This window comes from Folsomia candida, unplaced genomic scaffold (genome assembly GCF_002217175.1).
Source record: "Folsomia candida strain VU population unplaced genomic scaffold, ASM221717v1 Fcan01_Sc012, whole genome shotgun sequence".
NCBI classification, from domain to species: Eukaryota; Metazoa; Arthropoda; class Collembola; order Entomobryomorpha; family Isotomidae; genus Folsomia; species Folsomia candida.
The window spans coordinates 4,522,979-4,595,067 of record NW_019091204.1 but is presented as its reverse complement, the minus strand read 5'-3'; the positions used below and the strand labels follow the sequence as shown (position 1 = coordinate 4,595,067).

General features: G+C 37.0%; 5 protein-coding genes and 2 long non-coding RNA genes across 10 annotated transcripts; 3 read left to right on the top strand and 4 right to left on the bottom strand.

Moving 5' to 3' along the window:
* The first annotated feature begins 7,478 nt into the window (after positions 1 to 7,478).
* LOC118437202 lies at positions 7,479 to 8,613 on the top strand. The gene is made up of 2 exons (XM_035856082.1): positions 7,479 to 7,699; positions 8,038 to 8,613. The coding sequence occupies exons 1-2, from the start codon at positions 7,564 to 7,566 to the stop codon at positions 8,265 to 8,267; spliced, it is 366 nt and encodes a 121-aa protein (XP_035711975.1). The 5' UTR covers positions 7,479 to 7,563; the 3' UTR covers positions 8,268 to 8,613.
* A 930-nt stretch (positions 8,614 to 9,543) lies between these two features.
* On the top strand, positions 9,544 to 10,773 carry LOC118437173. The gene is made up of 3 exons (XM_035856021.1): positions 9,544 to 9,691; positions 9,972 to 10,193; positions 10,502 to 10,773. The coding sequence occupies exons 1-3, from the start codon at positions 9,634 to 9,636 to the stop codon at positions 10,753 to 10,755; spliced, it is 534 nt and encodes a 177-aa protein (XP_035711914.1). The 5' UTR covers positions 9,544 to 9,633; the 3' UTR covers positions 10,756 to 10,773.
* Positions 10,774 to 11,862: 1,089 nt separating this feature from the next.
* Positions 11,863 to 13,800, top strand: LOC110855351 (DBH-like monooxygenase protein 2 homolog). Its single transcript, XM_022103781.2, has 4 exons — positions 11,863 to 12,192; positions 12,622 to 12,768; positions 12,845 to 12,920; positions 13,473 to 13,800. Exons 1-4 carry the CDS (start codon positions 11,932 to 11,934, stop codon positions 13,679 to 13,681), a joined length of 693 nt encoding a protein of 230 aa, XP_021959473.2. The 5' UTR covers positions 11,863 to 11,931; the 3' UTR covers positions 13,682 to 13,800.
* A 24,557-nt stretch (positions 13,801 to 38,357) lies between these two features.
* LOC110855407 lies at positions 38,358 to 39,321 on the bottom strand. Its single transcript, XR_002548462.2, has 3 exons — positions 39,148 to 39,321; positions 38,982 to 39,054; positions 38,358 to 38,646 (listed from the first exon to the last, which is right to left on the bottom strand). It is a non-coding gene; the product is annotated as an uncharacterized LOC110855407 (long non-coding RNA).
* Positions 39,322 to 41,617: 2,296 nt separating this feature from the next.
* On the bottom strand, positions 41,618 to 46,510 carry LOC118437100. Its single transcript, XM_035855893.1, has 8 exons — positions 46,481 to 46,510; positions 46,339 to 46,388; positions 46,139 to 46,244; positions 44,835 to 45,599; positions 44,071 to 44,514; positions 43,363 to 43,402; positions 42,389 to 42,504; positions 41,618 to 41,909 (listed from the first exon to the last, which is right to left on the bottom strand). Exons 3-8 carry the CDS (start codon positions 46,217 to 46,219, stop codon positions 41,796 to 41,798), a joined length of 1,560 nt encoding a protein of 519 aa, XP_035711786.1. The 5' UTR covers positions 46,220 to 46,244; positions 46,339 to 46,388; positions 46,481 to 46,510; the 3' UTR covers positions 41,618 to 41,795.
* A 7,091-nt stretch (positions 46,511 to 53,601) lies between these two features.
* Positions 53,602 to 58,843, bottom strand: LOC110855248 (O-antigen biosynthesis glycosyltransferase WbnK). 4 transcript variants are annotated; one of them, XM_035856106.1, is made up of 5 exons: positions 58,361 to 58,843; positions 57,305 to 57,687; positions 55,850 to 56,077; positions 55,125 to 55,411; positions 53,602 to 54,260 (listed from the first exon to the last, which is right to left on the bottom strand). In XM_035856106.1, the coding sequence occupies exons 2-5, from the start codon at positions 57,605 to 57,607 to the stop codon at positions 53,951 to 53,953; spliced, it is 1,128 nt and encodes a 375-aa protein (XP_035711999.1). In that variant the 5' UTR covers positions 57,608 to 57,687; positions 58,361 to 58,843; the 3' UTR covers positions 53,602 to 53,950. The 4 variants fall into 4 exon arrangements, with proteins under 4 accessions (XP_035711999.1, XP_035712000.1, XP_035712001.1 ...); XM_035856107.1 differs by having other exon boundaries at positions 58,390 to 58,843; XM_035856108.1 differs by having other exon boundaries at positions 58,588 to 58,843.
* An 8,351-nt stretch (positions 58,844 to 67,194) lies between these two features.
* On the bottom strand, positions 67,195 to 71,364 carry LOC110855419. The gene is made up of 3 exons (XR_002548469.2): positions 71,253 to 71,364; positions 70,607 to 70,692; positions 67,195 to 67,485 (listed from the first exon to the last, which is right to left on the bottom strand). It is a non-coding gene; the product is annotated as an uncharacterized LOC110855419 (long non-coding RNA).
* Between the last annotated feature and the right edge of the window lie 725 nt (positions 71,365 to 72,089).

The following is a 72,089-nucleotide window of genomic DNA, read 5'->3' as shown; positions in this document are numbered from 1 at the left end:
CAACGCCCCAAACTACTCCTCCACAATCTTGGACTCATGTGTCTCAACAAGAAATTCCAAGGTTTTAAATTCAAATTCATATCCCCTGGTTATTTTATATATTTATTATCAAATTTTCAGCACGAGTAATCGTTAATTCTATTTTTTAGGTGTTTTAAATATTTGCATTTTTCATTGTTACCAGATTAGTTCGGTTTTTAGTCCCTCGTAATTAAAACCTAAAGATTATAAACTACTATTTAATAAATTAATAACTTTGCTGTACATTTGCATAAAACAATTGGAAAAAATAAATGGTGATGAGAAAAGTGCTGGAGTTGACAAAAATACGTCATTTGCGTCGCAGCTCCGGTTACCCGAATCCAATTTATATATAAACAAATATGCTCGTGACACTGACTCATTGCATAAAACCAGGAATTGCATACATTTGTACTTGACCCATCAAAGAGACAATGATACATATTCCACAAGTCGTAAGTAGTGACTCACTCTACCTTACGATTGCTGCTGCTTTTCTTTGTGAAGCTGTTAAGAGTGCATACATTTGTATTCAGATATATGTATGTATCCGGCAGCAAATGAATTAATATTAGTCAGGCTTAGAGAGACGTCATGACTGTGTCGACGACACACCCTGACGCGTGGGTTCGATTTCCGTGTCAGTCCCGGGAACCGGAGTACAGCCCGTCCCGGAAAATGGGGGACCCTAAACAAAAAAGGTCCGCCAGTCTGTCCAGACTATCAATTACACCCCCCCCCCGCGAGAAGCCGCACGCCCAGCTATGGTTTGATATAGATATGGTTACGCTTACGAAACACCTCAATCACGAGTCAGCTTATCAGCAACCGCGGAGATTAATCTAGCGCTATCGGAGATTAATAAAGCGCTGGAGCTTTATTAAGCCGCTGCCGCCATGGAGCTTTATTAGCTCACCTTGCGTAGCATGAGAGCTATTCCCCTTGTCCGTCCGTCTGTCTGTGTGTTCACGAGTTTTTTGTATCAATTGATGTAAATTTATAAGTCCCAAGACCGCTTTAACCCTAATTTGTAGCAAAATTGATAGCAAAAACTCATTAACGCAAAATGGTGCCAAATAATTGGAGGAATCGATGTGTTTTGTACCAATGATTAGGATTAAATGAAAGTTCTAGTTAGCCTTGGCTGACATAACTAAACCTCGAAATCATGTCAGAATTTAGTCGCAATTTTAACCATTTCGGCTGCACCATTGGTGCAATATTACATATCTATCCAATTTCTTTTATTTTCCGTTTATGTTGCATTATTAGCTCACCCTGCGTAGCATGAGAGCTATTGAATTCCTCTTGTCTGTCTGTCTGTCTGTCCGTCTGTTAACGAGTTTTTTGCATCAATTGATGCTATTTAAAAATCCCCTTGACCATTATAGAATAAGTTCGGCGCACCATTGGTATTGAACAAACCGAATCGAATTTTTTAATAAATTAATAGCACCGTTGACATCTAACAATCGGTAACACAAAATATTCAACACAAAATGATGCGAAATAATTGGGAAGGGGGATGCAAAACGCACCAATAGTGCAAAATATCCGGGAAAAATGGTCATACAATTTTGACAAAGTTTTCAAAATTATGTAGCAAAATTATGTAATTATGTATAGTTCATAAGTCAGGTAAGTCATTCTGAAGATACATGTTTTCGAATTTTTGGATTCGCGCTAAAATTCGAAAAGTTGCGAAATTTTTAAAAACCGAGGTTTTGGCTGAAAAATATTTTAAAATTCGCGAATTTCACGCAAATTTCAGGCGAATTTCGCGCGAATTTCTCGCGCCTAGCTACAATAAATGCAAGTATACATATTAGGCCTTTGCACTTTCTTATCATACAAATTTTTAATTAATGTTAATTAATATGGATTGATGATTAGGCTAGGATATTTTCAGACGTGGGCAAATTGAAAAAAAAAGTTGTGAAAATTGGAGAAGGTCTGAGGTAGTTACGTCGAATTTGGACCTGACTAATTTTAAATTACATAATCACGTTCAGAAAGAAGCAGCACAATTTTTTGAATTTTCTTTAATGTACGAAAATATTTTCGGCGAGGAGTTTTTAAATAAATTTTTCAGCGAAATGAAAATTTTTCGAACGCTGTACATAGTACTCGCTAAAGTTCTGCTACAAGATTTCCCGAGTAAATTAAGCAGGTAAAACAATTTTTGGAAGGTGGTACTATTTTTTATTGAAATTTCCATGCAATTTTCAGTTAGAAACCATGTTTCAAAAACTTTTGTGACCCTAGGTTCTAAAGTGATAGATGAATCAGCATTTAAGTTTTACAGCAAAATTTGAGTGAACAAAAAAAATCGACATTTTCTAAATGGTCAATAAAAATCAGAACAGATCACAAGGTGGTCGACCGTACCATAAACTGGTGCAGTGACACTGGCAGTGTCGATGACCATAAGAGAAGTTGAAGTCAACGGCTAGAAAGGCCAACAAAATTCACTTAGGCGCGAAAAAACTGAATTCACTAAAACCCTGATGCGACCTTAACTCATAAAAATAATGGATAATGCGAGAAATATCTGTACTTGCCATGTTCGTACCATGAACATCGAACGTATTTCCATGGTACTGACTTAGACTTGGTGTTCGCCGAACTTTTGAGGTTAGATCAGTACTGAAACGAACCGCACCGGAAGCGCACATACCTAGCTGGGCTGCGGGTTCCATTCGGTCAGATTTCAAAATTTTCGAGGTACGGCTCAGGTACGGCTCGGTCAATTAAAAAAAAATGTTGAGGTTCGAGTAGGGTTGGGTAAGCATAGCTGTTAAAACCACAGCACAGTAGGCTATGGAGCGGCGGCATAGGACAAAGGAAAGGGGGGGGGTAACGAGTCCAGCGCTGATTCCTGTACCAAAAGATAGTTCAGAAAATCTAGATTATTTTAAATATAACAACTTAGCAATTTCGTCTGCCCCATTCCGAGATATTTGAGTTCAAAGTGTTTACAATTTTTCCAATTTTATTTTGTTCACCACAAAAACTAGGCATGCCCGTATTTTTGCATTTTTCCTAATGCGCTAATTTTAAACTGTTTTCCAGCCAAAACCTCTGTTTTTAAAAATTCTGAAAATTTTCGAATTTTGGCGGGAATCCAAAAATTCGAAAACATGTCTCTTCAGAATGACTTACTTGACTTATAAAAAATTTGCATTCACTATTTTTTGAAAAATTAAAAATTTGAAAGAGTTTGTAATTTTAATGAATTTCAAAGACTGACAAAAAATAATGAAATTCAAATTTCGAAGCAATTGGATCTTTTATAAGTCAAGTAGGTCAATCTGAAGAGACATGTTTTCGAATTTTTGGATTCCTGCGAAAATTCGAAAATTTACAGAATTTTTAAAAATCGAGGTTTTGGCTGGAAAAATGGTATAAAATTCGCGCCGCGCGCTCAAATTAGAGCATTAGGAAAAATGAAAAAATACGGGTTTGCTTATTTTTTGTGCTGAACAAAATAAAATTGATGCCTACCAGATCTGAGTTGTACACGTAAAAGACTTGCATTGTGAGTTTGACAAGAAACCCTAGGGTTGATATACTCACCAATCGGTGACAGCTTGGTCACCACATTTAAATAACCTACCACCAGCTCGGAGGGACTTAATCACCACAGGGAAACACACCAACAAAACGACCAAATGTCCCATCACCAGAGCCGATAGAGTCACGCTTATCATCGGATTTCTTAGAGTGTGAACTTAACATGTAACTCTTGAAAATGCGACTAAATAAGTGCGAAGGACGGACAAGTACGTGTGTAACAAAATATTTACAAAGGATGGTTCCCAAAGACTTCGCATGGTCAAGGTCCAAACTATCTATGTTTTTTTAGAATCTTACGTGGATGAGTTCATTCCTATAATCACATATTTCTAAAAACATAGTGGGTACCCTGGAGCGGTCGGGCACCTGCCAGTTGAAATTTTTCCCTCGATCTTACAAGTGGTACAAATATTTTGAAAAGTGCGTCTTTTACAAATTTACATACATATACTTGAATAATAGTATTGTAGAAAAAATGAAGCTAACTTTAATCGTGACTGCCTCTCTGGCTCTATTTAGTGGTGGCTGTGCAGGTAAGCAAATAAATATTGCGAATCCAATACATATATGCATACATATATGTACATATAAATATGTACATTTTGTACACTCTAAATAAAATAAAATAAAATTTACTCGAGGGTTGAGTAAAAAAGAGGATGAGAAAGTCAAAAGGTAAAATTTGTTGCACCGTTATGCAAAGTTTGTGCAAAATTTGTCCAACAGGTGTATAAATTTTGCCATTTTTCGACTCAACCCTGACTAAATTTTACATACAGTATAAAATTTCGTCTGAATCTGAAATGATTAAGATTATTCAAATTTTGAAAAAAATCAGGTCATCAACTACCAAAAATGGGGGCTCTACCAGCGGGGGCCCTGCCAACATCGGACATAGCAAACTTGAACACTTGGATCTCGAACCTTACATTCGAGCTGCAAGAGGTGAACAACGATCCATTTAGCGTATTGTTGGTGCAGGAAAATCAATTGATTTCCACCCTTGAATCTTCACTAACCAATTTGACCACCTCGATTACAGAGCTCATATCTGTTCAAGGTATATTTCCTTATTCAACGAATGAATTTCAATCATTATTCATTTATTCAAAATTTGAAAATATTCATTACACATTCATTTAATTTGTTCAATATCAAATTTGCCTTATTAGACAGATTTCTAATTAGGTATCTTACACATATGTATATACCTGGTAGTAAAAATCGCGTAATAAATAAATAGTTAATAAAATTTCATATTCACTCATTCTTCATGAATATGAAATGAAGAAATATTTATTCAATATTCAGTCATTCAAAAGTTTTGAAAAATTCAATCGTTATTAGCTCACCCTGCGTAGCATGAGAGCTATTGAATTCCTCTTGTCCGTCCGTCTGTCTGTCTGTTAACGACCTTTTTGCATCAATTGATGCTAATTAAAATGTCCCTGGTCCATTTTTTCATAAATTAATAGCACCGTCGGTATCTGACAATCGGAAACACCAAATGATGCGATAGAATTGGGGGCTTTGATGCATAACGCACCAATAATGCATACTACTCGGCGGATGTTATTAGTCAATTTTGACATAAATTTTTCAAAATTATCGTTGGCCTTTGGTAGGTAATTCTGCACCAGTGATGCACAATTTTTGGACTTTCCTCGACGAATAATAATTATTGATCTATGTTGTTTAATTTGTCTGCACCATTGGTGCAATATTGCATAAAAATTAATGATTTACTTTGTTGCCTTTTTGTGCACCATTGGTGCATAATTGCATACACATTATGTATCTATTTTGTTGCATTTTTCTGCACCTTTGGGGCAAGTTATAACCAAATCATTATTACAGGGTGAGCTACTTCGAACGTTACTACGGTTTATTAGCTCACCCTGCGTAGCATGAGAGCTATTGAATTCCTCTTGTCCGTCTGTCTGTCTGTCTGTCTGTTCACGAGTTTTTTGCATCAATTGATGCTAATTAATAAGTCCCACGGCCGTTTTAACCCTAATTTGTAGCACAATTGGTATCAACCAATTGTTAACGCAAAATGGTGCGAAATAATTGGAGGAATCAATGTATTCCGCACCAATGGTTAGGATTAACTGAAAGTTTTAGTTAGCCTTGGCTGACATAACTTAACCTTGAAATCGTGTCAAAATTTAGTCCCAATTTTAACCATTTCGGCTGCACCATTGGTGCAACATTATATCAAATTTCTGTTATCCCCCTTTTATTCTGTACCATTGGTGCAAAATTATATGAAAATTATGTATCCATTTTGTCCGCCTCTTTGCACCTTTGGTGCAAAACTATATCCTAATCATTATTCCAGGGTGAGCTACTTCTAACGTTACTACGGTTTATTGAGTAATGAATTATGTAATTTAATAACATAAGTATTCATTCTTTACTATTTATGAATTTATTGAGTAATGAATTATGTAATTTAATAACATAAGTATTCATTCTTTACTAAATAAATGAATGTGAACAGGTATCGCTCCGCCGCCAGCCACGGCTAAAGGACTTTTGGATCAGACAATTAACCTAATACGGGGACAACTTGACAAACTAATTGATTTACTTCAAGCCCGTCTCGACAAAGCGGTTGCGGATGAAAATTCCGCGCTGGCTAACTTCGTAGCTTCAGTTTTTCATGCTTTAACACAAATTCTGGCTCCCCTCGCACTGCTGCAGCGAGCGGTAATGGATTTTTAAATACTTATGTGTGTAAACCATGTTTCCACTCCTTAACTTCTAAAAATAATATTCAAATTGTCCATCCCTTAATGTATATTTTGGGTGGGTGGGTGCTAAAATCGGAAATTTTTAATGGCGTAATATATGGATGACCCCATGGATGAAAGGAATGCAGACGTGGAATGACAAATTATGTATGACATTTTATTTAAATTTTTTTTTGAACAATTACATAATACATGTTGATTAATGTATGTAGAAATTCTATAGAAAATTACAAAAAAAACTAAATAAAAAAATAACGGGGAACGATTCATATATATTTGCATACATCAAAATGAATTGATTTTTTCATATTAACTTTGAACCAGACTCTTAAAGGTAGTGTTGCACTTTTGAAAAATAAATTCACTCTGAACTTTATGTTAAGTAAAGTATTCATATGTACCAAATCCAGGGTAACGTTAACTTGGTCAAGGGCAAGGTTTAGGCAGGAGTTTGTGTAGATTGTTTACCTTGAGGTTATTTGTCAAAAGGTTGACATAATTTTTAAGAGTGTGCATAACTCAGCAGGTTCAAAATCTATGAAAACATAGGTCCCATTCTTCCAATGTCGTTGAACTTGAATAGAAAAGTACCCCGTCTCGTCTTAAATATTTATGCACATTCTCGGGTATAAATAAACATTTTTTGGGTTGACAAAAAATCATTGGGTTGTTACACTCTCTTTGAATAGTTCGTGTTCTACGTGAATTGAACAATAATATTGTAAAAAGATGAAGCTAATAGTAAGCTTTATCATAATTTCCTTCCTGGTTTTAATTGGTGGTAGCTGTGCAGGTAAGTAAATATTGCAACCCCAATAAAGGTAAATAAATAAAGGTAAATGTATACAAGTGAGTACAGGAGTACACTCTAAATGAAAAGAAGCAAGATTTATTTAGGGTTGGGTAAAAATGGTGTGATAGATACAATTAAGGTGTAAAATTTATCTTTGTGCAAAATTTGTCCAAAGTTTTGCAAAATTTCTCCGTTGTGCGAAATTTGTCCAACGGATGGATAAATTTAACCTTTTGCTGTTGTCACCCATTTTTTACTCAAGGTTGAGTAAATTTTAGGCATTTTTATTTAGCGCGTACAAAATATTGAATGGTTAAAATGAGGCAAATTTTCAAAAAAACAAATTCAGTTCCTGAACAACCAGAAGTGGGGGCTCTACCAGCCCTGCCAATATCAGACTTGGAAAGTTTGGACACTATGATCTCGAACCTTCCTTTGAAGCTGCATGAGGTGAAAAACAAATTGCTGCCGGAGGAGAATCAATTGATTTCCACCCTTGAATCTTCACTCACTAACCTGACCAACTCCATTGCCCAGCTCGTACCTGTGCAAGGTATATTTATTCATTCAAAATTGGTTCAATTTAATGATTGGAGAAAATAATTCATTCGTTATTCATTTATTCAAAATTTGAAAGTAAATGTTTATTAATTTCGTCTCTTATTAGACGGATGTCTAATTACACCACACGTATCAAGAATTCATAGCGTGAAAAATGAGTAATGAATAAAATTATTCACTCATTATTCATGAATTTGAAGTGAATAAATAATTATTTACGCTTCATTGATTTTGAAAAAGTCATTCCCGCATTACATATTAATAAATTTATCGGGTTCTACATAAATAAGGTATTAATTTTGTGGTGAATATGTGAATAAATGTGAACAGGTATCGCCCCACTGTCAGCCACGACTAAAGGAATTTTGCAGAATGTAATTAACCAAGTGCTGTTGCTAATTACCGTAATAATGGAATCACTTCAAGTTCGGGTCAACAAAGCGGTTCCGGATGAAAATACTGCGCTGGTTAGCAGCCTTCCGGCGCTATTTGATATTTTAAGACAAATTCTGGTTCCCCTGGCAACGATGGAAGGGGTGATTAAGGATTTTACTAATTAGGCAAATCTTTTGTTCACCCCTTAACGCACTCTTAAAAATAGTGTTACGGTATTGAAAAGTAAGTGCAATAGGTTAACTATATTGCATCCAGAGTATGTAAATTAAAAGTTGTTCTTTATCAAGTTAACGTTACCCTGAATTTACATAATCCAGCTTACACACTTAATTCAGAGTGTTTTTACTGCTCAACAGGATGGCAGTATTTTTAGGAGTACAAACTATGTAAAAAAGAGGGTAGTTGAGTAGACCTGAGTGCTAACAATGCCGACAAGGAATAACAAATTATATACGTGATTTTATTTAAATTCATGATTTTAAACAATCAATACTTTTAAAGTAAGCTAGAAACACATATGTATTGTAGAAAATAAAGTACTCATAAATGAAAAAATAGCCAATTACGATACATAAAACAAAATTGATTTATCTTTGCATACCTACTTTGAACCATACTCTTAAAGATTGTGTTATCCTTTTGAAAAATTAATTCATTCTATGTAAATTTTATATTAATGATTAATTCATACAGGATTCAGATTGTACATGTGTAGTTACTTCTCAAAAGGGTAACATGATTCTTAAGAGTGTATATGCATAACTCGTCAGGTTGTAAGTATTAATAGGCCCCTTTCTCCCAATGTCATTGAACCTGAATATAAAATACCCTGTCTCGTCGTGCATATGTATGTAAAGAAACATTATTTGTTTCTTAGTTTGAAAAGAAACCCTAGGGTTGTTAAACTCTAAGAAATTTTTTGAACGAACTATGTACATGTGACTGTACCGGAATGGCTATCATACATATGCACCACTCGGTGACAGCTTGGTCACCGCATGGAAATAACCACAACCAGCTCGGTGGTAGTTAAATAATCATCACATGGAAGGACACCACCAACAACAAAACGACAAAAAACCCGATCACCACAACCGATATAGTCACGTTTATCACCGGATTTCTTAGAGTGTGGACATAACAGATACATATGGCGCTACTAGGTATGTGCATATGTACAATAAACTTGAAAATGCTACTACGAAGGACGGAAATGTATGTACATGTGTACCTAAATATTTACAAGGGATTGTTCCCGACCCCTTCTCATGATCAAGGTCCCAACTCGTTTTTTTAGAATCTAACATGAATTCTTTCCTATAGATATTTCTAAAAAAACGTAGTGGGTACCCTGCACACGAGAAGCGGTCGGGAATCATCCCTTGTCAGATTATTTATGTATTTATGTATCCCAAGAGCAAAGCTCAGTTCAACCTTTGCCCTCGATCTAACAAGTTGTACACATGTTTTGAACAGTACTCACGTCTTCTACACATTTACATAAGCTTGAATAATAATATTGTAGAAAAAATGAAGCTAAGGCTGATCGTGATTTGCTGGTTGGCTCTGATTGGTGGTAGCTGTGCAGGTTAATAAATGTTTCAAATCAATTATATGCAAGAAATTAAACTCTAAATAAAAATAAGTAAAATTTGCTCAAGGGCGAGAAGAAAAAGAGGGTGACACAACCAGAAAGTAAAATTTACTCACCTGTTCCTTAAAACTTGTCCAACGGGTGGACACATAAATTTTACCTTTTGGTTGTGCCATCCTCTATTTTTACTCAAGCAAATTTTACTCATTTTTATTTAGAGCGTACAAAATATCATCCGAAATCTTAAATGATCAAATTCTGAAAACAATAACAGCTCCTCAACTGCCAGAAATGGGGGCTCTACCAGGGCGGGCCCTGCCAACATCGGACTTAGCAAACTTGAACACCGCCATCTCGAACCTCACCTTGGAGCTGCAAGAGGTTACAAACGATCCGTTTAGCGTATTGTTGGAGCAGGAAACTCAATTGGTTTCTACCCTTGAATCTTCACTCTCCAGTTTGACCACCTCCGTTCCTCAACTCACACCTGGTCAAGGTATACATACATATTTAGTTTTTTATTCAAAACTAATTCAAGTTAAAAATTGAAAAAAAAATTCATTCATTATGAACATTAGTTCATTTCGTCACAAGTTGGCCGTATTAGACGAAGTTCTAATTGTTCCCCACGTAGCACATATAAAATGAGTAATGAGAAAAATTATTCATCCATTCTTAAATTAGGAATCTTAATGAATTAGAAATGAACAAATACATATTTATTCAACCTTCATTCATTCAAAAATTATATTGAAATAAATAATACATTCGAATATAACGAATAATTAATATGAATGTGAACAGGTACTGCCCCGCTGCCAGCCACGGCTAAAGGAATTTTGTACGATCTAATTCCCTCAGTGCAGACGCTGCTTTCCCAAATTATCGCCAAACTTCGACCTCGGCTCGACAAAGCGGTTGAGGATGGCAATACCGAGTTGACTGACCGCCTTACGGGGCTACTTGACATCTTAAAAAGGATTTTAACCTCTTTAGAAACGATGCAAGCGGTGATAAAGAATGTTACTAATTGGGCAAATCTTGTGTTGACTCGTTAACATAGTCATAAAAATAGTGTGACCATTTAGAATAGTAAATGCAATCTATTAAGTAAATTATACTAAATCTTAATTAAACGTTATCCGGGATAACTTATGTAAGGGATAACTTATCCCTTAAATATCGAGTTAGCGTTACTCTGGATTTAGTACAGTTTACTAAATATCGTATATTCAAATTGTACTAATTTTTCAACAGTGGAACATTATTTTTAAGTGTGCAGCCTCTTCATCATGTTTAGAAGTGGGTAAAAAAAGAGAGCAATGCTGACTAGGAATGACAAGTTCTGACATTTTACTTAAACTCATGATTTTAGACAATATGCAAATACTTTTAAATTAAGTGTAATTTAGAAATATTGTGAACAACAAAAGAATAACCTATTACTGTACACACTACATGAATTTGTTGTAAGCAGGTATTTACAAATACTTTTAACCATGAACAGCGCCATATCTTATAAATTGATAACCGGGACAAGATCGCGATGGCGCCCCTGTCATGGAATTTGTCTTAAATAGTATACATAGATATTTATCTGTGTATATGAATTTTTAATGCTTATTTTGAACTTTGACACCCAATAAGTATTTTTCTTCAAAGGGGATATTCAACGGAAAGATACCTAAGTGTCATGTGACTCCTAATTTTTGGCTATATTTAACTCGCTATTTGATTCGTGTAATGTTATCAATATCAACGTTGTGGTTACATAATTTGTGGTATGACGTTATTTGTCACGCTTCGGCGTTAATTTGTTCATAATGGGGTTTGAAGTGACTGTAATTGAATTATGGATCAAGCCAATTACTTAATTAAGATTACAATGACAGATATTTCTCTAATGCAAAAAGTAGTGACTGATTGATTGATTGATTGATTTAATAATTGATTAACATATTTACACCTGAGTGATACAATGAGACACCTGAAGCTTACCTTTGCACTTATTTAATACAAATCCAATTCTATTGTTAAGCATTTGCATATAATTGAACTTTATACAATGGTACAGATAACGTATTTGCAACCCGATAACATGATTAAGTAATTCGCCATAAATAGCATCCATGCTGTTAAATATGATTTAATTCGCAATTATTCTTTGTCGTCGTCAACAACATAACTACAAAATTAATTGAGATTAAATACTCAAATTGCTTAATATTTAAGTCATGATTTTTCCCATATTTTTCTTTCTGCTTGGATTTATAAGTTTCGTAAATACGCAATCGTTTCCAAACTGGGAGGAGTTGGATGGCGAAGGGAAAGTTTTTCTGGGATGGGAATTCGATTCCAAGACAGAATTGATAACTTTCCAAATGCAAGTAGAAACGACGGGTTGGGTGGGGCTGGGAATTTCTCCGGGTGGAAGCATGTTAGGCGCTGATATTTTTATTGGTGGTGTACACTCGGATAGTTCGACGTATTCGGATGTAAGTAAATAGTTGGAAATTAAGATTGAATGCATAAATACCTGTTCACATTCACTCATTAAATAGAGAATGAATAAATTGTTTATTCACTACTCCTTAAATTCACGAATAATGAGTGAACAATGTGTTTCAAAAATTTAGACATGAATATATTTATACAAAATTCATGAAGAATGATGAATGATTTTGTTCATTATTAATTTTTCAAGCTATTCCTAGTTCATGGGAGAGGTTGAAAAATTCACTTGATAAGGCAAATTTAAGAAAAAAATATTAAAATATGAACCACGAGTGAATGTTAATTTTTAAATTTTAAATAAATGCATAACAGATGAATAGTTTTTTATTTATTTTTAAAGTGAACGAATTTGGAATATTTTTTATAAAATTTCTAAAATTTATTTCTAAAACTGTTTATAAAAAATTAAGGACTACATCGGGCAAGGCTTTGTAACACCAAAGATGGATCTTCACAACGACTGGATATTGCTTGAAGGTGTCGAAGTCGGGGGCAAAACTACTCTAAAATTTTCAAGACTCATAAATTCTTGTGATGAAGAAGATTATCCGATCGGGGTAATTTGCATTTCAAGAATTAACTTATTTAAGAAGATTAATTGGTGACCAATACATATGTAAAATAATTTGTCAGATTGACACGACCCGACTAATTTGGGCGTATGGGGACACCGACGAGATAAAATATCACTCAGCGACTCGACGAGCCCGTATGAAAATTTTCCGACATTTCCTTCATAAATTATATGGCGAATCATGTACAAATTGTGTGCCTAAAATTGGCCGATTTTTAGGAAGAATTGTTTCTGCATAAAAGAGTATGACTAAGATTTTCTTCATAAACATTTGGGTACAATATTTTCGTAGCACAAATTGGCCGTATTTCGTGAAGAATTATTTATACAGAATAAATTATGCATGCGAATTCGTAGGGTATTTTTCTCTAGTGATTTTATTTTTCTCAAGTAAATAAATTTTCAAATATTTGATTACATCAAATTGAAATTAATTACGGGCCTTTTTCTGCTCCTCCCTCAAAAAATCTGATAATGATTTAATAATCTCCTTCCTTGCTACCTTCTTATTCTTGTTGAAAATTTTGTCTTCGGCAGCATGACCAGAATTTGGTAGTCCATCAAGCCCTTGCTCTTTCAGAACAAATTCTGTGGAGCAGAATAGTTCAATATAGACTTTACAAATCTTTCTAGCAATTTATAAATCCAATATACTCAATAATTTATGTAATGTCTTACTGATCACAGCGTCGCGTTTGGGTATGTCGATGATTGGAAGAGGAGGCGCGGCATTGCTGTTGGCGTTGCATTTCTTCCATAAAGGAGAATGCGTCGAAAGTTCTTCTGTCGTAAAGATCCGTCTAAATAAATTGCGTGCTAGCACAGTAGGTTTGGACGAAACCATTTTGATGGAAGTCAAATCGGCCATGGGCAATGTTACACCGCTGTTAGCGTAAATTTCGACCTGTTAAAAACACAATTTTTATTAACCTGTTAAAATAATAACCGTAGAAATGTATAAAAGTTTTAAAGTCTAAAGTATAAAGTCTACACTGATAAAGACGAAAATAATGGACACAATGTCTACCTCGGATGGTTCTCTGACTGAGGATTTCAAATCCTTGTATTTAATTCTCAATGCCTTGTACTTCTGCTTCATTTTCAAATATTTTTCTGCATAATAAGTGTAATTAATTGCCATCATTTTTACATTATTGTCTTCGCATGTGTGCAAGTTTAATTAGAAAATAAATACCAGAATAATCCACTGATTCATTTCCTCCTTCGGGGATCTGTTCCTGACCAGAAGAGTGACTTTCCTCTTGTGACTGGATATCTTGCCGATCAGCTGAAGGGACAAGATTGGCTACAACCTCTTCTATGTCGCGAATCCGTTTTGTCGTCGTGGATTTGTTGCCTGAATTTATAAAAAAATATATGATAAAACTCTCCAACATAATTCTAATTGCAATTGCGCTGGTGCCAAAATTTGTTGCCTTACCCTTCTTTGATTTGATTTCTGTATTTTTCCTCTTTATGCCAGAATGCTCACCGGTTTCCACGGCTTGAGCGGCAGAACAAGCCATAGCCAATAAATCAGCTTCATCAGATAAGGCTTCCTCATCATTGGCTAAAAAAATATTAGTTAACATAAACATATGCACAATCAATTATTAATAAGTTTAATGAGAGAAAATTAGAAAATTAGAAAGAACCAATTATTACACGAACCGATTTTTACAACCAAACCAGGGTAGATTTTCCCACGACTCCAAATAACTTGCACAACCTGTCCCAGTAAATTTTGAGGATTAGCACGCAACGTTCCATCTTCTAACTTCTCGGAGGATACGACTGAATACTTTTTGGGACGTTCGTTGGACCACTCAATTAAAATAAATGTCATTTTGATTGGAATCGTAGATATTTAGTAAATGAGAATGAAATTCCGAGCGAGCAGTTGGTTAAGTTGCCATCCACACTGATTGCTTCCAAAGATTCCCACTATTTGTAGAGCAGAGTTTAGTATGTCCAAAGTAACCCCCGAATCGTCACAAGTAGCACATTTGAAACTTATTAAATTAAGTACTTCAACAATTGAATACTAAATGTCAACCCGTAGAAATTATAAAAACTATTTTGGCTCTCGTGGAGGATGCGCGAAAGTGACAAGTATACCAATAAGGACCCGGCACAGGATAAAACGCCGCTGGGTAAATTCCAATCTAGTTATGAAAAATTCGAAAAATAAATTATTATTTTTAAATTAGTCGGCGGTTGATGGTGTTGGCTTAAATAATAATACTCAACCCAACCAGCAATGCGACAACACGGTGGGAAAAAGTAATGAGGACTTGGATGACAATCTTCACCCATCGTTACCTCAATTGGTAATATGACAATACCAATTGTGATACAGTATATCAACTATTTTAGCTTTATGTATACTTTACAACTACACTGTTAGGATATGAACGACGATGCGGAAGTTTCCGAATCTGGCCTCAGTACAAGTTCAGACGACGACGATGATGAGGACGATTACGATAAAAATGAAGTAGCCAATGAGTTCATTTATCAAAATAATCAATATTTCGCTCAATTCTATAACTAAGAATATTTTAATTATCCTAGCACCACAACAAACAATACAAAATATTTCCTGGGGCAAAACTTACAACAACGGAAAGTTGTATGTTAGTAATAGGATTCGCCATCCGTCACAAACTCAGTAAATCTGCAATGACCGATTTGCTAACGTTAATTAATTTTCACTTACCGACTGGAGTATCAATCCCGTCGTTAATGTTTTTGTTGAACAAGATGCTGGGACCTGACTACACTTTAGCAAAGAAGATCCCCTTTTGTGAAAAATGTCAGTGCATTATTGAAAACTCGAATAATTGTATCAAATGTGGACAAGTTAATATGCATAAGGCAATCAAAGATGGGAATTATTTTGTCTCCTTCGATATTGGATCTGTATTGAAATCACTTTTAGAAAAAGAAGCAATCTCGAAGTCAATTATCAAGAACTTTGTGAAACGTGCCAACAATCTTAATGCTAGCAACGTAATAAGTGACATCATCGACGGATCTGACTACAAAAAATTAAAATTAAAAAAGTATGACTTGACTTGCTGCTTAAATACTGATGGTGTCTCAATTTTTAACTCATCAGGGTTTAGTGTGTGGCCACTTCTTCTATCCATTAACGAACTTGACTATCCACTCCGTAGAAAACACACGATTCTAGGAGGTCTTTGGCTAGGTCAAGGAAAGCCAAATTTTACTCTATTTCTAAATCCATTCATGAAACAGGCAGCCCAATTATCTACAGAAGGAATTGTCTGGACGGCTAACAACAAAATGATGACCAGTAAAATATTTTTCCCTTTGTTCGCTGCGGATTCTGTTGCTCGATGTCAAATTCAAGGAATTAACCAGTTCAATGGCGAATATAGCTGCCCATGGTGCCTTGCTAAGGGAAAAAATTTTAAAATATCTGACTCGAGGCATAAATGGATATTTGATCCTACTGAAACTTCGATAAAACGAGATAAAGAAATATTTGTGCAACATCTACTGCAGTTAAGAGACAAACTTCAACACGGGTCTATAGTTGCGTCTCATTTTGGGATCAAATTAGCATCTCCTCTTATTAATTTGAAAAATTTTGATATTGTTGGAGGGTTTGTTTTTGACTATATGCATACCGTTTTGCTTGGAGTTGTTCGCACTTTCGCTTTTGCATGGACAGAGTCAAAAAACCACTCTGAACCATTTTATATTGGCACAAAAGCGCAAGAAATTAATCAACGAATTGCGAAATGTAAAATTCCACATGAATGTAGTCGAAGTATGAGGGAAATTAAAGAAATGAAGTATTGGAAAGCCAGCGAGTGGAAAACTTGGATGGTCATTGCAATACCATTATTGCGAGGTATTTTGCCAAATTGTTACTTGAAACACTTCGCCAAGTTAATTGTTTCTATTTCAACCCTATCCCAGGATACTGTAACATTAGATAAGATTAACGAAGCTGAGAAATTGGTTAAAGAATTTTGTTTGTTAACTCCTAATTTATATGATAAGAGCTACTGTAGTTTTAACATCCACTTACTAACTCACGCTGCTGATTGCGTGCGACGCTGGGGACCCTTGTGGAGCTATTCGTTGTTCCAATTCGAAAACTATAATGGGGTGCTGACAAATAGCTATTGCGGTACCAGAGAAGTAGGGTCACAAATAATTAGTAGAATTATATGTGCTCAAAAAGTTTGTTCTCTGGGGGAAGTCCATTTCCAAAACGGCATAGCTAAAGATTTTCATATTTCAATGATAGAAAATAAGAAATACTCCAGGAAGTCCTGTCCCCTTGATAATTGCACACTTTTGGGAGCAAAAAAGATATACATTTTTAGTACAACTGAGAGAAAGAAACTAGAGAAATTAGGGTACATGCACAGTGAAGGTTTTAGTTACAAATCATGTATTATATCTGGTAAATTTTTTAATTCCAGTAATAGTGATACAATCAAACGGGTGAACTCTATTGTTAAAATTAACGGTAAATTGTATGTGATTTTTAAACTACTTAATTTGTTTGGTATCCCAAATGCGATTTTGCTCGTGAAAAAGTGTGTTGTAGCTGAGTGTAAAGATTCACCAAAGTCGAATAAAATTGTATCAGTTAAAATTAAAATAAAATAAATAATTAAATAATAATTAAATAATAATTAAATAAAATTGTATCAGCGATGATGTTAGGTTCGAATTGTCAACTAATGTAGAGCGTATGAAATTTGTTTGTCAATATGATGAAAATGGGAATTTATATATAGTTACCGAACTTATGAATACAATTGAACTGGAATAAATAAATGTGTCAACGTACTTTGTTATACACAATAAGCAGATAATTTTTAGTCACAATTTGCCAAATAATTTTATGCATATAAGATATGGCACGGATATTATGCATGATTAGGTTGAATTTTTCAGACAGAAAATGTTCGGCATAAATATTATGGGGATTATGCATAATTATGCTAGGTTTTTTATGCAGAATATGTTCGACATAAATCTCATGCCAGTTATTCATAATTCGGCATATAGTTACCTGCACAATCAACTGTGCAGGGAAGTTGTGCCAGTTTCTGCAGGATTCGCCATACCATTTTCATACGGGTAGAACCAGCTCATAGTGCAAAAAATGACCCAAGCGTGATTAAAACACCAAATTCAGAACTTTATCTCCACTTGGGAATTGCCTCCTTGTTGGATTTGAATTTCCGGACTATTAAAAACGGTCAAAGTTAAGGGCAAAGGTGTGTTCTAAGCCTCGTAGAAGTGTGGTGACTTTAAAAAATTCTTTAAACCAGGAATGGTACAATATGTCCATGAATTCAGAGCGTGCTCCAACCGAGGCCTCGAGGCGGCATCTTCAGCGGTGAATTAATGGAGGGGAGGAAATTCTGAAAAGTAAAAATTGGTTTCTGCTTAGAATTTAACTGGCTTTCGACTAAAATTAACCAGAAATTCGCAACACAAAAACTGTTGAAGCCACAGGGTCTCATTTCACTTACAGTTTCAGTGGGCCACCTAGTAGATGAAATTCGCGACTATTTGCGCATTCCGATACAAGAACCATGCAGATATGCTCATTTTCTGCGCGAGGAAAATAAAATTGGTATTGAAAACCGGAAGCACTTCACACGTCACAAATTTCTGGCTTAAACGGTGGAAGCCCTGCGTTTTCATTCGGCCTCATCACGGAGTGGGAGGAGCTGAAAGTAGTAAAAATTGCGTCCGTCTGCGATTTTTAGCTCAAAGGCGGGTCAACCTCTTTGAAAATGGTTTTCGCAAAGAGTTCCCTAATTTTTGCCTCTACAACTCTTTGAGCGTTTTTAGAAAACCGTATTAGAACTTGGTATTAATATTTTTGATATCATGCACATGATATTTTCAAAAAGTTTATCGATTCCCTCCCCTGAAAAAAATATTGCAAAAACACGTAAAAGTCTCAGAGAAAGCCCCAGTCGTCGGTTTTCCCACCAGAAAATTCGCTTTTTTGGGCAATGGGTTTGTGTTTATGTAAGCATGACACGAAAATGAATCCTTTCTTCGAAAGCACAGGTGTCAAAAATCAAATTAATTTTCTCAAATGTGGTCTTTCATGTGAGGATCATTTTGTTGAGTTTACTACCTAAATTCCTTTTAAACCCAATGAAACCCAAACAAACCATTAAAGCCGATTAGAGGGATGTTGTTTTTTTATTAAAACCCCCGTTTTTCTGAACCCTGCAAGAAATTAAAAAACTGGGTCAACTCCAACGTTCAAAACAAGAAATTTCAAATTCAGGTGGGTTCAAACCCCACTGTGGATATTTTTGTATATTTTTATATTTTTTACTGTTTAGAAGAAAATTGTTTTTTAACAATTCAGACATTTTTATTAATATTAAACTCCAAATTTTAATTTTGATTAAGCCTTCACCCTCGAAAAATCTCTAACTTCTTATCGACTATTCATATTTACCCATATTTCTTCTTTCTTATTTGGCCATGTTCTTCCCGAGTAAATCCCTCTACCTTAATATCCAACTCTGAAGAATATGGCTAGATACATTAGTTACGTTAGTTGGTGTAAGTATTGACTTGAACTATAGAATTACAAAATTTCTACAAAATCGGAGTGTTACACTTCAAACCATCGCGGATGATGGGCACTCACCATTCACATAAATTCTGCTAATTTTTGGTTTCGTCTCTTGGTTCTTTCAAATATTGCACTAGTTAAATGTGAATTTATATTTCCGCGAGATTTATCATTTGCACTTTCAGCTCGAATATAGGGTTTATCAATAAAATAATTGATTAGCTAATTAATTTTTGGACTGTACATACACATGTAAAGTGCTGCTGAAATGTATAGTATATAACAGCAGATTTTTAACAGGTTATTTTTCTCATGAGGGAATGTTAGGGGCGCAAGAAAAATTTTGCCTAGGGCGCAAATATACCGAGCCCAGGCCCTGTACATAAATACAATGTTATCAAAGTTGACACAAAAAATAAGAATTGTGACGTTTGTTACCCTCCCCAGGGAGAAAGTTCTAGGCGGAAATATGCTCTACATCGATGAGCCGGCCTACATGAGCGGCCCTTATCCCGAAACGATCAACAATTTTAACAATTGGACATCCCAATTCGTCCAACAATACCAGGACGGACATCGATTCGGGGGGCACGAGGGGACGTGCAGGAAACGAAATAAGAACGAAAAACTTAACATGTTTCCCAGTTATTCGGCTCAATATGAAAAATTTGTTCCCCAAGATGTTTGCACGGTCGGGGAGACGACCACACCGAATGTGGGATCGCAACGGTTTTACAATTTTTATTTGCAAATATTAGTCGCTTTCGTTATGCTTAAACTAGCTTAATTGATAATTATGTTTAAACTAATAAAGCTTAGTTAAATTGTGAAAATAATATTAGACCCTAAAAATAATTAAAAAATGAAGTGGGTAAGAAATTGTTTGCAAAAAATATATGTAAGTATTAAAACGTGGCGAACGAAATATTGAAATAAATAATCTGGAATATTCAGTTGTGGCCTGTACCTCATGGTAACAAATTATCACTGGGTGGTGTTATCTATTTTGACACCATTAAACAAGAAATGTTACGTAGTACCAAGTATATACCAACCGGATTGGAAATTATTGCCAAATCAATATCAGCCAAATATGTCGTTTCAGTGTTTAATTTAAGAAAATTGACAACTTTTTATATGCATGTATTTATGTAAATAGATCAGTTCACATTTTTATTTCTTGAATTTATCATAGAAACATTTAAACCGTGATGAATATTCATCAGTAAGTTTAAAATCCCACGCATGTGCAAGTTCGAATGTCCAGGTCCAATTCGTCGATTGGAGTATATTTGCACGAGAAACGGGTAGTACACTCTTTCCCGAATGTAGTACCATTTGAGCCTGGGGCATAGCAGGTTGCCAGGCCCTCAATGCACGCGAGGGTTTTGCCTTTGTCGAGTTCACAAGCCAAGTTGAGAGAATCACAGAAACCTAGACACGGTTACAAATTAGATTACGGACAAAGGAAAGGGGGGTATGGAAATCAGAGTTTTTGACTCTAGGAGTGACAATCCGTCAGATCGGATAGGATCGGATTGATCCGAACGAGACTGGCGAGGCGTCGGATCAATCCGGGTCCAGTTGATCCGAAGCCTCGGATCTAATCTGATCGGATTTCGGATTTTTAAAAACGATTTGATCCGATGATAATCCAAAGATTTCTGATTGCACTCCTACTTGCGTGAGATAATTTATGAACGCCCGTGATTATTTGACCTACTAAATTCTATTTGCGCATGTGCAACCATCTTAACAAGAAGAATGACAAAAATCAGCGCAGCCGTTTTCATGGTGTCACGGATGTTTCTGCAATTGAAATTGAGATAATTAATGGATCACAATGACATATTTTTCAACAAATCTATGTATATTGGAATCATTTCCATATTTTGATGCATTCCTGAGAGACAGCTTAGCCAACATGGAAAACCCGTATCGCCGAAAATGGGCTGAACAAGACTTATGCAAATGAGATGACATCCTTAATAAGAGCACAGTAAGATGCCAGTTCACAAATTACTTAAGATGTATTTTATACAGAGTGACATATCTATCCACCATACCAAAATCACTTTTGAGCTGGATATGTGGCCAAGTAAATTATCAACATATTTACTTGCCTACAGATTAATTAATTAAATTAATCAGGTTATAGTACGAATCTAGATAATGATTTAAATGGTTAAAAAATTAAAAAGTCTAAAAGTGGATGCGTAGGGGAAACCACATATTTACCTTTTAAACGCAAATTCAGCTCAAAATACTTAACGAATATTCGCTCTTACTGAAGGGTTATTACTGACAAACTTTTAGCCAAATCGGGCTAATTTTATAGATGGGTGAAAATCATCATCATGCTGATCATCCATAAATATTCTGGCCCGTATAAATACCTGTAATCCTGCAAATAATTCAGAATAGCGATACGTAAGCATATTTATTACTCACTAATATAAATTTCTGAGGATTTAGATAATTGCACGTCACTGGAATTTAACTTGCATAACGCTATCAATCCTTTTATAGGTAAATTAATTATGTAATTTTGTTTCAGTACTGAATGAAATAAAACTGGCCGCCAGAGTAAGGAAAACCCCGGGGTTTTGCTATTGAAAACCCATACCCCGGGGTTTTTACCTGGGGTTTGCGGGTACTCGGGGTAGTCGGGGTTTTGGGGGCAAACTGAGTCAGTGTCTCATGTATTAAGTTCAGAAATTAATGAAAAAATTCAGTTTTTCAGTAATTTCGCAACAAAACTGCTTATTAATTATATTTTAATAAGTAATTAATTTGTTGAATTGCTAGTAATGCCCTGTTATCATGTTTTGTAAAATTTGAAAACCCCGACTACCCCGACTACCCGTGGGTATTGCTAAAATTATCTACCCCAAAACCCACCAAAAGCCGCAATACCCCAACACCCCAAAAACCCGGGGTAGCATACCCTGCTGACCTCTTACATGTGTATATATGTAGATTTACGTAATTAATTATAACAATTCATATTTATTTATTTGTTGAATTTATCGTGGACATTTTTAAACCATGACAAATATTTATCCGGGATTCGTTGAACGTAACAATCACGCGCACGTGCAGGTTACAATATGCAGGTAGTCCTCATCATATGTGCACGAGTACACGGTGGTACACACTATCTTGAAAAGTGGCAAAAATTTCCCTCCTGCTTTGCACTTTGCCACGTAGGGGTTCTCAGTGCAGGTGATTGGGGTGCCTCCTTCGCCCGTACAAACAGTGTTCAAACCTTGGCAGAATCCTATACGCGATTACAATAAATTAGGTTACGGACAAGCCTTGGATCAATCTAAACCGGATTTGCGAAGTGTCGGATATAATCGGAACGGATTTTGGATTGAAGTAAGCCAATTCAATCTCGTGATTTCGGATTAGAGTGGCATTCCTATTTGCGCGACATAATTTATGGACGTTCCCTGATGGATACTAACCTGCTTGACCCTGGGCACCCATCGTAACAAGAAAAATGACAAATAGCAGCGCAGTAGTTTTCATGGTTTCACCGATTTTTCTGCAAATGAAGTAGAAATAAAGAGTTTCAAATGGAATGTAGCAAAGATAGTTATGGTAGATACATAGTTCCATTTGCAAATTTCATACTAATTATAGTTGTGATCGATTGACGCTAGATTGGTCCAAATCTGTGAGCATACGTTGGGAGACCTCCATTGTGAGAATTACTATGTGTATAAAGATGCATTGAATTTATTACCATCAGTATTGGGCAATAAAATCCGTCAACCCTACCCTGCATAACATTTTTATATACATAAGTAATCAATGGACTAAATTTTATGTAGATAATTTTCTTCATAAAACTCACTACCTACTTAAATACGTCAATGGACTTATCTTCGTGACGAACATAATTAATTGAAGGGTTAGGTTAGTTTGTGATGGACAATAAATTAGTAAATTTGAAATGACCGATAGTTCAACTAATCCTAAGGGGTTGTAAAGTTACTTAATAATTTAGCTATCTGAAAAATGTTTATTATGTTGTATTTACGACGGCATGTAAATGGTTAAGAATTCCTCTTATAAAAAGCACTAGATTAATTCGCATTTCACACTCTTATCGGATGAGAGAACATACTAAGAGAATTACTTAAGAGAATTACATAAATATGTATGTATGAAGTATTTAGTCTCTATTTGGGACATATTTTAAAATATGTCATATCGCGTAGTTTAGGGAAAAGAGGTTAATAATTCGCAGGTAACATTCTTCAAGGGCCCTTTGTACCTTTAGCGCTCGACTGTACCCTTGAACTCATAAGCTCATCTCGACTAAAAAGACAAACCAATCTTTAAAAGGATTATCGTTCTTTTAGGATTTTACCCTTCAGGGGTTAAATAAGTGTGTGCAACTTGAGGTAAAGTACCCCGAATCCCTATGACTGTGCCATGGTAAATACATACACACTTTTAAAAATCCAGTAATAAAATAATAATATCGTGTATTACCGGGTGTGTGGTAACAATGGATGTTACCATTAGTCATAATAAAGTTAGCTCCACTACAATTTCTTCTACCTAGTGGTAGCAAAGGCTACCAGTCGGGTGTCTCAATCCCTCGGCAAGGCAGTATTTAGTCTCATACTAGTATCCAGTTTTTTATTAACATATCCCGAGCTACACAGTATGTAACGATTAGGTGCAACGCTAATTCGTCAATGAAAAGGTACCGAAATTTCGCAGTTAGCACCAAATCAACGATATTTCATTGCCTGCTTATAATAAGTAGGCAATGAAATAAGGCTTATTTGTACTGAATAATCCGCACGGATTTGGCAATAAAATTTAGGAGTATAATCGGTGCTCGTTAATGAACGTTAGTACCCAACAATAGTAGCCGAATCATTACATTATCGTATTCAATTTCGTTAGTTTTTCGGTACTAGGATTTGGCAGCTCGGGATGGCATTATGTACCACATCTGCGTACATTTCTTACCCACGTATGTAGTAAAAATTGGGTTCCTTGGTAATAAACCGTTGCAAACGAAATGTAGCAAAGAGGTGAAAACACACGGAATTGTCTTTGTGGCACGCCCACAATATCTTTCAGCACTTTCCCGTCATTGTCTCACATTACCCCACGTCTCATTTTGCCCCGTTTTGACACCCCCACCCGCGTAGTTCAAACGTACACGACAATACCTCTCAATAGACACCCCACATGACAAAAGTCATTTTTTCGACATTCGACACCTCCCACACGGTCATAGAGTCGTCGCATGTCGAAATGATGGCGATTTCTGAAATCCCCGCCAAAAAATACGTCTAAAACGGTCGAAACTAAAAATTCGACAATTTTCGACTTTGTCGTCGTCTACACGGTCACACGGTCATCGCACGTCAAAATGATGGCGATTTCTGAAATCCCCATCCAAAAATACGTCTAAAACGGTGGAAACGAAAAATTCGACGCCTTTGACCGTTGGCGTCATCACCGTGGCGCCGTGGCCTAATGACCTACAACGCCCATCTTCGAACTCATCGCGTCCCCAAAAATTAGAAACACGTTGGCGAAAACCGGATGTCGAAATTGGAATCCGTTCTAAAGTTATCGTGGATACGGACGGACAGACAGACGGACAGAGAAGACATTTCCATAAACGGGTTTTTACCCCTTAAAAAAATAAGTGATAATTGTAATAAAATCATTTATCCTTAGAGTGCATAGATACATCTACTCTAATAAAGTGTTAGTATGATCCCTGGGTCCCTGGGTCCGTCTTCGCAATGCAAATTGCCCCATACAGTAGACAAAGAAGGAAGCGGAGCAACCACTGCATGCATGCACTGCACTGCATGAATAAATGAATACATGAACATGTACACCCCACATATTTACATACATCACTCATCAATAGTGGTTATCATGATAAGTGATCGTGATAAACACTATTAATTAATTATTTTAGTTTGAGAAACTCTACCCACAGCGAGTGGCATGTCAATTCGAATGTATTTTTGACGCTGAATCCAACGCCGTCAATTGTTTTGACCTGCGAGGCCCCCGTGACCTCGCCGTGACCGTGGTGTCCAAATCTGGCTTATTCGTGATGTCGCATATCAATTCGAATGTATTTTTGACGCTGAATCCGAATCCGTCAATAGCTTGGCGTTAATTGTAGAAGTTAACGGGGTTGATGGAACTTAACGGGAGCGTGAAGCGTGGGAATTTAAATAGTTAGCTATGCAGTTACTCCCACGCGACGGGAATTTAAGTAATTAGCTATTCAACTACTCCCACAGGGGGGAATCAAATTTTACTGTGACCAGGTTAATTAAAATGCAGTATGACTTGGGCAAACCCTCAGTCTGATGTATGTATGTAGTATGACAAAGTCTCCACTGGGAATTATTTAAAATATAGTATGACGGATTTTTCGCTTTGGGCACACCCCCCACTGGAACTCTAGAACACGGCCTTGGCCGGGCTATACGCTAGTATATTTCTAATATAACATACACCTATGCAAATTAGGGGCAAAAACCTGAAAGGAGGGTGAAGGTTTACAACTGCCTGAAGGATACCTGGCTCATTTTCATTGGCTAATTGAAGGGTCCACAACCTTCAAAGTTTAAAAATAGATAACCGACCAAATGAAAGTTAAAAGTTGGCCGTTATATTATTCCATAGTTATTTTTAAAATATCCGTGAAATTGTACGGACGAGGAGTCAGTAAAAATTTAATTTCTTGCCAACTCGATATAAATTTTATAATAAAAATAATACAGGGTGGTTTAAATGTCCCGATACAATGGAAAATTTTCTAATGGGAAAAATTCCTAAATTTCCATTAGTTACCGAAATTCTGTCTTTGAAATTCAACATTTTAAAAATCTTGTTTTCAGTGTTCCATCAGTTTTGGTAATAATTAATAAAATCTCAATCCCAAATCTTGTAACTAATGGAGATTTAGGGGATTATGCCTTTGAAGAATTTTTCATTGTACCGTGACATTGTAACCACCCTGTACATACAGAGGGTGTCCGCAGTTTATATGAACAGTATGAATTATCTTATAACTTCTGAACACGATGACTGTGAATTACTTTAGCGATCTCAATGTGTTCTCCATTCTTCCTAGCAACAAGTCTGAGTCTTGGTTTCCAACTTCCAAACACATTTTGACACGTTTCAGGGGAGACAAGATCCCATTCTTGATTTAGAACTTTCCAAAGCCCAACCAAAGTTCATGACTTCCTCTTGAATATGCTTTGTTTCAGGCATCCAAACCCGAAAAAATCCATCTGACCCGTGTCAGATTACTGAATATGGACCTCGGAATAAGATGTCGAGGTCATTACGGTTCTTTCTTATTAATCTTGGGCGTAATGCTGAGTTAACCAAGCAGTATGTGAAGATGCCGCATCGTTATGGATGCAAACTTTGTAAAGCTCCTCAAATTGCTTCGTTCGAATTTTGACCTCCAAAAACGTATGTAAAGCACTCTCCATAAAGTGCTTCGAGTTAATTTTTGCATTAGACCCAACAGGTATCAATTCTAGCACTCCATGGCCCGTCATTGCGCCAACCACCAGAAATCAGTCAGACAGCTTTTCCTTCTTTTCAGACCATAGTTTGAAACCTGCTTCTGGTCGTTTCTGAAGCGAATTATTTTTATTCTGTTATAGTTTTGAAGGTAGCAGAGTGCCCCAGTCAATGTGACGACAAATCCGGAGTTTGTACTTCCAACATGACCTTCAAACAGCCTTCAACTGCTAGTTTTTTGTTTACAACATTGGATAATTTTAGTGTTCCGAATTTCGCCTTCCTAAGGACTCCTTTTTCAAAGTTGTGATTTATAACACGATTAACGTGTTCAAGAGGCATCTGGGCTTGTGTTGTGACGTTTGTTTGGTCGGAGGATTCTCATTGAGAGGGAGGCAGTCATTTTGCTTGAGGGTGAGAGAATTCGTAGTTTTGAGGGGTATGCATTTTTAAATGTACATTGGTCGGATTTAACTAATTACCATCGTTTTCTTGCAAAATTGATGAAGGGATATATGGGGGACACGATAAGATGGGTTTCAGATTTTTGGATAATCGTTGGGCACTTTCCGCGGCCAAATTAGCTTCGAAAACCGCTTTTACGCCTCCCCCCACTTGGGGGTCACTTTTTGGGGCCAGCTTTACAGATAGAAATTTGAAACTTTGCACAGCTGTAGTCATGACCTTCGAGTCCATGCTTGCCAAATTTGGCGCCAATTGGATCATCCGTTCGCATGTTACCCGTGTAAATCTAGTGTTCATATAATCTACGGACATCCTGTATCTTTAAGAATTTAAGGAAGAATCAGCACAACAGCATGGACAATATGGGGCGTACTAGGAACATTTCAGGTGCTCTGGAAAACCCAATCGTAAATGATTACTGTTTTTGTATGCATTTATCCGTGCTGACTTTTTTGTAGCTTGTTTAAATTATGTTGAGTCCTTCGCTGTAGGATAATTTGTAAGCGGGCAGAAGAAACTTTTTAACGCATATTACGCTAGATTTCCACTTCAGATCGAATGAGGTATGGTCCATAAATTGCATGTCACGCGAGGGGAAAAGGGGGTCCAAGGGTTCAACGTGCCTATGTGACACATGCTAAGGGGAGGGGGGAGGAGGGTTCTAGAAATTTGTGATTTTTGCATGACATTTATGGGCAGTTTACAGTAACCGTCTTAGTATCCTAATATTATTAATTTGAACATTTTGCTTGGAGCTCCCGATCCTCGGAATTCAAAATAAAAAGACCGAGCAACCTCAAAAGTCCATTTTAAATCTGATCAAAACATGTTTATTAAATATTAGTTAAAGAAAAATGGGAAAAGTGAAACCCATTTTTCACCTGAGTACGCGTCATAACTAGCAATAAATTGGTCCATCACAACATGGTCCATCGATCCATGGTCCAATTTTTTTGGTCCATGGTCCATGATGTACCATTTTGGTGCAGTGGACCATGGTCCATTGCGAGCATGGAAAGGTGACTTTTTCTTATAAATTTTTCTCCAGCAAAAAATCTCAGAATTTAACCAGGTTGCAATTTCTCATGAAAAGTCGTCCTAAGTACCAGACTTAAATATTTATTAATAATACACATAATTACAGATTTTAAAAGCCATCTTCACGCAATTGGATACCCGTGGGGTAAAAGAAGTCAGAAAAGTGTCCCATCTTTGGGAAACCGTTGCCACCCCGGTTCTCGGTAGGAGAACGATTCTCCACTTTTTTTCGACAGACGCTCTACCACCGCCAGATTTAAGGGTGAATCCTTTCTTATTACGGCACATCTACGTCCGTCATAGTATCCACTTTAACGAAGTCAACGACCCGTCCCGTTTCGTCGGATTTGTTTCTAAACATGCCGCTCACGTGGAGGAGCTCAAGCTTAAGGTTCCCATGGATGACGCGTTGGCGCGTAATATCTTATCCAATGTCTTCAATGCAATTTCTAAAATCGAACAACTAAATGAGTTTTGAGATAAATGCAACTTTTGATATTTTAATCTAAAGCTAATTTTTGGTACTATAAACAAGTCGGTTTGAAAAAAATTAGTCAATCCGTTTGCCATTTTTTCACAATAAATTTCCTCGAAATTGAATTTGCTAATTTTTTTAAAATCGACTTGTTTGTAGTACCAAAAATTAGCTTTAGATTAAAATATCAAATGTTGCATTTATCTCAAAACTCATGGAGTTGATTCAATTTCAGAAATTGCATTTGAACACATTGGCTAGGGGTAGAGTGAGATTACGTGCCAACGCGTCATCCATTGGAACCTTAAGGTGCAACAACACTTTTCCCCCGCGATGAAGCACATTTTTGAAAAAGTTGTGTTTCCCAAATTGAAAAAAATTGAGATCGCGGTATCCATGGGGGACAACCCGGTTGTCCGGAATGTCCCAATTGACGAGAAAATGGAGATAAACGTATCCTTAAACATGCCCAAATTGGACACTTTGCTACTTCTGAGCTCCACGTGCGACGGTACCTATCGGATTGGAAGGATTTACCGAATCATGTTCGGGCATGTGGTGAGAACGGTGGGAAATCTGGAAAGGCTGACGATCCGGGATAATTTCTGTCCTGACTTGTCAACCTGTAAGAAACTGAAGTATTTCGAATGGAAATGCCACCCTTTTAAGGAAAATGATCTTCCGCCTCGGAGCAGGAATTTGTAAGTTTGTAAATAAATAAATAAAGGGTGTTGATTTAAGCTGTCCTTGATTATTTAACTCAAGCCAGATTTAAGACAAGGTATGATACCCCGGGGTATTAGGGTTTTACTGGTTTTGGTGGGTTTTGGGGTAGCAAATCTGTGCAATACCCACGGGTAGTTGGGGTACTAAGGGTAGTCGGGTTTGTCAAATTTTATAAAGTATGGTAACAGGGCTTTACTACCAATTTGGAAAAATTAATAAGTTATTAAAATTGAATTAATAAACCATATTGTTGCGAAAAGGCTTTACAACTTAATACTTGAGACACACTGACTAAATTTACTCCTAAGACCCGCAAAACCCAGATAAACCCCCTGGGTATAGGTTTTCAATTGCAAAATCCAGGGGTTTTCCTTACCCTGATTTAAGCATAACTTTCAAACAAGTTAATATTTTTGGTTGAAATTTTAAAATGCCTAGAATGATGGTAAGAGACGTAATCATAACATCCAGTTGAAGAACCCAAGTTTTCACAGGTTTTGAGTTACCCGTTGTTAAATACTTGGGAAAACTCGGGACGAATTAAATCAACATCCTTGGCAACTAATATTTTCTAAAATTTAGATAATTATTATATGTACTCTTAAAGTCCTGTGAAGCGGTATACTGTTTGTAATGGTTTTAGCCTGAAAGTTTCCCAAATTTTTAAAAGTCGACAAATTTATGTAAATTTTTGTAAATTTAAATAACTAGATGAGTAAATAATATTACATAATTGTGTCTTTAATTTTCAGTACCACGTTGGACAATTTTGATGGGAAAAATTTTCACAAAATGCTTTCCCAGATATCGGAAAACTTAGTGGATTTCAGAACAGGGTTAAGTCTAATCTTCCAAACTGGATTGGCTCCCTCCAGCCAGTTTCCTCGTCTTCTGGTTAGTACATAAGTTCCACCCCTGTTGTATTAAAATTTTGTGGATTCAGAGAATTTATTTAATCCTACGTGACCAAGTACATATAACCGAATTTGCATATACTACCCATTTTTTATATATTATGTCATAAAAAAATGTGGGTAGGTAATTTTAAAACCCCGGGTGTTATGCTTCTGAAAACCCATACCAGGGGGTTTTACCTGGGTTTTGCGGGTAGTCGGGGTAGTTGGATTAGTCAGGACAGTCTGGGTTTTGGGGGCAAACTCATGTATGAAAAAATCTGCCTTTTCAGTAATTTCGCAACGAAGCAGCTTATTAATTCAATTTTAATCAAAAATTAATTCGTAGAATGGTTAGTAATGTCCTATTATGTAGCATACTTTATTAAATTTGAAAACCCCAACTACCCGTGAGTATGGCACACACAAAGACCACCAATACCCACAAAACTCCAAAAACCTAGGGTAGAATACCCTGATCATTCACTTATCTCACTCTTACCACTATACCCTTATCAAGAACACCCCCCCCCCACGAATTTGTCAATCCTACCAAAAAAATTTTCTTTTCCCATTTAACAGATTCCCCCGATAAATTTCCAGTTTCCCAAACTCAGAAATTTATCCCTCTCATCGATCGATGCGTATGACCTCGGATTTATAAACCTGACCGAGGCTGACCTCCCGTGCCTAAAACGGCTCGAACTATTCACCGCTCGATCACACTGTAATGGCGACGAGTTCTTTGAAAACTACTTTACCAACTCTTTAGCCCTCAGGGAATGGGGAACCGTGGAGGAATTCAAGTTCGGAAACGTTATAGCAGATTTGAAAAATTCTAGCCAAGTTTTGTTCAGTATTTCTCGTATTTTTCCTAATTTGAAAATCTTAACGATCCACATTTTCGGGGAGATATGTGACGTTTCAACTACCGATTGGGGAGCCAGAGCGAAGGAATTTTTTTAAAATTTGCACCAACTCTTGACCGGTACCGTGACCCAGTTGACGATGCGGGTACAAATGGAAACCACGCTTTCCGATTTGATGCAGTCCATGAGTAGTGCGGAAGAGGATGGCGCGCGACATATTTCGCGCGGTAATTACAAAATTTCAAAGATTCACTACACTCTTCCCGGGTGAAAAATTTAAGGGATTTTATGCATTGAATTGGCTTGGTTTTATGCAGAAAAATGTATGCACAAAATACGCAGAATTATGCATAATTGTGCAAAACCTTTCTGCAGAATATACCTGTCAGAACTTTTATGCAGAATCGTTCATACTTTTTCTGCACAAGCCATTGGTCCGGGCACAGGTGTCAAATTATGTCAAATTCGATATACGATTTTTACCCGGGTTAGAAATGGGGCGACCATTATATCCAAAAAGTAAACGTACAGTCAATGGAAAAAGTATTGGCAACACCCACGCAAGCTAAATAAAATTGGTTATAACTTTGACATGCGTTATCAAATTGGCATGAAACTTTGAATACATTTGATAAATCTAATGTAGTGTTGGATTATAATCGTGATTCCGATTTAAATCTAGTAAACATAACGCAATCCTGATTTTGACCTTAACGAGTCAGGTACGAACCTGCAAAAAGTATTGGCAACATGTGGCTAAATTAGTTACTCGACACAATTTTCTTAACCATCTTCCACATTTCCTTACGTAAGGTAATTAGGTGACAAAATATAACGTTAGCGACATTTTAAGTCTACAGTTGTGTTGTCTGGAGCCAAAATGGCGGCACTAAACCAGCTGTATTTGGCGCGGCGAGAAATATTCATGCCTCTTCCATAAAAATGCTTTGTTATCGAAAAATCAAAGAGAAAACATACTTTTCCATATTCACTATTGAAAACGTAGCAAAGAAATATAAAATGACGATCTCAGTTTCTACTTTTCGACGATGCGGACGAAAAAGGTCACCTACGCCCAAAATCTACTGATGAATCAAGCAACAAATTAGTCGAGATCGGAAGATTTTAGCCCCCAAATCCATGTTGAATTGCAGTACCAACTGTGGGGCAAACATATCATTCAATTTGGTGTTCACTAAAAAATTATGCCTTGGGGTTTCAGGCTCCAGTAGCCCGACCGACGAGAGAGTCCCCAAAGCGAACCACCTGAATAAATTGGAATGGGCTAAATATAAGCCTCAATTGACTTCCAATGAATGAAATAAAGTCTACTGGTCCGACATAGGCATATTTTACTTATTCGGAGCTCATTAATTGGTTCAAGTCTGGCGGATGCCATAAAAGGCTCAGAAATACGAAAACGTTCGTATAGCAGGTTAACACATAGGAGGATGGATTATGGTTTGGGGTTAAATGACCAGGTGGCGGCGTGTTTACCTGGTCATTATCGACAAAATCATGACCAAGGAGGTCTAATTAATCATTCCAAACGATAATTTGAAATTATTTGATAAAAACCTGACTTGGGGAGGAATTTTATATTCCAAAAATGCATTGACTCAAAACAGCTACCCCAATTAACGATGCAAGTTCTTGGAGACCGAAAAGGTTACGCTTCTTTCGTTGGCTGCACAGTCTCCTGATGTCATTCTGATTGTTTGGGCTGCGAGAAGAGAGACCGGTGGGAAACCACTCGACGAAAAACGAGCTTGTCAAAAGTTCGAAACAAGTGTGGCCAACCATATAGAAAAACGTTATAAATAGCCTTGTCGAATCAATTCCATGGCCTATTTCTGCTCTTATTGCGTCGAGGGGAGGTGCCACGCAATACTAGAAGCAGTGTGTCGCAGTAAAATTGGCCTTTCTTTGCTCTATGATTTTTTAAGTTAGAGGGTGCCAATACTTTTTGCGTGTTAATTTTGCAAATTTTCTAGCAAATTATTTAAAAACTGCGTTAATATAATTTTGAGCAGTAAAACATGATTATAATCGAAAACAACATTGAATTAACTAAATGCGTACAAATTTTCATGCTAATTCGATAATGCATGCCAAAGTTATAGCCAATTTTATTTAGCTTGCGTGGGTGTTGCCAATACTTGTTCCATTGACTGTATGTGACCATACAGCCGTGTTTATAAATTTGTCATCGAGTGGTTACAATTTTCACCGAATAATTATCAACTTTCACTGACTTGGTTTTAAATTGTCCTAATAAATTTATAACCAGTTGGTGACAACTTCATAACCACGTCTGTAGCGTCAGATGCGTTTACTTTTGGTTATAATCGTAACCCCATTTCTAAGAGTGTATGTAGAAAGTATAACGCTTCCTGATAGATAAAGTGTAAGCCTCCGACTTGGCTGAAATTTTAAGTTTAAGTGTGGTCCAAGTCAATACAATCAACGTTTCTTGATGCAGTTTGTGCGATGGTCGGAATTAAATAGTCAAAATATTTTGGGTCAAAGCTGAAAAAATGGGCGATTTTTACCAGGCGGAGGAAGCAAACTAGGGCTGACAAATCCGGATACTCCGAGTTCGAAAAATCCGGATTTTTCGGATTTCAGATACTTCGAAATCCGGATTTCATTTAGAGACGAATCCGGATTTCCCTAACTTAAAGAGTCATATTTATTTACCTGTAAAGATTCAAATCTTGTCGAGAAGTGTGAATTTAAAAAAATTAGCATGCTATTCATTCCAAATATAGTTAGTTTATCCTATCCAACATCAAACACACTTATTTTAAATTCTACATTTTTTCAGTTCATGAACTGAGAAGAATGCTCAGAAATTACCTGCATCGTTGGAAAATTTTCCAGAAATATTGAAACTTCTAAAAAAGCTAAGATTGCAATTGAAATTAATAATTCAACTATCTGACATCTATCTGATTCGTTCAAATATCAAGGAAATAAATAATAACAATAAATAATTCAAATCCGGATTTAAATCCGGATTTGGGTCCCAAGAAAAACGCATAATCCGAAATCCGGATTTGAAAATTGGGATCGGATTTGTCAGCCCTTAAGTAAACCTCATGCCTATTCCCTTCTAAGGGAAAAATCGACCATTTATCAAGTTTGACTTCAAATATTTTGCTTAATTCTAACCATCGCACAAACTGCCTCAAAAAATGCTGGTTCTATGGACTTGGGCCACACTTAAACTTAACATCTTAGCCAAATCGGAGGGTTACACTCCGGACCATCGCATTGTTAAGGAATTTTTTTTAAAATGGTGGTGAATTTTTTAACAAAGTCTCGATGAGTTTCAATTTTCTGAAGGCTTGTTGCACTTGAGATCTCACCCTACAAAAAATGTTAAATTACAGTCAATGGAAAAAGTATTGGCAACCCCCACGCTAGCTAAATAAAATTGGCTATAACCATGGAATGCATCATACAATTGGCATGTAAATTTGTAGGCCTTTAGCAAATATAATGTAGTTTTCGATTATAGTCATGTTTTATTGATTAAAATTAGATAAACACAGTTTTTAAATAATTTGTTGGAAAATTTGCAAACTTTACCCGCAAAAAGTATTGGCAACCCTTAACTTAAAAAATCATAAATCAATGAAACGCCAATTTTATTATGACAAACTGCTTCTAATATTACGTAGCACCTCCCCTCGACGCAATACGAGCAAAAATACGTCGTGGAATTTATTCGACAAGTTCCTATATAACGTTTTTTTATATGGCTGCCCACACTTCCGTCGAACTTTTGACAAGCTCATTTTTCGAAGAGTGGTTTCCCACCAGTCCCTCTTTTCTCAATCCGGACAATCAGAATCACATCGGGAGACTGTGTGGCCAACGAAAGAAGCTTAACCTTTTCGATATCCAAAACCTTGCATCGTTAAATTGGCTACATGTTTGGGGTCACTGAATTTTCGGAATATAAAATTCTTTCATAGGTTAGATTTTTATCAAACAATTTCAAATTATCGTTTAGAATGATTATTTGGACCTCATTGGTCATGATTCCATCGATAATGACCAGCTACCTACGCCACGACCTAGTCATTTAACCCTAAACCATAATCGCTCCTCTTCTGTGTTTAGCTGTCATAGGAACATATTCGTTTTTGTGAGCCTATTATGGCATCCGCCAGACTTGAACCATTCAATTGGCTCCGAATAAGCAAAATATGCTTATGTCAGACCAGCAGAACATTTTTCATTCATTGGAAGTCTATTCAGGGTGGTATTTAGTCCATTCCAATTTATTGAGTTGGTTCGTTTTGGGGACCCTCGCGTCAGACGAGCTTCTGGACCCTGAAACCCCATGGCATGATTTTTGATTGATCACAATATTGCATGATATGTTGACCCCACAGTTGGTTCTCAAATTCAACATGGTTTTGGGAGCTGAAATCTTCCGATCTCGAGTGATAATTTGCTTGATTCATCAGTGGCTCGTGGGCGTAGGTGACTTTTTCCTTTCGCACCATGGAAAAGTAGAAACTGAGATTGCCATTTTGTATTTCTTGGCTACGTTTTCAATAGTAAATATGGAAAAGTATGTTTTCTCTTTGAATTTTCGATAAGAAAGCTTTTTTGTGAAAGAGACATGATTATTTCTCCCGGCGCCAATACAGCGCGTTTGGTGTCGCCATTTTTGCTCCAGACAACACAACTGTAGACTTAAAATGTAGCTAACGTCATATTTGGTCACCTAATTAACTTACCGTAATGAAATGTGGTAGCTGATTTAAAAAATTGTTTCGCGTAATTAATTTGGCCACATGTTGCCAATACTTTAGGCGGGTTAATTTTGCAAATTTTCCAACAAATTATTTAAAAACTGTGCTTATCTAGTTTTAATCAATAAAACATGACTATAATCGAAAACTACATTATATTTGCTAAAGGCCTACAAATTTTCATGCCAATTGTATAATGCATTCCAACGTTACAGCCAATTGTATTTAGCTGGTGTGGGGGTTGCCAATACTTTTTCCATTGACTGTATAGGCAAGTTGAGAAGGATACATAAAGACGTAGACGCTAAAGATTTGCTGTCCATAATTTTAAAATAAGTTCCTTGAGCAGAGATTCGACTAGAAGTGTGCCGATTTTGACGATGAGCTCATCGAGCCCTAGGTAAATATCCTAGTAATTAATTACTGTAATTAAATTACATACACACCTGTGTAAACCATGTACCCCAAAGTTTTTTTAAGATCATTACAGGTAGAAATTGTAGCTTAAAATGTGTGATAGTTTTCTACCGATGACGTTTAACTAACTCATTTTCACTGATAGGTATGAAACGTGTTAGACTGATAAGCTCGGAAATGTTCGGGTTGAGAAAGTTGGATTACATGGATGACCCCACATGTCAAAATTTCGAGAAAGTTTTTAAAACTTGGCAGCCGAACTTGTCCATAGAAGGATTTAGGGTATTACTTTTTAAATAAGACACTTTTTTTCACAGATACATAAATCCTATTGCGAGTAGTTTTATAAATCAAATTCCTTGTTTTAATTATTCAGAGAAATATGAGTCTTAATGCTAACTAATTTTTTGCACATAATCTTTCAGTTCAAAATTGGCACAACCGTCAGGATGTTGAACTTCATTCGAGAAAACGATCTTAAAGTGGGCTTCATCGATTAATTGTTGGGATTCGTTTGGTTGCAGTATGAAAATGTACAAGAATTGTACAGGGTGGCTTAAATGCTACAATGGAGAATTTGTCAATGGGAAAAATTCGTAAATTTCTCGTAATTTTGTCTCTGAAATTCAACATTTCAAGAATTTTGTCACTAGTGTTCCACCAGTTGTGGCAATAATTAATAAAAATCTTAATCCTAAATCTTGTAACTAATGGAGATTTAAGGAATTTTCCCATTGAAAAATTATCCTCTGTAGGAATATTTAAACCACCTTGTATATACCATGTAAAAATATTTGTGTCAAATTTACAAACTGGGGGGCTTAATTCTTTAAAATTTTGATGTAAAGATTACTATTTTAAAAAATAATTGGGAAATTTGTTACAAAACTAATGGCTGGCCGCCCTAAGGAGCTATTTCCATGTCAAAAGTAAGATATGCCTTCGGAAAGACAAATTAAAAAATAAAAGTTACCAAGAAAAATAGCTCACTTTTACATATGTACATCAATATGTACAATTTTTTGATTTCGGAAGATATTGATTTATTAGGTTTTGAGTAATAATCTCAACCAAATCGGAAGGTTACACTTCACACACCAAAGCATAGTTAATAGACCTAGGCAGGGTTCAGTTCAGTTCCTCACATCAAAACCATTGGCGACGTTTTAGCATTCATTGCCATAGTACCAATTCTATAAGAAGTTATTACCAAATCAAACATGGTGTTATGTACACTCAAAACAAAACGGTGTCAATATATGACTTAACCGCCTTGGTTACAATTGTGATTCCGAGTATTAATTAATTTTTTCCGTCCGGTCATCTATATTATAAGCTGGAAATGTTTATCTGCAACGGAAGTGAAAGCAGTTTTCCGTGACGGAAGTAAAAATCGAGAAAATTTCACTTCCCTCGCCAACAGGCATTTCTAGCTAATTTTATAGTAAAAAATGGTTCGCTGGAATTATTAACAATCCGACTTAATTTTCACGAAAATCAAATAATTTCTCGCCCGGTGGGAGACGGGCTTATACGCTAGTAACATTATGTTTACAACTACCGGTATCAAAATCATCATAACTCGGAATTAACATTTTAACCAAGGCGGTTAAGTCATATATTGACACCGGCGGTGTTGATTTGACAAATTTTTGTTTTGAGTGTATGCATAAGTAATTAAGGAAAACTGACAGCTTATGTATGTATAAGCTGTATAAGCTGTCATATGTATATAAATATACATATGTATATGCGTAAATTTGTGTAAATATACCAATTCACATTTATTTATTTGTTGAATTGAATTTATCGTGGAAATTATTATAAACCTTAATAAATAAATATTCATCCGTAATTTTACAATAACGCACATTCGCAAGTTCGAACACCAAAGGCGTTGGCTGGAATATATTCGCATGAGAAACGGATAGTACACCCTCTCTCGAAATGGGTACCGTTTGAGCCTGGTGCGATGCAGGTAGCAAAGTTGGGACCCTCCGTGCAGGCGCAGGGGATGCCTTCGTCTTGGGTGCAAGCATTGTCCATAAATAAACAGAAACCTACAAAAAATTACAAAAGGTTCGTTGGATTAGGGGTGGTCCATATATTACGTAATGAGAGGGGAAGGGGGTCTAAAGCTGCAAATTTACAATCGTGCCTGTTACACATGTTGAGGGGGTTGGAGGGCGTATAAAATTGCGATTTTTGCGTTACGTAATTAATGAACGGGACCTTAGTTTAGCCAAAAATTTAAGTAATTCGTATTGCCGAAGTAACGGATATAATTCCGATTAACAAAAACCCATTCAAACCCGTGATAATCCACAGATTTTTGATTAAATTGACACTTGTATTTGTGTGACTTAATTTGTAAATGTTCCCAATGTGAACTTACTTAATTGCCCATGTGCAACCATTGTGACGATAAGAATGCCAAAAAGCAGCACAATTATCTTCATGGTTTCCTGCTAGTAAAGAGGAAATAATTAGTGGATCATAATTAATTATATACATACGAACTTTTCTGATAGTTATTGGACAGATGGAATTAGTTTTTTTACCTGTTCAACACAAACCCGAATTATCTTAAATACAAATTAAATTTTAAATATTTAGGCAGTGCTCGGTCTTACTGTGGGATTAGTACTGACAAACTTTTGTCAAGATCGAGCTAATTTTATAGATGGGTGGACACTCCCCAAATCCATTCCCTTGCTTATAAACACTTGTATTACTAGAAATAATGGATAATTATTAGCCACTAATAAAATTTGATAAGGATTTTGATCACTGCGTACCGCTGGAGTTTTTATTTGCATAATCCACATAAATGTAGAAGTTAGCAAACTAATGTTTTGCTCATAATAAGCAGGGATTAAGATTAATTTAAGTATAGGATTAAGTTGTGAGGGATTAAATTATTTAAACTTACAGAAAGGTATGCGTCTTTTACCTTTTACAAACAAATTAGCCACTTAAATTCATCTGTAAATAATTGACAATTGCTATTCGGTAATAAAACATATACATTCAACCCTGCATAACACTTTTGCATAAATTGTATATATGTAGATTTTGCATACCACTCGCTACGTACTTAAATGCGTCAATGTACTTAAATATACTTCGTGACAAACATAATTTAGTAAAGCTTTCTGTTAATTTGTGATGGACAATAAATTAATTAATCTGAAAGTGGCGATGCGATGGTCCAATCAAACGATTGTAAAGTTGATGATGCTTACGCTACATATCTGAAAAGTTGTTTGTCAGCATGGGAGAATGGACATGGATAAGTATTTCTCCAATCTGCGCACCACCTAATACATCTCTTATGTTTTGACTGTCAAATAAATAGAAACTCATGATCAAAAAACTGAATAATAATTACTTACTTAATCACTTACTTAATTACTTACTTAAATCGGCCTATGTATAACATAATTTAAAATAACTTATCATTTGCGCTTTACTTAGATATGTTCTGTCACCCGAATATTTTAATGGATCGGTTAAATTTGAATACATTAAAAAATTTAAAGAATTTAAAAGAGAATTTAATTTAAATTTAAATTTAAAATTAAAAGATTTATAATGCACAACGGTTTTAATAGAGTGAAATAAAATCTGGCCGGTATACGTCATGAAATCGAGATAAAATACACTAAACAGGCACTTAAGAGGCAAAGACAAATACATATGTGTACTTGGTCGTTGAGAGGTTAATATAGAATTTAGAACGCTTTTACTTCTGTATATAGCAACATCATTTTTAAGAGTGAAATTCAAACGTTTGTCATAACTGGGTGACACACATTTGCCAAATTATGAATGCATCAAATGCATCAATTGTGTAATACGCCTTCACATTCTTTCGTTGTGTTTTTTTTCAGTCAACAATCGAACAATTAATGTCGTCTGGTGACGTGTTGCCCTTGCACAATTGCGACGATGTTACCTTTAAATGCTTACTTATTTAGCCAGGCATTTAGTTCATGCCTACCAATCCGCCCTTAACCACCGACTCTCCGGTCACCCGAATTTCATATCTTGAATCGAAGTCAATTTTCCCCGAAAATTAAAATTAATTGGGTAAATTATTTAATTAAATTATTAAAATTAAAACTAGAATGAATTAAAATGGCATTTATTAATTGCGGAAATTCAAATTAATTGGAATTATATAAGTTAATTGAGTAAATTATAATTCATTCGGAAAAAATACAAGGTAAAAATTGGCAAAGGGAACGTTCATGCATTACGCATCAAAAATCGTAAACGAGTTTTAAGCCACCCACCCAACCAGTCTATCCCTATCCTACTCATGTTAAGAATAACACAAGTAAGATACGATTACGTCATCAGACAGGTGACCTTCACCTGTCTGATGACGTAACATGTGGACGTTACCAGAACTGAATTTTCTTTCAGAAACATGGGACCCATCGCCGTGGGGATCGCGATTATTTTCACGGCCTCATTCTTGGGATTCGTTGACGGTCAAGCAACCTGTACTTGTCCACCGGCAAAAAAAATCCCAGCAGAGGTGGGAATAGCTTTTTCAAAATTTATGAATGAGTGAATTTTGCATAATTAATTATTCATTTAAATAATAACTATGAAGAATGAATGAATAATTTTATTCGTTAATAACCTTTTACGTTATGCTTAATACGTTCAGGAGTATATTGAGAAGTCCATCATTAAGTAAGCTGAATTTTAAAATAGAATAATAAAAAATGAGAAATGAATAATTATTGATTTTCAAATCTTGGATAAATAAATAATGAATGCATTATTTTTAAATTGAGTGGTATCCGTCGAATATAATGAATTTGAGATAAAACAAATAAACAATAAATAAATAATGACAGAATGACACTGTAGTACTGAATGGCGAAAGAAACAGCTAAATATTTTGAGAGGCCTTTGAGAAATTAGAAAAAATATTAGGTGTCCATATTTTACCGGTTGGAGTGTATGTATGTACACAAATGTGAGTTACCCGTAATTGGAATTTATTTAGCACAATATTGTGTGAAAAGGACAAACATATTATTTATTTATTAAGGTATTCCCATACGTAACTGATGCATAGTAATGTTAACAATAGACATAGTTATGTACATAGTTAATTAATTATTTCATAAATCGACATTGTTTTCATAAATAGGTGGACAAAATATTTAGTCGCCTTCTGATTTGAAAATTAAGAAGTTTTCCACAACCCAACGTCGTCCTGATTGATATAAATGGTATCCGGACGAATGACGATGAACACATTATCCTTTGACTTTAGCCAGGAAAAGGTTGGATCATCGCACTAAGGAGAGACAAGAAACGGTCAGGGTATTCATCATCAGGGTATGCTATGTAAGTACCCCGGGTTTTGTACATTGTGTAATTTAATTTTGGTGATGTTTGCCACAGAACGACAATAATTAAAACCGGAATTTGTCCGGAAACAAAAAAGAATTTAATTTGGGCGAGATTCTCATATGCTTGCAAAGCTTATTTTCATGAGTTGAACGTGTTGAAACGCATTGCAACGGTATCAATATTTTGGATTTACTCCGTCCCCTCGCGGAGTGGGAGGAGCAAACGTTTGGAAAAATTTTATTGCCTCCGATTTTTAGCTAAAGGACGGGTCAATACATATTTTTGACCCTTATACATAGATGAGCAAGTTAGATGTGTTTTTAAGTCAGAAGTTTTTCCGAGCTTTGTTTTTTGTAAGGGCTGCGAACCCCAACTGGTAATTTCATCACCGTCAATAATTGTCAATTGCGAGTGACTACGCACCTGAATTCCCTTGAGAACTACCCGTCCAAGTGGCCCACATGACAGGAGTGCATCTCGAACTTTTTCGGTCGATAGATCAATGGGCCCGTTAAACTCGATCCACATATTTTGCAGAACTATACAGTTTAATCATTTGAATTAGAGTCTCTTTTCGTAAATTTTAAACTTTTCTTGTAACAATGAAAAACATTTAAAAAACCTAAAAAAGCTGTTCACAAATTATACATGTGCCAATTAAAAATACATTTGTTATCAAATAATTCATTTGATAAATCTATGAATGACTCTTTGCGATTTCTAATTTTAATTAGTCACTATCCTCGGAAAAATTTTAAAATGCAAAAAGAGTCTCTAATTCAAATGACCAAACTGTAGCAAATTGTGAAGCATTTGCATTATGACAGTGTTGTTTTTTGTAAAACGGGTCTCAGACTTTTGAACGCGGCTCGAAAAATCGTTTTTTGGAGCATGTTTCTTAAATTATTTTGCGTACATATGTATTAACTACTTATGTACATCTTTTGTGACAAATTACAACACTGGCATTCGTGACAATTTTTAGAACAAAGTTAAAGCGTATTTGCATAGTTGGAGATATCGATTTTTACTCAATATTGACTTGTGCAGAATCAACAGACGATCCGCCAAATTTTTGGGTGTGTGTAAATAAATAAACAAATACGCGCAAATCACATCAAAATAAGCATTTTTGGATGTATAGGATGCAGATTTGCAATCTCATATGTTGCGAGTCCCCTTCCATAACAAATTTTAAGAGCTTCGAAAGTTTGCAAAATGAGTTTGCGAAATAAGATGTTGGCAAATTTTGCATATTTTATCGCAAAAAACCTAAACCTCAAAAAGCCTAAACCTAAACATCGTCTTGTAATTAATTCTGAACATATCTCACATCTACGTAACGTCTATAATTTGTAAAAAATGCCGCATCACTTTTTACATAATTATTTCCATACCTTTCCAATTCGCAATTCCTTTTAAAACGTCGGATATGATCTGAATCATTTGGATACGCTTTATCGATATGGGGCCATGTGATACACCCAATTGTTCAGCTTAACGAGCTGAACAAGAATATCCTAGCTAGAAAAGGCGGGAACACCCCGTTCAAAAGTTGTGGCAATGTTTGAAATTTGTCTTGAATTTTTAGACGTTGGGGAGAATTTTAAGATTTTATCTCACGGTACGCCATAGCGCGAATATTTTTGGGGTAAAATGAGACTTTTGGGGTATGGTAAGATTTTAAGTGTGTCTTGTACTATGTCGAATTGCAATAAATTTCCCTGCACGTTTACCGCGAAGCGAGCCTAGGAATTGCGAAAGCAGGGGCCCGGCACCTGTGGGGCGCACTTTAGACTGCGAGCAATACATGTTCATAAAAGCTTGAAAAAAGCCCGCCTGGGGGGAAAATTATCGCAATTCTATATTTTACAATAACCTCACCATACCCGAAAAGTTTCATTTCAGCCCCAAAAATTTCTCCCATGGGGGAAAGTAAGACAAGATCTTAGAACTCTCTGAAACGTTCATACATAAATTCCAAATTTTGGAACAATTTTTGATCTTGGGTTTTCCGCGCTTTCTGGCTTGGATTTTCTTGTTCAGCTCGTCAAACTCAAGAATTTTCAACAATCGCATGACCCCATATCGATAATCCGTTATACAAAAGTTTTCTCCCTCATTATAGTTCTGTAGTTGAAACATTCTTCAATTCCGTGGCCGATGAAAACCTTCATTCGGGCCAATTTCCAGTCGCTAAATAATGCCAAAGTTGCACTAAGATAGAACCAATGGAAGCTCTCCTCCGTTAACCGGTAGCCCGGTGGCGTTTGCAATTTCAGAGTAAATTCTTGCAAAGCTGGGAACAAATTTTTCACCCTGTCCGCTTGTTTCGAATCCACGAAGTTTTCCGCCTTGAGGGATTTTAGCTCGATCGATTTCACCCGGTCGTGCCTCTTGTGGAACGTTGTAAAAAACTCGGAAATGCTTAAATGGTCGATCGACAAATGTGTGAGTTTTGGGAAGTGGAGATTATCCAGGGAGTCCTGAATTTTGTAAATGTCAGTATCCATCATAAAATGGGTTAGCTTCGGGAAGGGAAAATCAATCTGGTGAAATTATAAAAATTCTGTTACATATAAAATTCATGTCGATAAATGCATGATCAAATAAACCGTTAAACACGTGTAACAAAGGGGTGAAACCAATAAATAAATAACTCGATAAAATTAAATTTTAAAGCAAATAATTAAGATCAAGTTGATTTAAACAAGACTTCCTTTTGTGACATATGTATGTAGGAAGTTTGATATTTGGTAGCATTTTTGTGAACTCCAATCCTATTATGCATTTTCAAGTTGAAATGGGAATTTTCTTTATATCACATTTTCTTCTGCAATAATTCCATAAATCTATATACGTGACTCACCCCAATATGTCTCTCCACCCGGCGAAATCTATCAGCACGAGCTGTTCTCTCATCCAAGAAGCACATCAATGTCACTTGTTCTACTGAATCTCGACAACCCTTAAGAGTTCGGAGCACCTTGACAAAGTCCAGTTTCCCAGGACTATATTTATTATCATACTCATACTCGAAGGCATTAAGTTTTCGACACAATTCCAAATGTGGGTAGAAATTCCCCTTATATTTCAATCTTTCCAGGTTAGGAGCAGAGTTGATCAAACGTTGGAAAATGGGTCCTACGTTGCCCCTACACCTGTCCCCTTTAAAATAGAGCGTCTTCAGTTTTGGCAGAATTGCAAAGTTGGGAACTTCTCTTTCCGTGAAAGCATCGTTTCGACAATTAGCTTCGATTTCTAGGTGAGTCATGTTCGGGAAGGTGTACAAACCCATCCACATTTCAGGCCAATGGCGGGTAGTTGAGATAGCTACTTTAAGCTGAAGGGTTTCCACGAGATGACAAATTTTTGGAAGGAAGAATACAAAGTAGGGGACGAGGCAGGTACATTCGTCAGCCCTTGTGGCACAGGAACAACCCGTGAAGATTCTCGTCTTCCTGGCGAGCTGGGGATTGAAGTGATAGAGCCGGCAAGGCAACCACGTTTTACAAACGACGCCACATTTTCGACCGAGGAATGGAGCACCGATGTCGGCCCAGACAGAGCAAACTAGACGGACGGACTTCAACAGGGTGTCGGCATCCAAGAAAGAGAAAATTCTTTCCAAGATCTACATATATACATTGGGTGAAATTTTAATTCGCACATTTTACTGTGGTGACGTGGCATAAACTAAGGGAAACAATACTTAAGACTTTACAATTTTACGAAAATGCTTGGTTTTCACTAAGCAAGGTCGTTTAAGATGCTACCGCAAGACACGTACATATGTAAAATATTAATTTTGAATAATCTCAAGTCGGAAATGTTTTGGCATATGTATGTATGCACCACGTTACTGGAAGTGAGCTGGAAGGATGAATCGGATCTTAATTTTTCTGGGTGAATTGGATTTGGATGGATCGGATCTCAAAAAATGACGATTCAGCTCATCTCTACAGGTTACCCACTCCAATACAGGAAAGGTCTTGAAATCCAATTTTCCAGAAATTGTAAATTTCGCAAGATCCCTAACTTTCCCATTGGCAGTGGAAGCAAGTGGACAGGGGGACATTGTCGTCCCAAAAAAATAGGCAGAATCGTATCTTGCGGCTCATTTCATAGTACATGCCCCCTTTGTCCCCCAATTTTCGCCGCCACTGTACTTACCACAGGGTTCAGTAAAGGAGCAGTCGACGACGGGTTGACGACATGGTCAATCTTCGCTTCTGGTTTTACTTTATTCTCCATGGATAAGTAATAATCAAGTTATCTGCTGGATATCAAAGAAATCCTGTCATGCTGGCAGAAAACTTAAGTTCCTTAACACGAATATTCCCATATTTTTAAACAAAACTAAAAAATCTTACAATTTTCATAAAGTGGATTTTTATATGGTCACATTTTTTTAAGTAGACAACTATTGGCAAAATTTAGTAAAAAAATTTGATTTGAAAATTTAAATATCCCTAATTTTCAACTAATTTATTGCAAACATATGTATGTATGTACCTGTTAAGCAAGATACGCCGTTGTGTCAACCTACCTCGCAAGTGAGGTACATAAATCGGCGCAATCCTCCGATATCTAAATATTTGCCTTGAAGCTCACCTAAGGGGTCATTCACTTTGTGCGTGGCAAACATATTTACACTGCTTCATGCATAATTACATAATTATCATACCTAAGGCCTTGACTCAGGCTCGTGACAAATTACATTTTACTTGCATGGTCCCCCATGACGTGTGTGCAATGTAATTCATCATTTAGATAATCAGGGATTATGTAGTTTTGCAACAAGAACGTTCGTAAGCCTGTCGTAATATATGCGTCATACATGAGTCATAAATACTGTGAGTAATGCACAGTTTTGAAAATTTACGAAAAACTGGATAAAAAAGATTGTCACGAAATCATTGGGTAAAATTTACAATAAAGTTGGATAAATTAAATTTATCCAACCAAGTAGAAAATTTATTAAAGTTTTTGTTTATTACTCCTACGTGGACAAATTTTTCGCAACTTTTGCTAAGAGTATCTGCACACATTATTTGTGTATTTATGTACGTACATAAATACATACATGCTAGAAATAATGTGTTTGTGCAAATTTATGTAGTTACCCTTGTGTAAGTGAATTTGGAATTTACATACATATGTACACATGTATGTAAAAAAATCTATCCCTTTGCAAAATAAACGCACTCGGAATTCTGTTTTAACTAAAGTATATAGAATGACCTTAAGGGTCCATTGTATGTGGGTTCTGAGTTTTAATTGTCCTGCCTCAACTTTCCCTTCTTCCATATATTCAAATGGCGATTTCGAAAAGTATTCATCTCCGAAGGTATTAATTGCATGAATTTCAAAATGAATCAAATTTAATTGTGATTCACGTTCTATGACTAGATTCGCATAAACCGGTACATGGTGTGGCATGAGTTGTGGAGAAACTAAAAATGCTCTTACACGTGTCTAATAAAATGAAAAATTAGTGTACATGTGCATCAGCGTTTTTTCTCAAGGTGCCCCAAATTTTTCATATAGCCCCAAATGGTGGGAAAAATCATTTTGACGCTACCAGTACGCTAATTTCCTCCAAACTTGGCATACGGTCCTCATTTGGGATTGTCCAGAGCGCCTCAGTGAATGGACCACCTAGATTGAAATTGATAATGCCAATTACCTGACAATTTTGTCAATTTTTTTCGTTTTTTCGAAGTATTTACGAAATTTATTAAATGGTATCTTTCTACCTTCACATCTCTACAGAAACCCTATATTCTGCCTCGAATGCCGTTTCATAGATCCTCATAGCTCAAATATTAAGGGTACTTTGTAGGAAGATCGATTTTGATTTTTTTTACACTACGAATCTAATCACCCTAAATCTTTAATTGAGTCGTTACCTTTCAGTCAGGGTTTAAGAATTAAGAAAATATGTTCAGAAGAAAAAGATGCGGATAATGAACTTGTAAATTTATTTTCTAAGTTTAAGAGTAGAGGTTACCCCGACATATTACTTGAGAATATTCAACACAAAATTAACTTGATTCCAAAAAAGGTCATTTTTACTCCAAAAACTAAGCTAGTGAGACAGCATTTAATGCAAAATAATCCAAACATTTTATGTAAATATAATACGGTCCCTTTTTGTAACCCAGTCCCTAACCAAAAAATATATCTCGTTCTACCTTACTACAAGAATATGTATGGAATAGGAAATGTATTAACTGATTTTGTACAAAAAGAAAAGGAAAAGTCAATTCATACTCAATACAAAAATATCATATCTAATCTACATTTTGTTATCTCATTCAAAAAGGTAAATTGTCTGCAAAATTATTGTAAATGACCAGTCAACTTTTAGTTATATTGTGAAATCCTACCAGTAAACATGTAAAACTAACAACGAAAATACCAATATTTCTCAAAAACCAATACGGTAATATATTTTTTTCTCAATGGCAGATTGATTTTAATTTTAATTTTAATTTTAATTTACTTATTTATTTACTGTAACTTTTTATGCATTTTAGCCTGATGAAGCTAAACTAATAGCAAAACCGGTCGCATAATTGGTTAATAAAGCAATTCAAAATCCGATCAGTTGGAAATGCCCTTCTTTTAAATTGAGTCTACTCTCGCATTTCCGTGTATCCTGGATCCTGATGGATAAATGCAATTACAACATTAAGCAAAACGATCAAATTTTATCTCCTCATAGCCGAAACTTCAACTTAAGCCAAAGCAATTCACCGACAGACGATGAACTTCCATGCAATACAACTCTTGCAAGAATTTTTGCATCAATTGATGAAGATGACCTGAGCGAACCAGAAATTATTCCTGCAACTCAAAATCCAAATTCCCGAAAAGGCGCATCCAGACCTACCCCCAATTCTCAAAACAAACGAAAAAGGTTGAAGTTCAGCCCATCCTTTGTCCCACAAGGAGACAGAAGACCGTTATTTGACGACATGAATGAAAAAATGGAAGCTTTGATGTTAATCGACCCGGAACAGAAATCAGTTATTTTCGGATATCTCGATAGATGCAGTGGTACGTTATGTTATCGACTTATTGCTCGAAACAAAAGCAATCCCCATTCTACCCAATTTTGAAATGATGAAATCCTGGCTAGACCACCAATGCAGTATAACAATTCCCAAAAATCTCGCTGCCGAATTGGTTGAAAAATTCATGGACTACTTTCAAGCCAAATATTTATATAATATAACAACGTTGATAGTGCATTAGAAAATGGAAAACACTTGTTTAATCCCAAAACAAACTTCAACATCCCTCAGTTTAAATATATGCCAGAAATAGTACTGGAAACTATGACCAAACTAAAAGAAGAATATGCCACTAATTTACAAAAAGAAGCTTCTCGAGGGACGCTTTTCACCCTTCAATTAATCATCCCCCGAATCTTGCAAAAAATCACCAGATTTGTCAAGGAAGAAGTTATTGATGCAGCAGAAATTCAAAAAAGGATTGAATTACTACTAGCTACAACATATTTTATTGCTCACTGAATTCCCTAAGGCAAAGAAAGTTCATGTGATTGATTGGACATCATATTCATCAAAAACTACTCATGCCATTCCGGAATGGAGAAAAACACAACCAAATGAACTACCTCCGGAATTCCCCAACAGACTCGCAGCCAACACAGTGGACAAAATCAATAAACAGATTATAAAATTAACTGGAGATGCAATAAAGAAAGAGATCGATGCATTCTTGGCGAACACCTCTTTCCCAAATCCACCACAATATAATTATAGAGGTGGACCAAGACGAAGGCAACAATCAAACTTCCAAAATAGTCGCCAATTATCAGGTCAACGAACAACATATAATCAAAATCATCAATTTAATGGGAACCATTTAAATCGGGGTCAGAATAGTTACCGAGGACAACAGAAACGAGGTCGATTTTATAATAATAACGTACGAGGACACAATTATGGACAAAGTCGCAACACATTTCAACAGGAAATTTCAACTCCTTTGCCCACAACCGAATTCTCTGGTTATTCCTATCAAGGAGGACACGGAAGTAGGTCACAGAAACAAAACCACAGATTTAATCCGACCTCAATATCAAACCGCACTGCAGCATCTACGCCACATCTACAAACGACAAGTGCGCCAACGTCAAGCAAGCAAGTCATGGAGAGTTTCACATGAGGAGACACAGCCATTGAGAAAAAACCAGACCGAAAGACGAGAAAATTTATTAATTTGAAGAAAGTTTTAGAATGTAACAAGATTACTAAGAAACAGAACTCTAAGCTACTTAAAATGTATATAAATTTCAAAAAAGAAAACCCTCCCGTCCACAATTTAACGAAGCTTAAAACCATTCCTGAATTTGTTCTATTCATTCTTTCTTTTGGATTGAAATTTTGTTTGCTTAAACCTTTCAATTCAACGATTATTTCAAACCACTTTGATGAAGCAATCAGAAAAATTAGCTGGGTTACACATTTTTCAAGTATTAATCAAACCTCTCATTTATCTAATTTTGACAAATTCATTATAAAAGTCAAAAAAGCAAGTAGAGTACAAGCATCACCATGCGAAATACAAGAAGAGATATTTCCAAATCCAAATTTAACAAAAAATTTTCTTTCAATTATATGTAAAAAAATATCACAAAGAAAATTTCATACCAGATGAAATAATGAATAATTTCCGAGCTTTTATATTGAAAAACAATTTAATAATTAAGAATGCAGATAAAAATGCAGGGATTTGTATAATAGAAAAAATAGATTACAATAATGAAGTACTTCGCCAACTGGAAGATGAAACAATTTATGTTCCAACCACTTGCTCTCATTTTAATTTAAGAATGTTGCAATTTATTGACAGAGTTAAATCTATGAAAATTGAATTCAATGACGATAAATCTACAAAACTCAACAGCCTAATTAACTATAACTATCAACCTGCAAATTTGTATATCCTCCCAAAAATACACAAGCCTTTTACACAATTTACAACAGGACGGCCAATTAGCAGTACCTGCAACGCTATTAACAGATACATAAGCGAATTTGTTGATTTTGTATTGAAACCAATAATTACTTACATTCCAAATTTATTAATTGATACAAATCACTTTCTGTTGCTACTGGAGGATATGCAGTTAGACCCAAATTGTAAATACGTATTAATTACTTATGATATATCCAGCATGTACACTAGTCTTAAGCTGCAAAATTGTAAAAAATATTGTTGTACAGCATTTGAAGCATATAAACATAAGCTAAATCTTCCTTACAATTTTACAACTAAGCAATTTAATGAAATGTTAAATCTGAGCCTTGATTACAATTACATACAATTTAATGATCAATATTTTACTCAAATTCAAGGAATACAGATGGGTAATTCAGCGTCAGTCACAGTTGCAAATATTACAGCATGGTATGAAATGCGAGCAATGTTTACTTTACATCCTGAGATTGTATGTGAAAAAAGATTTGTAGATGATGGATTTCTCTTAGTAAATTGTGATAACATCTCGGATATCGATACATGGTGTGAAAATATATTTAAACATGATTATCTAAAATTTACGGTTGACCATAGTTTCATATCAATTCCTTTTTTAGATGTTAAGGTCACATTAAGCATGCAGAACAAAATTGTAACATCTTTGTACTCAAAGCCAATGGCTAAAAATGTTTTACACAACGAATCTAATCACCCTAAATCTTTAATTGAGTCGTTACCTTTCAGTCAGGGTTTAAGAATTAAGAAAATATGTTCAGAAGAAAAAGATGCGGATAATGAACTTGTAAATTTATTTTCTAAGTTTAAGAGTAGAGGTTACCCCGACATATTACTTGAGAATATTCAACACAAAATTAACTTGATTCCAAAAAAGGTCATTTTTACTCCAAAAACTAAGCTAGTGAGACAGCATTTAATGCAAAATAATCCAAACATTTTATGTAAATATAATACGGTCCCTTTTTGTAACCCAGTCCCTAACCAAAAAATATATCTCGTTCTACCTTACTACAAGAATATGTATGGAATAGGAAATGTATTAACTGATTTTGTACAAAAAGAAAAGGAAAAGTCAATTCATACTCAATACAAAAATATCATATCTAATCTACATTTTGTTATCTCATTCAAAAAGGTAAATTGTCTGCAAAATTATTGTAAAACTAACAACTAAAATACCAATATTTCTCAAGAACCAATACGGTAATATATTTTTTTCTCAATGGCAGATTGATTTTAATTTTAATTTTAATTTACTTATTTATTTACTGTAACTTTTTATGCATTTTAGCCTGATGAAGCTAAACTAATAGCAAAACCGGTCGCATAATTGGTTAATAAAGCAATTCAAAATCCGATCAGTTGGAAATGCCCTTCTTTTAAATTAAGTTCCCACGAAGTACCCATAATACTAATTTTCTCCACTAGTGTCAGTTCGATTTACCCCAATTTTTAATATGTTCAACATATTTGGTAGCAGAACAATTGTTAACCGCACTAAAAGTCGAACTCGACATGTTTGACCTTATTTCGGGGGTCGGAAGTAAAAGGTTTGCCATAAAGTCTCACGTAGCCCCATAAGTGGGGTATCATTAGAAAGGTATCTGCATAAGGAATAATAATATACATACTTTATAGGGTCTATGACTGCTCTCTGATGTTCCAGGGTCATAAGAATATTTTCGAGTTTTCATCAATCTACTGCCATGTTAGTTTTCAATCTGCTCCTGTGTTAACGGCTGTATACCTGGAAAAATAAAACTCAATAATGCTCATTGCCCTGTAAACAATCAGGGGGTGATCCCAGATCCCACAAAGTATATATATTCTGAATCATCTCTCCGAGACCTTTGCAACGATACCCCAGTAATGGGGTTATGTGAGACTTTACTGTCCGAAGTTCCTCCTGACCTCTGAAACAAGGTCACGCAGGTCGAGTTCGACTTTTAGTGCGATTAACAATTGTTCTGCTACCAAATATGTTGAACATATTAAAAATTGGGATAAATCGAACTGACACTAGTGGAGAAAATTAGTATTATGGGTACTTCGTGGGAACTTCTATCAAAATCGATCTTCCTACAAAGTACCCTTAATATTTGAGCTATGAGGATCTATGAAACGGCATTCGATGCAGAATATAGGGTTTCTGTAGAGATGTGAAGGTAGAAAGATACCATTTAATAAATTTCGTAAATACTTCGAAAAAACGAAAAAAAATTGACAAAATTGTCAGGTAATTGGCATTATCAATTTCAATCTAGGTGGTCCATTCACTGAGGCGCTCTGGACAATCCCAAATGAGGACCGTATGCCAAGTTTGGAGGAAATTAGCGTACTGGTAGCGTCAAAATGATTTTTCCCACCATTTGGGGCTATATGAAAAATTTGGGGCACCTTGAGAAAAAACGCTGATGCACGTGTACACTAATTTTTCATTTTATTAGACACGTGTAAGAGCATTTTTAGTTTCTCCACAACTCATGCCACACCATGTACCGGTTTATGCGAATCTAGTCCTATACATAAATGTGGTTAAAATTGTTCCACCTTTGTTGGAAGTGCACATAAATAATTCAGTAATTTTATGTAATGCGCTATTCATTAATTTAGTAATTTATGGATTAAAATAACAACAAAATTACATTTGAATGACGGATGTATCTGCAATACATTCTGTAGCAAAGACACATTACTAGCTAAATTACATCACATTTTAATTTTATATTGCACATATTACATTAATTGTAAGCGATTATTTAGTTTTTAAGGTTAATTTGTATTCTAGGAAGTTAAAAAAACTAGTCCACTAATTAATGCTGTAATTTACAGTAGATTAAGCAATATTTCTGGTCCGTCTCAAAATTGGATTAACATCAAGCAATTAATATTGATTCCTTAATACGTAGCAAAAAAATCAGTAATTACATAATTATTTTTCCCTAATTACTATTTAATAATTTCGTCTTTAAAGGGATCCACCACTATCCACTCGTCTGGGTAAAATAGCTTCATTTCATACTCTTTGAACCTTCTGTACTCTGGGTCTTCATAAATTGTGAGCGTTTGAGGGTGAAAAGTTGGCGCAATGATGGTCTTTTTCTCGTTTTTGTTAAGGTACGCGGCCCACCAGGAGAACGTGCTATTCGCGATGATTGCATGTTTGCAGATCATCATCAAGTAAAAGTCTTCTAGGCTCGTGGTGCAAGAGGAACAAGAGACGAAATGAATGTGGACGTTGGCCGGAAGTTGTAATCCACTGGAAAAGAAGATGTAATTATGTAAAATTGAAGTTACATTATAATACATACTTAAAAATAATGTTACCCATTGAAAAGTAAGTGTACTCTGAATTCGACAATAAGAAAAGTATGACTTGATGACTCGTCGTTAAAATTCGTGAGATGCGACAAATTTTTAATCATTTATTGGCTCTGGGAATTTTTTAAAAAGGTCTGGACAACTAATTGGTAAGTAGAGCAGGTCCTTGCCAACTTTATAAATACATAAGCACACTCCAGATTTTGTCAGTTTTTGAAGCAGGCGATCTAAAGTTAAAGAAGCCTTCAGATATATTTGAACTCGTCAAAACTGGCTTAAAAACTAACTGATATTCTGTTAACGTCCTGACTTAGGTATAAACTAGTGTAGAAGCCCGTCCATCGACGGCCCGTCGGTAAGCCCGTTACCCGAACATTAGTGAAGTTAGCCTCTCCTGTTCTCTCTGCAGAGTGGAGAGAGAAAAGAAGAGGCTAACTTCTCAAATAAGCCACCGACCCACCCAGCAGCGATACACTCGCCTGCTTTATATAGTTTAGATTATAATTATAAATAACTAATGTACCTAGCCGTACAGGATTTCAAAATGTATTCCCGAAGAATGATTAAAAGTATGCTCATTTTGAAGATTTTGGCGATGAGGCATCGAGTTCTATGTTAAATTAATTGTTTTAAATGCAGAGTAATGTTGACTTGGTAAAGAGTTACATACATATATTTACCCTGGATTTCGCACATATATTTTTTTATTAATAAATATGTACAGAATCCAGAGTGTTTTCATGTTTGAAAGGGTAAGACTCTAAATATTTCAAAACTGCGATTAACATTTGAAACACAATACCTGAGCAATTCCTGCCTCACGAGGTCAATCTGATCCGAGAAGATGAAAAACGAAGCATCTTTTGACAAATCCAATTTCGCCAGCATCGTCTTTACCGATTTTTGGTAGAAACAAATCGGTGTAAACCAATTATTATCTTTTCTCTCATCTTCGCCATAATCTCCGCGTCGAATATGGATTGCGACGCTGTTCTCGCCAGCGTCGGAGATGATGTTGATCCATTTTTGGATGGGTGGACGAGATAGCTCTTCCGGAGTTAAGTCAAGTTGGAACATTTCCTTAATTTTCTGTAAATACAGGTAACAAAAAAACATTGTCAAGAAATGTAAACCGTTTGGCCTGCACACCTGTTCAAAAATTCTTAATTCATTCAAAATTCATTCATTTTAAACAAATAGGAAAAAATCATTATTCATTTACTCAAAATTTGAAAATGAATTTTTATTAATTTTTTATTTCATTTTATGTGCAATTCTTCTTTATGGATGGATTTCTTAATGTACCCCATGAACTAATCATAGCGGGAAAAATCAATAAGAAAAAATATTCATTCATTATTCATGGACATGAAATGAATAAATAGTTATTCAATTTTCATTCGATCAAAAATTTTAGAAAAAAATACTTTCATTACAAATATTCATGAATTTAGTGAGCAATCAATGAATAATTTATATATTTATTCCTTATTCAAAAAATGAATGTGAACAAGCAAATGCTTTTACCGGAATGTATTCTTCAAAAAATACTTCTGATTGGCAATAGTCCTGAATAATGATTAGCTTATTGGTAGGAATGGGTCGATAGAGCAGGTCGCGATCGTTGACGCGAAGAACGTCGTCCTCACTCCACGGATAGCCCCTCGTATACCAGCCCTCGATCGCTTTGTCGTAAAAGACGCGAAACTTGTGGAGCACGTAGGGACGCGCGTTTGAATCGTAGAATGGGTTCGCCTTTAAGAAAAATTAGAAAATCGGTAAAAAAATTGAATACTCATTCTTAAAAATAATGTTTTTCTTTTGAAAAGTATGTAAATGTGCTCTTTGTTAAATTTTAAGGGATATTAAAAAATGGTACATGTTAACAAATGTTATCTGGTCAAAAAAACTCAAAAGTTGAAAACTGCCTAAACAAATATTCGCATTTTATAGGAAACCACGCAAATTTTAATTTGTTGTTATCAGGAGTAATTATGAAAAATCAACATCGTACCCGAGAGAAATTTATAAAAATTATTTACTTACAATGGAGAGGTGTCAGGTGGTTATCGCCAATGTGGACCGGACTAATTTTAAATTGTCCAGGCCCAGAAATAAGCCCACCGGTATTTTTTCGTTTTCCTGAATGAGCATATTTACGCCCGTGGCGGAATTTTCAAAAAAACTTTCAGCCAAAATCCTGATTTTTAAAAACGCTGTAACTTTTCGAATTTTAGCCCGATTTCAAAAATTGAATGCAATTTGTGTTCAGAATTACTTCCCTGAAAATATAAAAATTGATTTTCAAAAAAATTTAAATTTAATATTTTCATGCCATTTCTGAGTTTTTAGAAATGGGAAAAACGATAATTTTTTGAAAATTAAAAAATGTTTGAAAATGAAGTTTTATATTTTCAGGGAAGTAATTCTGAACACAAATTGTATTCAGTTTTTGAAATCGGGCTAAAATTCGAAAAGTTACAGCGTTTTTAAAAATCAGGATTTTGGCTGAAATTGTTTTTGAAAATTCCGCCACGGGCCCATTCAGGAAAACGAAAAAATACGGGTGGGCTTATTTCTGGGCCTGAACAATTTAAAATTAGTCCGGTCCACATTGGCGATAACCACCTGACACCTCCTCATTGTTAGTTGTAGGAAAAAGATTAATGTAAAATTCAGAGTGTATTCACTTTTCAAAAAGGTAACATTTGTTCCCAAATTTTATATCCATTCATAAATATGCACACTCTAAATAAAATTAAGTAAAATTTGTTCAAGCGTGATTAAAAAAGAGGATAACACAACCAAAATTGGCCAACTTTGTGCAAAATTTAAGTAGTTCCCACTCGTCGGACAACTTCTGCACAACTTTAAACAAATTTTTGCATATCGGTTGGATAATTTTACCGTTTGGTTGTGTTATCCTGTTTTTTTACCCAACCTTAAGTAAACTTTACTTATTTTTATTTACAGTGTATTAACCTGCGAGTTAAGAATTCTTGCCGACGGAATCTCCAAGTAGAGTGGAACCCCCAACTTTTTCGATAATGAGTAGGCACAAGCATAAATGAACAATTGGTTCCCGAGTCCTCCCACTTTCTCCATAATTATCCCGGGAGGATGTAACTCCGTCCAGTCCCATCTCTTATAATAGTCGAAACACGGGATGACAATGACGAACAGAACAAGTCCGAAAAATACGCGTTTTATCGTAAAATTCTTATAAACCATGGCGACCATCCAGTCCAGCCAGGTTGTTGTTTGGGAGGAATAATCCTTTAACATGATGAACAAATTAAACTTGTCGGCACTTAAATTTAATATAGTTGATGTTTTGGATACATAATTTCGCCAGTTTGAAAGAGCTATTGTTTCATAATTAACAATAAAGGCTCATTCCATCTGAACCCACACGATCGTCGTCGCACCCATATTTGATATCTTGTCCACAATAGTATCATAGTTGCATAATATAAAATAAAACATATCATAAAAATCAAAATTTGATAATTAATTTTTTTCGCAAAGATATAGCATTTTAAAGAAAATTTGCAAATGCATTGAAAATGCTTTCGTCACCAAAGTGTTGGTTCAAAGGGGTAGGTTACATTTACAGATTTCATTCATTGATCATTCTTTGCTATGAAAAATTTTTAAAAATTCAAAAATTCAAAAAAATCAGAAATTTGAAATGTATTTAAAAACTCGATTATCGAGAAGACGGACAGGTATCGCTCATTGAGAGATAAGCCAGTCGATGCCTTTGGGCCTGAGGAAACAAAAAAGTTTAAAACCCCACGCGATTTTTGTCCGTCTTGGAGTTTTGGCAATTTTTCGAAAAGGTAAAATTAACATGGGCTGCGTGTGTAGACAGTAGTAAATAATTCTGTGTTCCTACGTGGCCGGGAACATTGACAAAGTGTGAGTTGTGCAGTGTTCTCTTGCAAAAGAGAGAAAAATACATGGCCAGGCAACCATCACCAGGGAGCAGGGTTTAGCACCTCTATTTCCTGGTACTCGATCAAACGTGTTGCTTACAAATGGAATGAGCCTAAATTAAACACTACCACCACCACTCTTGCTTGTTAGTTTTAAGCATTATTTAAATATGTATGTGCATATAATGTACAGAAAGCGAAATTTGTTACTAATAAATCAACTAACAAGACAATGTTCAACATCTGGTAGAGTTACACATACAAATGTACATATTTATGTATACTCCGTACCGGTAATAATTTTGTAATATGTATTTAAATTCCTACCGGATTTGTGGTACTATTTTGTTCCGAGTGGTAAAATGTTTGTTACCACGATATCACAGAATGGTAATGCCTGTAGAGCGATGTGCATATGTAAATAAGTAGTATGTACTCCGGCTAGCAATAAAAAATAAACTTTTATAAAATATACTACAAAATATTTTCGGTAAATTCTCAGATTTCTGTAAATATGTAATTTGTACACGATCCTCTCCCACAACCGACTGGGCTGGATTTGCATCGAATCCGGATAGTAAAAAAGTATGAATATGTATGGATGCTCAGGTATATCAAGTGGATACATATTCACCGTTTTTTAAGCGAGAAGGCAAGCAAGAGCATTATCAGGAGTCAGCCTGATAGATAATTTACGACACCAAAACGACGCGTATTTATCATAGTTATGTATGTTGCAAAGCACAGCACAAATGTGACGTGTGAAGCAAAACGATAAGATTAGTCACCCACCAAATGTATGTATGCATGCGAATAATCTATATTTGCACAGATTCTTCTTTAGACTGACTGTCAGACTGGCAAATTAAGAACAAAAGTTTTTTGCCCATCGACCCTCTTTAATGGGTCGAGTTTCTGAGCTATTATTGACATTTATATTCATGTGCATATTTAAGAAATCCAGACTGTGAAACAAGTCTGCTTACTATTAGTTGGATGTTTGTTATCTTGTCAGTTCTCTAATGATGACAGTAATGTTGAAACATATCTACTAAAGACTTATTCATGTAAATTATGGAGTAACTTTGCGGATTTATGCATTTTCAAACGGAATGTGCTGAACACCAGGCTGAATTTTTGTTGCATTTTTAAAGATCGTTTAAAGTGTATCGGAATATCGGTTTAAAGTATTTAATCGGAATTGAACAATATAATTTAGTACCTATATATGTACATGTATGTATTTATATGTACCTGTCCTTTTCATAACAGGAGGAGAAGACAAACTTTCTGACAGAAACAGAAGTATATTAATTAATCGTATGATGAACCTACATACAGAAGAATGTTAAAGATTTCTAGTCATATTTCAGCAGCCCTGTTCAAAGTTAAAAAAACTATTGCTTAAATAGCATCAATCTCGTCAATTTTGAGATAAATTTAACTTTTCATAGTTCAACCTATAGCTAATTTCTGGTTATACATATTTATGTACGTAAAGGGTTATCACAATTTATAAAATTTGATTGCTTAAGACGATGATAAACTTTAATGCCCACCGCATGACGAACAATTCTCCAGTAGATATATGTATATGCCGGTCCAGTGTTATGCAAAAATAATTTAAGAAAGCCGACAAGTTGGGGAGTGTCCATATATTACGTCATCAAAATAACGCAGATTTTTGGATTATTCATCCACCCTCCCACCCCTTCCAAATCCTAATTAAGTACGTTAAGATTACGACGAGTAAGTCAGCCGACCAAAAATTACCCACCACCTTTTTGATAACGTAATATATGAACACTAGCGTATAAGCCCGTCTCCCGCCGGGCGAGCGAGAATTATCAGATGCAAAAGTCTGTCGGAAGCCGAAGCGAAAGCAAAGAAAGTCATAGAGCTTAGACTGGCACGTATTAAACGTCTAATGGTAGTTATCTTGGGCTGGTTGTAGCCTTGACTTCAATTTCACTTTGACTTTACTTTAAACTAAAGTGGCGGATCCTGGATACCCATGACAGACTTCCAATTCTATTTAACTTCAAACTAAAGTGGCCATGATAATCACCCCCAGACAACCACCATCAGATAACCACCCATGATAACCACCCCCAGATAACCCCCATGATAACCACCCCCAGATAACCCCACGATAACTACCCCCAGATAACCCCCATGATAACCACCCCCAGATAACCCCACGATAACTACCCCCAGATAACCACCCATGACAACCACCCCCAGATAACCCCCCATGATAACCACCCCCAGATAACCCCCCATGATAACTACCCCCAGATAATCACCCATGACACCCCCCCATGATAACCACCCCCAGATAACCCCCCATGATAACCACCCCCAGATAACCCCCACGATAACTACCCCCACATAACCCCCATGATAACCACCCCCAGATAACCCCCACGATAACTACCCCCAGATAACCACCCATGACAACCACCCCCAGATAACCCCCCATGATAACCACCCCCAGATAACCCCCCATGATAACTACCCCCAGATAACCACCCATGACACCCCCCCATGATAACCACCCCCAGATAACCCCCCATGATAACCACCCCCAGATAACCCCCCATGATAACCACCCCCAGATAACCCCCATGATAACTACCCCCAGATAACCACCCATGACACCCCCCCATGATAACCACCCCCAGATAACCCCCCATGATAACCACCCCCAGATAACCCCCACGATAACTACCCCCAGATAATCCCCATGATAACCACCCCCAGATAACCCCCACGATAACTACCCCCAGATAACCACCCATGACACCCCCCCATGATAACCACCCCCAGATAACCCCCCAAGATAACCACCCCCAGATAACCCCCACGATAACTACCCCCAGATAACCCCCACGATAACTACCCCCAGATAACCACCCATGACAACCCCCCATGATAACCACCCCCAGATAACCCCCCCCGATAACTATTTCACTTTGACTTTAAACTAAAGTGGCGGATCCTGGATACCCATGACAGACTTCCAATTCTATTTAACTTCAAACTAAAGTGGCCATGATAATCACCCCCAGACAACCACCATCAGATAACCACCCATGATAACCACCCCCAGATAACCCCCCATGATAACCACCCCCAGATAACCCCCCATGATAACTACCCCCAGATAACCACCCATGACACCCCCCCATGATAACCACCCCCAGATAACCCCCCATGATAACCACCCCCAGATAACCCCCATGATAACCACCCCCAGATAACCCCCCATGATAACCACCCCCAGATAACCCCCATGATAACCACCCCCAGATAACCCCCACGATAACTACCCCCAGATAACCACCCATGACAACCCCCATGATAACCACCCCCAGATAACCCCCAATGATAACAACCCCCAGATGACCACCCATGACAACCCCCCATGATAACCACCACCAGATAACCCCCCACGATAACTTCCCCCAGATAACCCCCCATGATAACCACCCCCAGATAACCCCCACGATAACTTCCCCCAGATAACCCCCCATGATAACCACCCCCAGATAACCCCCACGATAACTACCCCCAGATAACCCCCATGATAACCACCCCCAGATAACCCCCACGATAACTACCCCCAGATAACCACCCATGACAACCCCCCATGATAACCACCCCCAGATAACCCCCCCCGATAACTACCCCCAGATAACCACCCATGACAACCCTCCATGATAACCATTCCCAGATAACCCCCACGATAACTACCCCCAGATAACCACCCATGACAACCCCCCATGATAACCTTCCACGATAACTACCCCCAGATAACCACCCCCAGATAACCCCCACGATAACTACCCCCAGATAACCACCCATGACAACCCCCATGATAACCACCCCCAGATAACCCCCCACGATAACAACCCCCAGATGACCACCCATGACAACCCCCCATGATAACCACCACCAGATAACCCCCACGATAACTACCCCCAGATAACCACCCATGACAACCCCCCATGATTACCACCCCCAGATAACCCCCCACGATAACTACCCCCAGATCACCACCCATGACAACCCCCATGATAACCATCCCCAGATAACCCCCCACGATAACAACCCCCAGATGACCACCCATGACAACCCCCCATGATAACCACCCCCAGATAACCCCCACGATAACTACCCCCAGATGACCACCCATGACAACCCCCCATGATAACCACCCCCAGATAACCTCCCACGATAACAACCCCCTGATGACCACCCATGACAACCCCCTATGATAACTACCCACAGATAACCCCCCACGATAACTACCCCCAGATAACCACCCATGACAACCCCCTATGATAACTACCCACAGATAACCCCCCACGATAACTACCCCCAGATAACCACCCATGACAACCCCCTATGATAACTACCCACAGATAACCCCTCACGATAACCACCCCCAGAAAATTCAGTGGTAAAGTGTGCACATGTGATCACTTCACACTGTTGTGTCTCGTCACCACAGTCAAAAAGTGTGAAGTGATCACAGGTGATCACTTCACACTTTTGTAGTGGTTATCTGGAGGTGGTTGTCAAACAGTGGTTATCTGGGGGTGGTTGTCAGACAGTGGTTATCTGGAGGTGGTTGTCAGACAGTGGTTATCTGGAGGTGGTTGTCAGAGAGTGGTTATCTGGGGGTGGTTGTCAGACAGTGGTTATCTGGAGGTGGTTGTCAGTAGGGTTGCCGCGTGTAACGGGTCGGGTACCCGTTACCCGCATACCCGCACGATTCTTGCGGGTACCCGTTTTCTGCGGGTAGCGAGAACTACCCGCACGGGTAACGGGTTGTTCTGTTTTTATTTAATTCTCGACATATATCAGTTCACAAAGAAAGCTAGCAGCAAGTTAGTCCATTTACCAACAAAAGCGTCAATTTATTATTTATCTATTTCAAAATTTGCTATTTTCCAGCAACTAGGGTTTATAGCGTGCGTGTCTTTTCGGAAGCCACGGAAGCCTATGGCAGCCTGATATGCTTTTCACGTCCCTAAAATGAAATTATTGTTTCTCAAGTAAAATTTGCCTGCTCTAAAATCTGAGTAACAATTTGACTTGTATTTATTTATGTATCTATTTGTATTTATTTTGTATTTATTTATTTGTGTAAGACTGACGAGATTTTAATTTGTTCGTTGAAGATGAAAAACCTGAATCCGATTGAAGGCTAAAATTTTATTTGTAGATATTTTTAAAATGAAAACTTAAATTTAAATCAAATTCCAAAAAAAATCAAACTAAAAGTTGAACCTTTCTTCAAGCTACACCAAAATTATCTAGAGAGTATATTAAAAAGTCAAGCCAAAAATTAGAAATCACATGATACTTTCCGTTGAATGTCCACTTTAAAGAAAAATATTGGAGGCAAAGTTCGATTTTTAAGTAAATGTTCAGCATCTTATTCCTCCACTGGACGAAAATCATGGTGGACTTTGAACTCTGATCCAAATAGTTTCCTACGGGCTATTCAAGGGAAAGATTAGTGATAATTCCTAATTTTTAACTTGATTTTTTGATATCATTCGTTAAGAAATCCCGATGTAGTTTGAAAAACGTTCCATTGCAAGTCAAAAAGTTTGGTTTCAGAACAACTGCGGATATTCCCATAGCAATTTACGGCATTCGTTACTTGCGTAGCATTATCTGAAATTACATATCAACCCAAATGAGCCAATCAATTAAATGGAATTTATTCTTAAGGCTGGTTAGGTTTTAAGTCAATTTTCATTACGGGTAGCGGGTAACGGGTACCCGCACGGGTACCCATGCGGGTACGGGTAGTTGTGCTGCGGGTAGCGGGTCGGGTAACGGGTAGCATTTTCGCTACCCGCGGCAACCCTAGTTGTCAGACAGTGGTTATCTGGAGGTGGTTATCTGGGGGTGGTTGTCAGACAGTGGTTATCTGGGGGTGGTTGTCAAACAGTGGTTATCTGGGGGTGGTTGTCAGACAGTGGTTATCTGGAGGTGGTTGTCAGAGAGTGGTTATCTGGAGGTGGTTGTCAGAGAGTGGTTATCTGGAGGTGGTTGTCAGAGAGTGGTTATCTGGGGGTGGTTGTCAGACAGTGGTTATATGGAGGTGGTTGTCAGACAGTGGTTATCTGGAGGTGGTTGTCAGAGAGTGGTTATCTGGGGGTTGTTGTCAGACAGTGGTTATCTGGAGGCGGTTGTCAGAGAGTGGTTATATGGGGGTGGTTGTCAGACAGTGGTTATCTGGAGGTGGTTATCTGGAGGTGGTTGTCAGAGAGTGGTTATCTGGGGGTGGTTGTCAGACAGTGGTTATCTGGAGGTGGTTGTCAGAGAGTGGTTATCTGGGGGTTGTTGTCAGACAGTGGTTATCTGGAGGCGGTTGTCAGAGAGTGGTTATCTGGAGGTGGTTGTCAGACAGTGGTTATCTGGAGGTGGTTATCTGGAGGTGGTTGTCAGAGAGTGGTTATCTGGAGGTGGTTGTCAGACAGTGGTTATCTGGAGGTGGTTGTCAGACAGTGGTTATCTGGAGGTGGTTATCTGGAGGTGGTTGTCAGAGAGTGGTTATCTGGAGGTGGTTGTCAGACAGTGGTTATCTGGAGGTGGTTGTCAGACAGTGGTTAGCTGGAGGTGGTTGTCAGAGAGTGGTTATATGGGGGTGGTTGTCAGACAGTGGTTATCTGGAGGTGGTTGTCAGAAAGTGGTTATCTGGAGGTGGTTATCTGGAGGTGGTTGTCAGAGAGTGGTTATCTGGAGGTGGTTGTCAGACAGTGGTTATCTGGAGGTGGTTGTCAGACAGTGGTTATCTGGAGGTGGTTGTCAGAGAGTGGTTATATGGGGGTGGTTGTCAGACAGTGGTTATCTGGAGGTGGTTGTCAGAAAGTGGTTATATAGGGGTGGTTATCTGGAGGTGGTTATTTGGAGGTGGTTGTCAGACAGTGGTTATCTGGAGGTGGTTGTCAGAGAGTGGTTATCTGGAGGTGGTTGTCAGACAGTGGTTATCTGGAGGTGGTTGTCAGAGAGTGGTTATCTGGAGGTGGTTGTCAGAGAGTGGTTATCTGGAGGTGGTTGTCAGAGAGTGGTTATCTGGGGGTGGTTGTCAGACAGTGGTTATATGGGGGTGGTTGTCAGACAGTGGTTATCTGGAGGTGGTTGTCAGAAAGTGGTTATCTGGAGGTGGTTGTCAGAAAGTGGTTATATGGGGGTGGTTGTCAGACAGTGGTTATCTGGAGGTGGTTGTCAGAAAGTGGTTATCTGGAGGTGGTTATCTGGAGGTGGTTGTCAGAGAGTGGTTATCTGGAGGTGGTTGTCAGACAGTGGTTATCTGGAGGTGGTTGTCAGACAGTGGTTATCTGGAGGTGGTTGTCAGAGAGTGGTTATATGGGGGTGGTTGTCAGACAGTGGTTATCTGGAGGTGGTTGTCAGAAAGTGGTTATATAGGGGTGGTTATCTGGAGGTGGTTATTTGGAGGTGGTTGTCAGAGAGTGGTTATCTGGAGATGGTTGTCAGACAGTGGTTATCTGGAGGTGGTTGTCAGAGAGTGGTTATCTGGAGGTGGTTGTCAGACAGTGGTTATCTGGAGGTGGTTGTCAGAGAGTGGTTATCTGGAGGTGGTTGTCAGAGAGTGGTTATCTGGAGGTGGTTGTCAGAGAGTGGTTATCTGGGGGTGGTTGTCAGACAGTGGTTATATGGGGGTGGTTGTCAGACAGTGGTTATCTGGAGGTGGTTGTCAGAAAGTGGTTATCTGGAGGTGGTTGTCAGAAAGTGGTTATATGGGGGTGGTTGTCAGACAGTGGTTTTATGGGGGTGGTTGTCAGACAGTGGTTATCTGGGGGTGGTTGTCAGACAGTGGTTATCTGGAGGTGGTTGTCAGACAGTGGTTATCTGGAGGTGGTTGTCAGAGAGTGGTTTTATGGGGGTGGTTGTCAGACAGTGGTTATCTGGGGGTGGTTGTCAGACAGTGGTTATCTGGAGGTGGTTGTCAGACAGTGGTTATTTGGGGTGGTTGTCAGACAGTGGTTATTTGGGGTGGTTGTCAGACAGTGGTTATCTGGAGGTGGTTGTCAGACAGTGGTTATCTGGAGGTGGTTGTCAGAGAGTGGTTATCTGGAGGTGGTTGTCAGAGAGTGGTTATTTGGGGTGGTTGTCAGACAGTGGTTATTTGGGGTGGTTGTCAGACAGTGGTTATCTGGAGGTGGTTGTCAGACAGTGGTTATCTGGAGGTGGTTGTCAGAGAGTGGTTATCTGGAGGTGGTTGTCAGAGAGTGGTTATTTGGGGTGGTTGTCAGACAGTGGTTATTTGGGGTGGTTGTCAGACAGTGGTTATCTGGAGGTGGTTGTCAGAAAGTGGTTATCTGGAGGTGGTTGTCAGAAAGTGGTTATATGGGGGTGGTTGTCAGACAGTGGTTTTATGGGGGTGGTTGTCAGACAGTGGTTATCTGGGGGTGGTTGTCAGACAGTGGTTATATGGGGGTGGTTGTCAGACAGTGGTTATCTGGAGGTGGTTGTCAGAAAGTGGTTATCTGGAGGTGGTTGTCAGAAAGTGGTTATATGGGGGTGGTTGTCAGACAGTGGTTTTATGGGGGTGGTTGTCAGACAGTGGTTATCTGGGGGTGGTTGTCAGACAGTGGTTATCTGGAGGTGGTTGTCAGACAGTGGTTATCTGGAGGTGGTTGTCAGAGAGTGGTTATTTGGGGTGGTTGTCAGACAGTGGTTATTTGGGGTGGTTGTCAGACAGTGGTTATATGGGGGTGGTTGTCAGACTGGTTATCTAGGTAATTTATGTTTTCAAATAAAGAATTTAATTTGAATTTTCGCGCCATTCGAAACTTAACTTTCTCCACTTTCACTTCCGCAACAGAAAATTACTTTCACTTCTGTTGCCAAGAGACATTTCCAGCTTATAATATAGATTCCGTCATGTGTGTATAACAATTCACATTTATTTATTTTTTAATTTAACATGAAAGTCTTTAACCATGATAAATATTCAACTGTAACTTCTGTAACTTTACTATAACACGCATGTGCAAGTGCGGAGACCCAAGACGTTGTCATAAACACAGTGAAAATAGTTGGTGCACATGCTGTAGAAAAAAGTAGTGTTAGTGTTAGTGTCAGATTCGCGGCAAGTTGCCAGGTAGGGCAATTCAGTGCATTCCACGTTGTAGCCTTCGTCACGGTTACAGGCCCACTCCATCCGTCCGCAGAAGCCTAGAAATGGTTAGGAATGACGTAATATGTGACCTTTCCCTTGTTCACAACGTTGAGGCAATTCAGGCAGACCCTAGCGAAGCACAGTACTCAGGACGGATTTTTCATGTTAAAAAGTTTGGGAAAAGCGGTATGAAGAAACTGAAGCAACATTTTACACTTAATTTATAGAAACACTCCCATTTGGTAGACTTTGACGTGGAATCCAAGTAATTCTAGTGAATGCGTAATTTAATATGATGCCAAGAACATGTCGATTCGAGAGAAAAATCCGTCCTGAGTACTAGCTTTAAACTCGTAAAAATCCCAAGGTTCTCTTATTTATTTAGAAACCATCACAAAATTTGGTAATGGAACCATTTCTCAAATTATATCAGGATTGATCGACCGAGTTATGTAAAAAAAAAATTATGACCCTTATCTATCCATTGAATGATCCCTTTGAAGCAAAACATTGGTAGCATGTTCAATTTTTGGGTAAATTTTCCCTAGTTTTTTCCTCCACCGGGCGAAAACCAAGGTACTAGGTGGCCCAAGTAAAGTGTTAGTAGATTGAAACGCTGTAGCTTCAACAGTTTTTGTGCTACAAATTTCTAGTAAATTTTAATGGAAAGCCAGTTAATTTTTAGGTAGAAAATAATTTTTGGTTTCCGAAATTTCCTCCCCTAACATTAATGCAGAGCTGAGGACGCGGCCTAAAGACCTCGATTGGAGCACGCTCGGAATCGGTGGACAAATTGCTCCATTTCGTGGTCAAAAATTTGTTTAAAGCTTTCAGACTTCTATATGGCTTAGAACACACCTTTGCCCCTAACTTTGGCCGTTTTTCATAATCCGGGCATTCAAATGCAGAAAGGAGGATGACCATTCCCTAATTGGAGATATAGTCCGGAATTTGGTTTCTTAGGCAGGCTTCGGCCATTTTTTGCACTATAAGCTCGTGCGGAGTCCCGCTAAGAGGTTAAATCGATTCCATTGAAATGGATCTCACTTAGGGCATGTACCACGGACTCGAAAACATTTTTTAAGACATTCGATACCACCACCTTCCCCCCATTTTCAACAAAATGTAGAGAAATTACCCAAATTAGCTCCCACCTGACAAAACCATCAAAAAACCTAGATGATGTGACTTTTCGACCTTTTCTCTATATCAGAGGATATCTTTGACCGATTTTGCTTAGATCAGGTCAACTCGTTTGTTAAAATATTTTCCCGATGTGAAAATCTCCTCATTTGTAAGAAGAATCCTCTTCACTTTTTTGGCGCGTACCGCTTGAGGAGAGCCCTTCATTTCTTTAGTAGGGCTTTCCTTCTGGGTATCATCAAGAGGTGGCAAGTACCACATTTCAAAACCTTAAGTCTAAGGTTCAATTTGAGTACTCATTGGATAATTTGCATCCACAATGTCAGCTGTGAGGCTATTTTCCGTTGGAATTTAGTGAGTTTCTTTGGATTCTGGACTTCAGCGCCTTCACGATGGGTGTGGTCTTTTTAGGTTTTGAAAAAAAATTTCTTCAACTGTTTTTAGTGGACCTGGTCCCCATGAACGTTTTCATAGTCCGTTGGACTAAATTAAAGTGCACGTTCGACTCCAGTCACGTTTTCAAAATTCGCCATTTGTCGTCCAACTTTTTTGGTGAAAAATGGACGTCGCCCGCGTCCTTTCAAGATTTTCCCTGCTGATATGCTTTGCAAGCAATTAAAAACTGATTTATGCTATTTATGTAAAATCGCACGAGGAATCCAACGCACTTATCAGATTTTCATTATCTCCAGCGGTTTTAATATTATTAGCTACTAACACTTAGCCTGGGCCCAGTAAGTAAAACCAAGTTAAATAGACGTGGAAACTTTACTAAAGGTGTTGGTCTTCAAAGGGGTCATTCAACGAAGAGCAAGAATTATACGATTCGACAACGACATACAACGACAATTTTTAAGGTTTACTTTAAGTATATGGATAAGTCAGCCTGGTCGAAAAACGTTGAGGAGACATAATTTTTTGGGTGCCAGGTCACCCCAGTGGTTGTAATGGCCATATCAGCCTTCGATGAAGGTCGTACGGGGAAATTCATAGAAAATGAACCGGTGGGTACTTTTTCAAAATTGGTGGTGTTCTGGATTCACGAAAGTCATACCTCGACAGCTTTTTCGAGTTCTCTCGAAATTTCAGTTTTTCAATTTTTTCTAAATCACTGAAATTTTGATAATTTTGTTCTCATCAAAAAATTGTGCTACCTTATTCTTCGGTAACTGGGTAAAAGGGAGTGGTCATATACCCCGCAAAGTATATATATTCTGAATCCTCTTTCCAAGGCCTTTCCAACTATAACCCATTTATGGGGTATTGTGAGACCATGACCTTTTCAACTTTGTGCCCGCTGAAAAGGTCACGCAGGTCGAATTCGATTTTAATAGTAATTTAACTAGTTTCAGAAGCAAAGCCCTTGGAGAGAGGCTTCAGAATATATATACTTTGTGGGGTGTATGACCACTCCCTGATACCCAGTTACCGAAGAATAAGGTAGCACAATTTTTTTGATGAGAACAAAATTATCAAAATTTCAGTGATTTAGAAAAAATTGAAAAACTGAAATTTCGAGAGAACTCGAAAAAGCTGTCGAGGTATGACTTTCGTGAATCCAGAACACCACCAATTTTGAAAAAGTACCCACCGGTTCATTTTCTATGAATTTCCCCGTACGACCTTCATCGAAGGCTGATATGGCCATTACAACCACTGGGGTGACCTGACACCCAAAAAATTATGTCTCCTCAACGTTTTTCGACCAGGCTGACTTATCCATATACTTAAAGTAAACCTTAAAAATTGTCGTTGTATGTCGTTGTCGAATCGTATAATTCTTACTCCGAAAGGATAAGTGTCATGTTATTTGTAATTTTATGCTTGATTTTTTGACATACATATCTCACTACAAAATCCGGGTGTGGCTTGAAAGAAGGTTCGATTGTTAGACCAAAGTCGTCGACTTATTTTGTAATGGTTTGTAGAATTTGTTTACAAAACGCACAAATTTTATAAGACTGCTTGAATTGCCTCATTGTAACTTAAAACTTATACAATAAGTGTCACTCATTAAAGTGATTTGTATCGTACCAATTAGTTGACCGTATGCAACAGTTGTGACGACAACAAGAATGACAAGAAGCAGGGTAGTCGTCTTCATGGTGTCGGGAATCTTTCTGCAAAGGAAGTAGAAATAGAAATGCATGAATCATAGTTGTGTAAGTATTTTCTTTTTTGCAACAAACGTTATCCTGGCGAAGCTGAGCTTTAAAAAATTAATAAGTATTTTTGCTACACCGAGATTTTCTAGCGAGTTATATCAAAAAGTAAGCAAAAAATTAGGAATCATATGACGCACATCTTTCAGTTAAATAACCCCTTTGAAGAAAAATATTGAACCGTAAAGTTAAATTTCCCTCCAGGGGCGAAAAATATGGCGGGCACGTGACTTTACCCTCCAATATTTTTCCTCAAAGGGGCCATTCAAAGGAATAACAAGCGCCACGTGATTCCTAAATTTTGGCCTGGATTTTTTATATATAACTCGTTATAAAATTTCGGTGTGGCCTGAAAAAAAGTTGCTTAGTCAGTTATCTACGATTCTAAAATTAGTTTTAATCTGGACTTGTACTCATTTGAATACAAGAAGATGGGGAAGTTGAGATACAAAAAGTCAAATTCAAAACCCGCATACAATAGCACCTTAAGCTATGGGACGGGTAGAGTTATTTTTTACCTTTTAAAAGTAAGTTTCTTTTTGCTCAGGATGGGTTGACTGTCACGGCGAAGTTATCACTGATAAATTTTTGGCGAGATCAAGTTAATTTTATAGACGGGTGAATACTTCACAATCAGTAATCCTGGATATAAACGTATATAATCTTGCAAATAATGGTTTTATTACGTATTTAGCCACTGATAAAATGGGCAGGGATGGATTCTGTTAATTCTTTTACACTTTTAAGCCTAGTACTCAGAACAGACTTTTCGCTCGATGTGACAAGTTCTACGGTTTGTATTAATTTCATGCATCACTGGAATTACTTTAATTTCACTACAAATTGAACCAATAGAAGTGTTTTTTGAATAAACGTCTCATAAAAACTATTTGAAATGTCTACATGAAAATGTCTCCTAATATTATTTTGCTGGTCTCATATAAATTTATAACTGACTCGTAAAAAGTTTTATAAAAAACAGCTTTTATTTCATATTTTTATCAGATTTTCAGTGTTTACAAAGCCTTGCTTGTTTTTTTTGGGGCGACCAGGACTACGTCGACCACCTAGTGGAATATCTTTAGCCTCAGGTATACGTTCAAAAAACTTCTTATGACCTGCTAGACCTATTAAATTGTTTGCACACATAAGTTTTCAAAAAGACTGGACAGGTACATATGGATTCTTGATAATTAGAGGTTTTGAACGTCACTTTCTACAGACGTGTTGTACATTGTTGGTAGGTATCATAGCTTTCCCAGGATATCATTTCACAAATTCGTAAGAATTTGTTAACGTCATTCCCCCTTAACTTTGGTTTCCCACTTGCAGATATAAAATGTTGAACTACGTCA

Coding starts and splice junctions, on each gene's coding strand:
- LOC118437202 (XM_035856082.1), top strand. CDS start 7,564: ATGATCTCGAACCTTCCTTTGAAGCTGCATGAGGTGAAAAACAAATTG. Junction 7,700..8,037: donor CCAGCTCGTACCTGTGCAAG/GTATATTTATTC, acceptor AAATGTGAACAG/GTATCGCCCCACTGTCAGCC.
- LOC118437173 (XM_035856021.1), top strand. CDS start 9,634: ATGAAGCTAAGGCTGATCGTGATTTGCTGGTTGGCTCTGATTGGTGGT. Junction 9,692..9,971: donor GATTGGTGGTAGCTGTGCAG/GTTAATAAATGT, acceptor AAACAATAACAG/CTCCTCAACTGCCAGAAATG. Junction 10,194..10,501: donor TCAACTCACACCTGGTCAAG/GTATACATACAT, acceptor GAATGTGAACAG/GTACTGCCCCGCTGCCAGCC.
- LOC110855351 (XM_022103781.2), top strand. CDS start 11,932: ATGATTTTTCCCATATTTTTCTTTCTGCTTGGATTTATAAGTTTCGTA. Junction 12,193..12,621: donor ATAGTTCGACGTATTCGGAT/GTAAGTAAATAG, acceptor TAAAAAATTAAG/GACTACATCGGGCAAGGCTT. Junction 12,921..13,472: donor CTCAGCGACTCGACGAGCCC/GTATGAAAATTT, acceptor TACTGATCACAG/CGTCGCGTTTGGGTATGTCG.
- LOC118437100 (XM_035855893.1), bottom strand. CDS start 46,219: ATGGAGAATAAAGTAAAACCAGAAGCGAAGATTGACCATGTCGTCAAC. Junction 43,403..44,070: donor TAATGAGGGAGAAAACTTTT/GTATAACGGATT, acceptor CAAATGATTCAG/ATCATATCCGACGTTTTAAA. Junction 41,910..42,388: donor TAGTTCTCAAGGGAATTCAG/GTGCGTAGTCAC, acceptor GTCTCTCCTTAG/TGCGATGATCCAACCTTTTC.
- LOC110855248 (XM_035856106.1), bottom strand. CDS start 57,607: ATGTTAAAGGATTATTCCTCCCAAACAACAACCTGGCTGGACTGGATG. Junction 56,078..57,304: donor CAAGAATTCTTAACTCGCAG/GTTAATACACTG, acceptor TTTTTCTTAAAG/GCGAACCCATTCTACGATTC. Junction 54,261..55,124: donor GTGAGGCAGGAATTGCTCAG/GTATTGTGTTTC, acceptor CTTCTTTTCCAG/TGGATTACAACTTCCGGCCA.